General features: G+C 52.3%; 2 protein-coding genes across 2 annotated transcripts; one reads left to right on the forward strand and one right to left on the reverse strand.

Annotated features, from left to right (window-relative positions):
- The first annotated feature begins 5,785 nt into the window (after positions 1-5,785).
- On the forward strand, positions 5,786-12,730 carry LOC122375955 (translation initiation factor IF-2-like). The gene is made up of 2 exons (XM_043355572.1): positions 5,786-6,336; positions 8,516-12,730. Exon 2 carries the CDS (start codon positions 9,648-9,650, stop codon positions 11,505-11,507), a length of 1,860 nt encoding a protein of 619 aa, XP_043211507.1. The 5' UTR covers positions 5,786-6,336; positions 8,516-9,647; the 3' UTR covers positions 11,508-12,730.
- A 158-nt stretch (positions 12,731-12,888) lies between these two features.
- On the reverse strand, positions 12,889-49,389 carry LOC122375956. The gene is made up of 12 exons (XM_043355573.1): positions 49,300-49,389; positions 33,667-35,742; positions 26,641-26,742; positions 23,960-24,119; positions 23,181-23,344; positions 22,376-22,500; positions 21,500-21,652; positions 21,015-21,153; positions 20,560-20,731; positions 17,588-17,731; positions 16,770-16,899; positions 12,889-14,617 (listed from the first exon to the last, which is right to left on the reverse strand). Exons 2-12 carry the CDS (start codon positions 35,563-35,565, stop codon positions 14,179-14,181), a joined length of 3,627 nt encoding a protein of 1,208 aa, XP_043211508.1. The 5' UTR covers positions 35,566-35,742; positions 49,300-49,389; the 3' UTR covers positions 12,889-14,178.
- Between the last annotated feature and the right edge of the window lie 14,943 nt (positions 49,390-64,332).

Here is a 64,332-nt window from a genome sequence, read left to right on the forward strand (position 1 = left end):
AATATTAGCTTCTATAGGGAGCAAATGGACCTCCCAAATCCAAAAATACAATCAGATTTCAAAAATTTAAATTTTGATTTTTCGAATTTCTGCCGCCGACTGTGACCTTGCCGACTTCCGGCGCTCCCAACGCGCCATTTTTAGAGCTAGGGAAACGAAATACATACCAAACGATAGAGAATTGATCAAGAAACACGATAGTGAAGGTTTCAAGTCGATATCTCCCACCGTTTTGCCGCAATCGCCGCGGAAAGTTGAAAAAAGTTTGATTTTTTCGGAAAATTTGACCTTTGACCGGTCATAAGTAGGTCAAATGTTGACCTAGGACCAAAAAATATACCACCAATCGCGAGATCTCGTTGAGAGCAATCCGTTGGTTTTTTCCGCTAAGCTCTACGACCTTCCGTTTCGAAACGCCAGGGGGGGTCGTAACAACCCCCCCCCCCTGGTCGTTCGTGTTATGAGAAATGGCCTGGTCGTGCGAGGTTAACACAACTTTGGCTTAGTATTTGAATATTTGGCACATAAGTGTGACAAAAATATCTAAAATAGCAACACACACACTGGTATCATTCACGTTGTTCTATTTTTGTATTTTTTCTAACATGGTACGTCTAAGCCAATCATTACTTCCGTTCAACAACGGCAAAAAAAAGCAAAAACGTCTTACTTAGTTCAACATAAGATTGCTGGCTTGAAAATGATGGTACAGTGTTATAATTTGGCATACCAATGCGCAAAGAAGTGACGCAAACTTGATGAAAATTTTTGCTCGTTATTTGCGCTCGAATTCGAGATATAGGCCTCCAAAGTTCGGAACGTTTTTTTTGGGCCACCCGGTAATTATAACTATATGAATGCATTGAAAACTAAGTAAGCTGGGCTATTGGCCTCGTTTCATAAAGCGAGTCCGTAACTGACGCCGGTTTTTTGGGCTTGTATTGCAAGCGCATGTAAAACGATAAATTTATTTCCGCATCTCCCTTCTGTTCTTGCTTGCAAGATAAGTAAATTCAACGATTCAAACTAGGCATCGTCATCGCTGCGGTTTGGATAACAAAAACCATCGTCTACTTCCTGAGATATTGAGGATTTTCAACAGATTTGTTGAAGTGTCAAATTTTTTCCGAGCACCCTGTAGGTCAAGGCGTGGAGGTTATTGGAAGTTCCAATTTACCTTTTTTACGAAAACGCATTTTGAAAAGAAATGCCCGTATTTCTGCGAAATACTTAACGTTTTTTAAAGCATAATGTGAAAAATCAACGTGTCATGTAATTAAAAGGCGTTTTCAATAGTTGCAGCTAATTGAATAGCTAGCCGTCTTTCCTGCGGTCTACTGCTCATTACCTGCCATGCCCCCAGTGACCCAATTTACCTGGGGCTCAAATTATATCCCCTCTCCTAGCCCCACTGACAGCGGGGTGGTAAAAACCGAGACCGGTGTTAAACTGCACGGCGCTCCATAAAGGTGTCCGGTTTTTAGGCGGGCCACATTTCGTCGGCCGGTGGCCGGTCCACCGAGCCTGGTGGCTGTTTCACAACGCCCCCCCCCCCCCCACCCCGCCCGACCGACCGGTGACGCAACAGTCGAGATCAGATCGGCTGGGTCGGGCAGGGGAGGGGGGGTGTCAGAACGGCGGCCGTGAGACCATGGGAGAGACGTGTGACCATGGGGGAGAGAAGGGTCACCCCGTGGAGCCGCGGGAGGGGCCGGCCGGCCGGGGGCAGAGCTGAGAGGTGCCCGGACCACGGACCACGGACCACAGACGGCACGGACCGTGGACCGGTGCAGGGCGGTCCGCCAGCCGAGGTGCGGCGCGTCGTGACCCGCCTGTGCAGAGCACATGATCAGGCCCCAGTGGCAGGGTGCGGCCGTGCAACACTAACTCAGCGCGGTAAATAGGCCACTGCCGACAGCCTCCCAGCGGGTGCTAAAACGGACACAGTTGCGCAATATCTGCAGACACAGGACGGGCAGAATGGATAAAATCGAAAGTGGTTTGGTGACCTTTATCATAACCAGTCTGTGCAGTTTTCTATATTTTGGGAGCATTCAAGTCGAGAACCATGCTTGGAAGATAAATGTAATGTACCCAAAGGTGGCATTTTAATCAATTTAAGACGATAATTGGCTTAACCCTCGCCCCGTTGGGGGGGGCCATTTTGGCCCCCCCCCCCCTGTGGTTTTTCTTGAATAACAAGAAAACGGCGGCGCGCAGCGCCGCCAAATTTTCAGTACCTTCCCGGGCATCAATTTGACACCTTCACACCAAATTTCAAGTCTTAGGTCACCTTAGGTCAGGAGTTATTGAGGTCAAACTGAGGTCATGTTCGAGCAAAAATGAGCAAAAAACATGCAATCTTGAAACGCTCACCAAATCTACAGTTATCAAGCAATTTCAAAGTTCTTTTTATGGTCTAGTAGACAAAAAGCGGCGCTACAAAACTGCTATCTCGGATTTTCAAAATTTTTGGTTTTTGACCAAAAAAAATTCAAAAAATTGATTTTTTTAGAAAAACTTTGGAAAAATCCAAAAATTTTCCGAATTTCGAAAAAACCGGAATATATGTGATAGTCCCAGTGCTCTTCTATATACATACCAAATTTCAGATCGATATCTCGTTTTTTGGCCAAGTTATAGCGAAAAAACTGTTCAAAAATGATGACGTCAAATTTTTGAACTCAATTTTTAGCAATTCTAGACCACGTACGGCAAAACAAAGACCACCATTGAACTCCCCGTGACGAGCTGCATCGATTCGATACCCATTTTATGCAAAAATATTAACTTTGAAATATGACCTAATTTGACCTGACCTTGACCTGACCTTGACCTGACCTTGACCAAAACGTGATCTAAGCTGGCCCCAAAGGCTGCCTGACCCATATAATCGCATTTGTCATGTAAAATGGACCATAAAACATGTATCACACGATACTTTCATATTGTGACCCCCCCGTGACCTGACCTCTGTGACCTGACCTGGTATCAGTGACCTCAAATAGCAAAATATGTGTTTGAAGAACATTTCCCCATCGATGACTTTCAATGAAATGCATTTTACTCGATTTTACAACGCATTTCTTGAAGTGCCTGTAAACGGTGAAAATTGGACCTTTGACCTGACCTGTGACGTCATCGGTTTGACCTAGGTCAATAAAATTGGGTCACAAGGTAGTTCCCCGTTGGGGCTATCCAACGCCGTTTACCGCTTGTCGCTATGTTGCGTGGTTCTCGAGATCTTAGGGGGGGCCAAAATGGCCCCCCCCCAACCGGGCGCGTTGCTCGGCAGAGCCCAACGGGGCGCGGGTTAACCCTCGCATGTGTGCGGCGTTTGCCAGCTTCTAATGTGTAGGGGGGGGGGGTCGGTTGGACCCCCCCTTGCCGTTTGGCCCCTGATCGAGCTAGAGCTTCGCGGAAAAAACGAGCGTGTTGCCCGTGACGAGAGGAAGCCGATGATACCCAATTTTAAGGTCCTAGGTCATTGGTTGACCTTCCAGGTCAGGTCAATGACCCAAAGTCGGGAAAATCGGGACCTGTTAGAAAGTCGTAAAGTGTGGCTGCTAAGGGGTTTTTCGGGGTGCTGATCACGAATATCGTGTTAGTTTTGATCACAGATGATGTCTTGAAGCATTTAGACCAGGTCGGGTCAGGTCAGGTCAGGTCAACCAGTAGGCGTCGTGACGGGTATTCGTAGTACGTGTCAACCGCCTCTGACAGCTTCGTAACATGTTACGAAGTCACCAAAACTACTTCGTAAATGTTCAAATGGTTGCTAAATTCGAATTCAGCTCCAAAAACTAGCCTAGAAACATGTAAAACTCGAAAAAGTGACCCGAGGTCACCCGAGGTCACCAAAGGTCAATGACCTGACCTGACCTTCAGGTGACCTTGACACACACGGGAGTAACATCAAATCACATGTTTGAACGTTTGAAACCACGAAAAGCTTGCAAACACGCGGCTAGTGCGAGCCGACCACTGAACTCTAATATATACTGGAAGGAGCATTGGTGACTTGTTTTTGTCTATCGATTTCCGCCATGTTGTGTATACCAGAAATATAAATTGCATGTACGGTAGCAGAGGTGCAGTTTAGTGAGAGGTACACTACTCAAAAGTGCTGCTGCTTCATGCTTGCAGTTTGATTGCAGTGATCAACTTTTCAAGACTTTGGTATACACAACATGGCGGAAATCGTTAGACATTCTGGCCCATATACGGCCAAGGCGAGTGCCTCCCCCTGGAGCCGACATACGCGAAATCGCGATTCCGGCCAAACATGGTCTCGGAAAAGAGGTCACAGGTCAAAGGTCATTTGGGTCAGGGTCATGAAATTTTCAGGGTAGGTGTAAAATTGATCAATGCGAGGGTACTGAAAGTTTCGTCGCGATCGGCCGCTTTTTACGCGAGTTATTCGCGAAAAACCATGGGGGGGTCCATCCGACCCCCCCCCCCCCTACACATGCGAGGGTTAAAATGTGTAGATGCATTGAATCAAAACTGCAAAGGAAGCATGCACTGAATTTATAGTTGATCCGTCTAGTTAGTTACTTTCAAAAGTTGAGGTACTTCTTCCAAAGTAGTTCGTAAATGAGCGTATAGTAATGCTTACAGCTACCATATATAGTCATTGGCGGAAGATATCGTGCAATTCACATTGACAAACAACACAAATGGCGAACGCTACCGAGTCAGGCACCTCAGAAAACACATTCCTGTTACCTTTCTGTCACCGAGAGCCGCAAGAGACGACCTTTGCTAGAAGGCACGCCCGTGACCTTACCTGCAATGCACATTTATCTGTGAAGACCCGACCGGGAACGGGAATCCCCGCTCACCCAATTAGATACTCATCTGGGAGGGATATACCGACGTTGCAGTGACACGACGGACCATTTACCGATGACCTAGCCTGGAAGTGACCTGATACCGGTGACCTGAGCTGGTCGTGACCCGATGCCTTTGACCTGACACGGCAGACTGGTGAACCAACTTTGTTTTGTTTTTGTTTTGTTGGGTTAGGCCCTTTCGGTCTGACAAGACCATTGCAGAGCCGGGAGGATGATAGGAATTAGGGAGAGACATTGGTCTGGGCAGACACCCTAGAGAGTCGCCGGGGCTGAGCTTGTCCGAATGGACAGGCCGACCAGCCCCCCCCCCCCCCCAAGGTACTCACTGCACCCGGCTACGGGGTGCGCTCCTTCGGAAGCAGCGGTGCCGCTCCAAGGGAGCAGCCCGCATGAGATAAAGGTGCCTGTCCAGCCCGGAGGGGATTGCGGCGTGGAGGAAAAGGATTTCAGTATCCTGAGGATAGAAGCACCGAACGGTGGTGAACCAACTCGGAAGCGGCGACTTATGTAGCTCGCAATAGAGAAAACTGCTGACCTGACCCGAAGGACGCGCCTCTCGGGATATGTGACCTGATGTGTCTACACGGGACACACTGGTGACCAGAACTGGGGTAGGGGCGGTAACAGGTGACCGGGGGTGGGGGTGGGGGTGGAGTGCCCTGACCTGACCCTGGTTACCGGTGACCTGGCTGCAGGCTGACTAGTGACCCGGGGCTCGGCCGCACGGTGCACGCGCGCCGCCCGTGCTCTGGTTACGCGGCCGGCGGGGGCGGGGCGGGGGTGGGGGCGGCGCGGTCACTTTCACGGCGGTGGCCGCCGGTCGACCTTGTCGGTCGGAGGTGGCGGCGGCCGGCCAGGTGCCGCGCTGCCCCGGGCTGCGGCCGGCGCGAGACTCGCCCGCCAGCCGGGTCAGACGGCGGCGGCGACGCACAGCGCCGGCGCGGTCCACCGGGGTACAGCGGGCGCAGCCGGGTGCCGCCCATCAGCCCCCGTCCTCCAGATCTCAGGTGCGGTGGTCGACCGGGCAGTGCACTGTGCTTGGAGCGATCAGTGATCTCAGGCAGTGGGTGAGACCGGTCGGAAGCTGTGATCTCGAGCTTGGTGTTGTTCTGGAGGCCCGGCGGAGCCCGAGCTGAGCACCGTGCTGGGACAGGGAGGTGAACCGTCTCGGAGAAGTGCGACAGGTGCAGCCAATAACTGCCCTGCTGGGCCGCGCGAGTAGACTACTCCAGAAGCTGCCACCTTCAGTGCCACCTCTACCTGCGACGGTCTGTCCAAGGGGCCGCCGCAGGTCACCTTCCCGGGAACGCGCCTACGGGACCGTCTGCCGGGGGGTCAGCAGCGACCCGACCGGGACCGCACGCCTAGGGGACCGTCTGCCGGGGGTCACCAGCGACCTGACCGGGTGATGGAGCTGACCAGCCTCCGGCGGCACACCACCTCCGGCCTCGTCAGCTCCCGATCGACTCTGTCCACTCAGGTAACAGCAATGAAAGGACCAGAGCAGGTCAACACTCAACAGTACTGTACTGAGCACTTGTCTGTTCATCCCCGTCCGAAAGCGCGAGGGAGAGAGGAACGATGTCGAGCTCCACTGTCTTTGTTTTTTTATGTCTCCTATTCGCCACCAAACTTTCAGCAGCCCATCCCACATCAATCATCCACATTATCCGCACAGTATTCATACATCATCCACACGCAATGGTCATGCTGCGTCGGCCCGAATGTCTCGAAAGTGACATGGTCTGAAATTTTAGACGCCAAAAGCTGATCTCAAGATTAAAGATGGAATTTAAAGATGGGAGCGGAGGCAGGGCTGTAACGTCATAGGCATTTTTGAACGCCTCCACCCCTTAGGCAGTGTATACTGAAGGGATATCCATTGGTCTAGCTCTGTCCGCTCGACGACACACGTTCAACCCAGACTATAGTCCAAGTTCAACCCAATCGTGTGTCTCGTGACGATCACGGACAGCTAACGTATCACCGAGACTCTGAGGGATGGAAGCAAGGGGAGAGTCCGGCATTTTTTTTTCAGAAATTTTGTCCGAATGGATGAATGGGTGGCTATGGGCCCGGGTGCTCCTCTAAGCAGTCCTTGTTGCAAATGACACCACGGACGGCCACCACGCCACCTTGCCCGCGCCCGGTTCACCGGTGATAATTTGGATCGAAAGTTTAAAAGACCCGTGACCGGCAAAGCATTTTATCGTTGACGTGACCTGTAACGTCATCGGTGACCCCGAGGTTAATGAAATTGGATTTCTCTCGACAAATTTGACTGGGCTTTCGAACGCCGTTTGTTTTGTGGATCCGTTCAGTAGGTTCAGAGATACGAGGGGGGCAAAAAATAGTCCATGACCCTTCCCGGTCAGGTCATGACCTTGACCTGTGGTAAAATTTTCAAAATGACCTTTCAAGGTCAGGGAATAGTTCATTCGACGCGTCTCGACGAGAGGAACACGATGCTGGTAAATGTAATGTCGTGGCTTGCTTGAGTCAAAAGTTATCCCGCGCACCGACGAGGGTCTGCGCCAACTCGCGCGAACCGACGAGGGGGGCGGATGACCGCGGTGGTGGCTCCCACTGCCTCTTACCCGGTCTCAGCCGGCCGCTGACACTGGTCTCTCACCCACAGTCGGCCGCTGACACTGGTATCTGTCCCACAGCCGGCCGCTGACACTGGTCTCTGTCCCACAGCCGGCCGCTGACACTGGTCTCTCACCCACAGTCGGCCGCTGACACTGGTCTCTGTCCCTTTGTCGGCCGCTGACACTGGTATGTTCCACAGTCGGTCGCTGACACTGGTATCTGTCCCGCAGTCGGTCGCTGACACTGGTCTCTGTCCCACAGTCGGCCGCTGACACTGGTATCTGTCGCGCAGCTGGTCGCTGACGCTGGTCTCTCACCCACAGTCGGCCGCTGACACTGGTATCTGTCCCACAGCCGGCCGCTGACACTGGTCTCTGTCCCACAGCCGGTCGCTGACACTGGTCTCTCACCCACAGTCGGCCGCTGACACTGGTATCTGTCCCACAGCCGGCCGCTGACACTGGTCTCTGTCCCACAGCCGGCCGCTGACACTGGTCTCTCACCCACAGTCGGCCGCTGACACTGGTCTCTGTCCCACAGTCGGCCGCTGACACTGGTCTCTCACCCACAGTCGGCCGCTGACACTGGTATCTGTCCCACAGCCGGCCGCTGACACTGGTCTCTGTCCCACAGCCGGTCGCTGACACTGGTCTCTCACCCACAGCCGGCCGCTGACACTGGTCTCTGTCCCACAGCCGGCCGCTGACACTGGTATCTGTCCCACAGCCGGCCGCTGACACTGGTCTCTGTCCCACAGCCGGCCGCTGACACTGGTTTCTGTTCCACAGCCGGTCGCTGACACTGGTCTCTCACCCACAGCCGGCCGCTGACACTGGTCTCTGTCCCACAGCCGGCCGCTGACACTGGTCTCTGTCCCACAGCCGGCCGCTGACACTGGTCTCTGTCCCACAGTCGGCCGCGGACACTGGTCTCTGTCCCACAGTCGGCCGCTGACACTGGTCTCTGTCCCACAGCCGGCCGCTGACACTGGTTTCTGTCCCACAGTCGGTCGCTGACACTGGTATCTGTCGCGCAGCTGGTCGCTGACGCTGGTCTCTGTCCCACAGTCGGTCGCCGGCCGGCCCCCCAGTCAAAGCGGCTCGCTGTGCTCTCCCGTCAGTTGGGACGGCTCGCGTCTCTCTCCGGCTCCGGGGAGCATCAGTCGCCGGTCAGACGGGCTCCCGTCGCCGCTCACCAGCCCCGGGAGCTGCGCGTCGGCTCCCGGCTCCGGTCACAGCGCGGCTCCCGGCTCCGCTCCCGGCTCCGCTCCCGGCCTGCTTCGGCAACATTCGGTGAGTCTTAGTTCGGTGGTTATCTCGAGCTAGTTTCCTGTTTATTTGTTACCCTTTTTGTACTCTGATTGATGTGCTATAGACTCATAGCTCCTACACTGGATACATCCAACACATTCGACGGCACCTGCTACCTCAGCATGGTTCCACCGCAGCACTAAACCGTTCAATCCCGGCTCCTTCCAGGTCTTGCGTTGTCCTCAGAACGAGTCGTTCTGACAGTGACTGTGGCACACTGTACCACCGGCTCACCCTCGTGGCTGCATGGTCATGGTGCCGTGATCCCGCACCCGTGCCCGTCCTGTGTGCGTCCGACACGGGTCCACCGCTGTTGACGCTCCCTGACCTGTTACAGGCACCGGCCGAGCCCCGGCCCAGGCCGCCGGTGGGCCGGCTCGCCCGTCTCGGTTCCGGGCCCACGCCTAGCGGCCCTTTTAAGCGGCCCGTCAGACAGAGGTTCGGTTCTTTGGGTAGAGGTCCGCACGCTGCGCCACCGAGGGACTATGACCCCTGGTCGGCTCAGGTGGCGCCACCTGCAGAGGGCGCCGGCAGGTACCAGGGGGCGCCACCGAGGCCGCAGGGGCCGGGACAGGCGCCGCGGCGGTCCCGCTCACCTTCCGTCGGTGACTCAGGTGGCAGCCGAGCTGAGCGCACCTCTGAGCAGAGGGTGCTCTGCGACTCTGTCAGCAGAGGGCGGGCGGAGGCCGGGTCCGGCCGGCGGCTCAACCTGTCCTACTCGGCTCGGGTGGCCGAGCGGCGCCGCCCGCGCTGCTCCGGTCACACCCTCAGTCAGAGCACCGACCTGGCCCAGGAGGAGGTGACACTGAATATCGCAGCGCAGGCCAACTCGCGGTGCCGGGTACAGAGAACGGAGACGTCCTTCTCGGACAAAGGTGACCTGTATGTGATGAGGAAAAGGGTCGACGTGGCAGAAAACTGCTCAATCACTACAGTCAGGGACGAAATTCTGACCAGCAAAAGTCAGAATTTTACTTGCTTTGGAGGGACTGACATAACCAAAGCAGAACGGCTTTCTAAAACAAAAACCAGACCCGATCATTACTATTTGGACAGAAGAGATAAAAACAAAAACCATATCCGTGAAAAGCGGGTAACACACAGTGAAGAGGTCAACCCAGAAGGTCTGAATATGTTTCCGTCAGACGCGAGAAGCTCTGATGAAAAGTCGCTACTCAAAAGAGGATACGATTCGTTCTCAGAAGATCGTGCAATGAAAAGATCGCGCCAGTCCGTGGTGTCGTGGAACTCTCCAGATCAATCTGTTCACTCTCCGGGCATTTTGGAGAGCTTCTCAGAAGCAAACCATTATAAAACATCCAATGTTTGGAGCGCGCAGCAGCACTGGCGACCTTCTCAAAGGAGCTCACGGCTCACCAGCCAGAGCTCTGACTACCGACAGAGAGAGGAGAGGATCCGGGACCGGCCGATGTCTGCCGTGCCGCCCCCGCGCTGGCTGCAGCACCCGCCGCCCGGCTGCCGGGGACACCCCTGGAGGTATGGGTCCGCGGCGTCCGGTGACGGCGGCCGGCGGCGGCCTCCGCTGCTGCCGACACCGCCCCGCGGCCGGCGCCGCCCGGGGCCGGCCGGCTCCCCAGCCGTCACCACCACCACCCGGCTGGGTGAGACGCCGCCCACCCCCGAATCGGCCGGCGCGGCCGGCCCGCTCGGCCTGCTCTGGGCCGCCGAGATGCCGCTGCTCCCGCAGCTGCTGGAGCCGCTCTCACCAATGTCTCCGCTCTCCGTGTCTCCGCCGCTGTCTCCCGAGCTTCCGCTGTCTCCCTTGTCTCCCCTGAGCTCGCCCAGGTCACCGCCCTCCGCTCGGCGGCAGAAAATACCAGAGGGAGACTTTTACCTAGGACCGCCCGAACCGATCACCACGTGCAACCCCCGATCGAGTCGCCACCGCTCACGTCTCACCACTGATAGGCTGAGCGACTCCGACACCGACTCCGACTCCGACTCCGACTCCGACTCCGACTCCGCCGACGGCCAGACCACGCGGTGGGCTGGGGCTCGGAGACGGGATACGCACAGGGACCGGCTCAACTCGGCCAGCACGGCGAGCGGGGACAGCTCGGCTGCTCCGAGAGCCGAGCGGCAGCGGCGCGGCGCTGCCCGACCGGCCCGAGCCGCGGTCGGCTCGTGCCCGAGCGGCGCTGCCTGGCCGGCCGGGCGGCGGCCCAGCGACGCTGCCGCCCCCGCCGATCGATTCGACCGGCGGCGCTCGAGTGGCGATCGATGTGCCGAGTGCTCCGCCGGCGGACACTCCCAGCGGCCGCCGGCCCGTCCTCCGGCGGCCGACAGCCGGCACTCGGCACCCGACCGTCACCCAAACACCAGTGACCCCAGGTCACCCCAGACCCAGCCGCGGCCGGGCCGTCCCGGTCGGCCGGGCCGCGGCCGGGGGACCGACGAGCCGCCAGCCGACCTGGCGACCACCTGTGGCCGCCCGGAGCCCACCGACGCTGCCGACGCCGACGGCCGGCCCAGCTCGCCCGACGGGAGAGCAGGCTCGCCCGGCGAGCCGGCGCCGCGCGACCTCACCATCTTCACCTCGGAGTACCTGTCGGAGCTGCTGCAGCTCCAGCGCCGGATCATGACGTCACGCGACAGCGAGGAGATGGCGCGCGTGCTGGAGCTGCTCTGGGGAACGGGGCAGGTGCAGGACTCGGCCCTCTACTACGACTTCGACCTGTGCGCACTGGACCAGGGAGTGGTTCGCCAGCTACAGAAATGCCTCAGCTAGTTAATTAGGACGTGGTTCGCCAGCTACAGAAAAGTCGCACCTAGTTAACCACGGTGGGACGCTATCTACAGAAATGCCTCAGCTAGTTAACCAGTGGTGCACACCGAATCAGTTGATGACATCTCAAACGTACTTTTTAAATTCTGGTAGATGTGAGTCATATTGGCTGGAGCAGCCGTCAACAGAGGCGATCCAGCACCGATGACGCGCTTATTTCGCACATCTTAGTCGACCGACTGTCATTTCAGGTGGGGGCACATCTTCCCTTATTGCTGATATCGCAGTACAATCACCGAATCAGTCGTCGTGTCATTCGGGGCGACAACCTCATGAGTTTTATTGGATATGGGCTGATATTTTCTCGGTTGCATATATTTTGAACGCGCTCTTTCGGGGAAAAACAAAAGCTCAAACTGTCACTGGCCCCTCTCATGGGCCAGTGAAAGATATTGAAAGATATTAAGCCAGGCATTTATCACACCTTTGATTATATTAGTGCTACAGCTAAAATACGAATGTGTGAAGCATACAGTATAACAGTACATTCATAAAAAAACAGAAGACAAAAAAAATGAAGCACAAAAACAGCACAGATGCTGGTACAAAAATATAATTCGTGGGTAATAGTATGTAGATTGCGAAGGCTTTTAGCAAGGGTTTAGAGCTGTAAACCATAAAACAATAATAACGGCGAACCTTCACGCGGCTCATATTGGTCATGTTTCAAGGGAAATCAGCCTCACCGTCCCCGTGCCGGCCAGCCGGAGAGCTAATGGATACTTGCCACAAAGTATCGCACTCCCGGTGCATTGTTGAGAGCCGGGGTTCAGGTCGCTCCAGTGCCTACTGGCATGGCTGCTTCCGAGTTGCTCGGGTTGCGACAGCCTGTTGAGTTCAGTGAGAAGGACGCAGTGTGACGTGTCTAGCTAATCTCCCGATACAGAACGAATGCCCGATCGAATGCCCCTATCTACTTAGGCCGAGAGCTGCTAGACCTGCCTAGTGCGGTGTCTGAGTTCTGGCAATTCGTTCGAGATTTACAGATATTACTAATTATGTCGGGAAGAATATTGTGCAGAGGTTGGAGTACTCTAGGAGTTTTGGAACGGAAATGATCCTCAGGGAACACCTGCATTGTGTGCTGGTGAGGCCATTTTTCACCATTGTGATCAATTAGCCAGTGAGCTGTGAATTAATGTTCAAATACAAACCTTACAAGCCTTTGATGTGTTTGACATGTATCGCCAATAGGTATAGGTGTATGACAAACGTGGTCGATCGATGCGGTAGATATGGAAGTTTCACACAACAGGTCCTGTAAATATTTAGCCTCCAGACGGCGCACTGACCAAGGTGAGCCCCAGCTGAAATATAATACGACTTCATATGCACATTATTTATTGTCTGAGAAAATATTCCTTTCCTGGAACCAAAGACACCAACGCTCGCTCGCAGAACAACACACGCATGCTCAATAGTAGGTACACATATCCGGTCCTATTCATGCATACATCACAGTTCACACTTTCACGCTCTCTAAATACTTTGGTGTGTTCTTTGGTTCAATGTTATTAGCATAGGTATATCTAAATTTCTATTATTTGTTTTTCTCTACCACATTCTACTAATGGTACTTCCGTATCAAAAGCCGTAAAATATTTTCTGACGACTGATCACACCTTCGCAATGTCGGGCTGTGACCTTGCATGACACGGCACCGGCGCAGCATCGTGTGTACGCAGTATGGGCTGTGAGGGTCGGACCCGTCTCACCGGAGACTCGGCCAAAGGACACAGTGGGAGGCACAGCGTCGGTCACAGAACACATACAGACATATCCTGCTCCGGTCCCAGCCGGCAGGGGAGTCGGGTCGACACTGACTCAGACACGGACTCCAACAGCGCCCATCCGTCCGTACTAGCCGAAAATGAGCCGACATGTGCGACCCAAAGGAGGCAGAGCGGAACAGAGTAGGCTGGGAAGGGTCGGGATGAGATGGGTATGAACGGGACCAGGATGGCGGACAGAATGAGGAGCAACGGAACGGTTAGGGACGATGCGGGATAGGGCATGGGACAGGAATGGCCGCCGTGGAATGGATGGCAGTATGGATAAGGGACAGGACGGGACGGAAGGAGATGGAAGGGACGCGCTAGCTGAGTCTCACCACAGACCGTCCGATACTCGGCCATCCCTGTCCCACTACCAGCGCTGCCTCGGTACCACACCTTCACCGATACACCGTCCTGCCGCCCGCTCACCGGCTGAACAGCGACCAGAGCCTCACGTTCGGTACAAGGCTTCTGCTGACGGTGAGAGGACGCGAGTCGCCACACTAGAATGAGAACCCTGGCCTTTCGCAGGGTGTACTCAGGGATTTACTCCACAATCGGGATTGTGAGACAGCGGGAAATCTAAACACTAAAAACGCGGTCCGCACAGGGAAACGGTAACCTTCAGAAAGAGGCGCTATCACTGGGAAACCGTCATACAAACAAACATTGCGGGTGAACGACGGGTCAGAAAGCGCACCATGTCCGTATCGCAGGCGTCAAACAGTTGAACCTTTCTCGGCGAGGTCACCACCTAAATCAGACACACTGAGGTGAGGCGTCACCCTGAGACAGAGTCACAACACACCGGCCCGGTCCGCTGCAGCGCGCCGGCCGCCCTACAGGATCGGGGGCAGGAAGGTGCCGCCCTCCTCGCTCGTCGCCTCCGTCGAGGGCCGCGTCGGCGCCGCCGTCGGCTGCTCGCTGGCCCCTGTCGGCGCCGACGGCTCCTGGGCCGGGGTGCTGCCGACCGGCGGGGCGCTAGGGACCGAGGCCGCCTCACTGCCGTCGCCCTGCTCCTGCGCCACGCTGCTCTCCTGGCGACTGACGGCCGGGACCGGGGCGGGCGGGCCGGCCGCCACCTCCGCCACCGGCGCGGCGGCCACGTCTCGCACCGGCCGCCGGCCGCGGTAGATCTTGTAGATGCTGTAGGCAGGCTCCTCGGCGGCGGCAGGCGCAGGGACGGCCGGCGGCGGCGGCGGCAGGGAGCTGACCCGACCGCCCAGGAACGGGTGACGGGCAGCCTCCTCCGGGGTCAGTCGCTGGGACGGGTCCCACCTGTGTATGCGAACGGGGAGACATCAGAGCATGGGGAGTGGAGAGAGTGGTAGGTATATAAATACCAGTCTTATGTATACTAGTAGTGATGTCAATTACGGAAAATCGGAATACCGATACCAAACCAAATACCAACCAAAACCGTGGAGAAATACCGAAACCAAACCAACTTGGGAACATGAGGAAAATGCCAACTTTTTACCGATTTCTTAGCCTCTTAAACATTAGCGAGGGTTTATGATACCAACAAAATACCAAACACATTAGGATTGAAATACCAAATACCGAGTTGGTATCGGTTTGGTACAGGGCCTCGGCTAAGGAATTTTGACTGGTGGGCCACTTGGGCAGCGACATGGACTGACCTTCGTAGCCATAGCCCCCCCCCCCCCATTTTCGATTTCTCCCCAGATTTCGGCCACTTAATTCTGCAAAAAAAAAAACGTCAGGATGATATTAAAATGTAAAAAACGGGCCTCGACCCCTCCCCCGACTCTTCAGAGAGAGAAGAGAGTAGAGAGTAGGGACCCACAACTCTCTCAGTGACGATACTCCGGCGGTGCACATAAAATCGCACAAGTATGCACAAAATATTGACGCAGATAAAACTTTGGACGATAACTTACGGCCGGTCGGATGTTAAAATCAGCGAGCCCTGAGTGGATCGCTCGCCGACTAGTCGGAGATTCGGAAGCGGTCGGACGGGATCGGGCGTTGTCGGGTGGATCGGAAGGAATTGTGAACAGCACGAGTGCAACTTTAGTAAAGTGGGTTGTAGCAGGAACCCCAAAAGGGGGTTGTAGCAGCAGCCCCAACATCTCTGAAAATGAATATTGGTGTCGCATGGAAAAGAATTGACTCAAAAGCCCAAGCGCACTGTGCAACCCTAATATTTTTCTAAAAAACTAAGTTACGAGTATGTACGCTTTTGGTGAACAGTGTCCCAAACTTCAGATTTCTCTTTGGTGTCTGAATGGAAAATTCTAGCCACCCAAAATGTGAGAGTGGAAAATTATCCATTCTTATTCTTGAGTGTCATCTTCAGCCCAAATGAGAAATTTTTGGAACGCTGACTGTGGACGGTTCGAAATTCGTCCGACTGGTCAGATGTGTGACTGCAAGCATCATACCGGTCGTGAAGACGCATAATATCGCTTGCAGACTTCAATCGGCTGGAAGTCGCCGACACTACCTCTAGTTTGACTCTGGCTTATATCGTGTATATCGACGAGCCGTCTGAGATCGCTCGCAGGCTTATACCCGACCGTCTGAACTGGTCTGTTCTTTATTCGTAGTTTTTCTTGTAACCGACTGGTCTGCGGCAGATGCTTATGTGACTGCAACCACTCGATCGATCGGAAAGCTTGCAAGAACTTTCGCAGACCTCGATCGGCTGGAAGCCGCCGACACTATCTGTAATTGACAGAGGCAAACGTCTTTCACGATTATTGCATAAAATCTAAAGCCTCGGTCACACTTCACCGGATTGGACCAACGGACGAGAAACGAACGAGAACTGTCAGCGTCCGGTGATGTCCGTTTGTTTCCGTTGGACGTCCGTTTGTCATCCGTTAATATCCGTTCCATATCCGGTGGTGTCCGGTTGAGCACACCGGACACCACTGGACATGGAAGTACTGTGACGTCACATGGAAATCGAAGTAAAAATCATACAGCAAAGACGTAGGTGGTGGATTTTTTTCTTTTTAAGTTGTGGTTACTATAGTCCACCCAAGAGGATATTGCAAACAATAGGTTGAAGTTTTGTCACAAGAATATGTTTCACCGATGGGTACTTTACAGCCTGAAAATGTACGATAAGATCTGCTACTTCAATTTGAAAAGTGAAAAAAGGGAAAACTTCGATTTTTCGGAAAATCACTGGTGGGCCAAATCTTTGAGGCTGGTGGGCCATTTCGGGTCACTGGTGGGCCATTTGGCCCACCAGTTAACATGTTAGCCGAGGCCCTGGTTTGGTATCGGTATACCAAAAAGTTGGTATCCGATTGACATCTCTATATGCTAGTGTACACAGCAGTTGGTCAAAACGGTAACTTTTGTGCACCGGACAAGGATGGATGCTAGTAATTCAGCATAAAAAGAAACGGTAACGTCCACTACAGTATGACACACTGGGGTCACTGCCACTCACGTGAGACACTTTCCTATGAAGTCGACGAACATGGCGTCGCTGGTCTTGAGGGCGGAGGGCAGCGGGCGATTGCCGGGTCGCCGCCGTCGGCCCTTGGTGTTGGTGATTGTGCGCGGGTTGCCTCGCGAGTCTGCAGCGGACATTCAGGCGGTGGGCTAGTGGTTAGAGGGTACGCTCGGTGCAGAAGGAGCGATATGATTATAGCACCGTCAAAAATAGCGAGAAAGAACGTCTCTGCTGAGCAATCATTACCTTCGTTATAGGAATACGGCATTGGAGTGAAATAAGTAACCAAGTCTCGATAATGGAGTTTGAAAAAAGGCATCGGCATCATACGTAAAGGCCTGCAAACAATTTGAGTCAGTTGGTGCTAAAAGTTCCAGGATTTCTTGGCCTCAAATGCTTTGCTACTAAAAGTAGCACCGATACATGTCAAACAAATTTTTATTTAGAGCGATGCGACAGGCGGCTAATGTTATAAAACCTATAGAAACAGGGGTGCACTACACATGATAATATGTTAGTAAAAAAAAATTACAGGTAAGAGCAATAGGTATAACTTTTGGACTAAGTGATAGTTCAATCATGGCGCTTAGAGACAATACATTGGTTTCATTATTTATGCTTTCAGAACAGAAACACTTGAGCTCGTGATGAGCGATAGTTTCTCGGGACTTTCCCCGTAGTAATCATACCCCAGCCAATTCTAAGTTATTGAAATGGGCTTCAGCAAACGGCGTCGAAGCGGGTTCGTCACGGGATAGCCGTACGTTACGGGAACAGTGCAGACCCACGTGTGCAGGAGGGCGGGGACTTACCAAAGAAGAGGCGCCGGCGCGTGGCGTGCACGATGAGCTCCTCGGGCGGCAGGTCGAGCACCTCCATGATGCAGGCCAGCTGCTCCACCTCGTTCTCACCGGGGAACAGCGGAAAGCCCGTGTGAAGCTCCGCCAGAATGCAGCCTGCGGAAAGAAAGACAGGCCGCGGTGAGCTAGAGATTCATCATGCTGGTGGAGCCGCCCTGCGAGAGCCCTGTTCAATTGTTGTAAGACACAAACGTTTCAAAGAACAAATAAACCGAACAAGGTCGACGATAAAAGTTGCGATTAACCGAGCCACGGATAATTATTTTGTTGCGCGTGCATGAGTGATAAGTAGAAAGTTTTCCAGGCATTGACACGAGTTTTAGCATTTTTGAGCGAGTTGCCAAAATGGCATGTTTATAACCTGATCCAACAAATTCATAACATCTACGGCGCATTGTAGCATCCTAGAAGGCTTCTGACCACGTCTGTGTGGTCCGAAACTCGGTCACATCAATGTCTCCGCCCTATATTCCACCGAGCCGGGGAATAATAGCTGAATCCCTCCAGCCCTGGCCCCACCTGCGGTATCTCGTCTCCCAGCCTGTGTCTCGGACGATTCTTTAGCCGGTTTCCTGGACGCCACGGTGCAGGTTCTTTAGCGCGAGACAGAGAGAGCCGCGCGCCTATCGGTCGGGCCCGGCTGGCAGTGCCATTAACCCTCGCACGACCAGGCCATTTCTCATAACACGAACGACCAGGGGGGGGGTTGTTACGACCCCCCCCCCCTTGGCGTTTCGAAACGGAAGGTCGTAGAGCTTAGCGGAAAAAACCAACGGATTGCTCTCAACGAGATCTCGCGATTGGTGGTATATTTTTTGGTCCTAGGTCAACATTTGACCTACTTTTGACCGGTCAAAGGTCAAATTTTCGGAAAAATAGACTTTTTTCAACTTTCAGCGACGATTGCGGCAAAACGGTGGGAAATATCGACTTGAAACCTTCACTATCGTGTTCCTTGATCAATTCTCTATCGTTTGGTATGTATTTCGTTTCCCTAGCTCTAAAAATGGCGCGTTGGGAGCGCCGGAAGTCGGCAAGGTCACAGTCGGCGGCAGAAATTCGAAAAATCAAAATTTAAATTTTTGAAATCTGATTGTATTTTTGGATTTGGGAGGTCCATTTGCTCCCTATAGAAGCTAATATTGCTGCATATTCCCATTGAGGTGACAAGAATTAGCAAAATAGTGGTTCGGGCGCTTTTCAAAAATAGTACCGGACGCTGTTCCTCTTGTGACGTCATAGCTCCGTGACCTGACCTGACCCGGTCAAATTTCTTATACCATATGATAGCCAATACTTGCCCCAACATGCATGGGAAGTTTCATCACGATCCATCAACCGATGTCCGTACCACCGGCAGGAAACCTCGGGCGTTGGCACTCAGTTTGTGAAAATCCGGCCGGAGGCTGTACCTCTTATGACGTCATAACTCCGTGACCTGACATGACCCGATCAATTTTTTTTCGGCAAAAGATGCGCAAAGGTTGCCCCAGAGGGTATGGAAAATTTCAGCCCGCTACGACAAGCCGTTTAGCGTGCACTTCGAAAAAACCTCAGGGGGGGGGTTGATACAACCCCCCCCCCCCCCCCCTAGGCGTTCTAGGGTTAATACTACACGAAGCGTCCCGCTCCATCCCTGATCGATGACTCGCTCGAAATAGACGGGTCGGCAGAGAGCGGCACACAGAGGCACTGCGTGCAGTGCAGGGCTCTGCGGCAGTACCGCCGTCCAGTGAAACCCGCGCCCGCGCCGCCCCCGCACCGCCGCCCACACAGGGCGGCCGCTGAGGCAGCCGCCGCCGACAGGAGACGAGGTCCATTTCTAATGCCTGAGAAGCCTGGCAGTGCTGCCGCCCTTTCCATAGCGACAGCCGGCCGTTGCTATAGTTATATAGTTTCCATGTCACAGCGAATCTATGCGGAAATGCATGATAGGGTCATCTGAGTCCAGCGGAGAGCACCATATCGGAAACCACTTCCCCAGGGTAATGAGGGGCTTTGACAGCGAGATTATCAGTTAATGATATCAAAGTCTGTTCAGGAGGAACTGGCAGAATGTCAATTGTCGGCATCTCCGAGGAAGATTATCGAAACTTTACCAGTTGCAACGAAATTATGTCCGAGTCCATGTTGCAACTCATGGAGCAGGTATGCAATACAGCACTAATCGTTTCAAAAAGTATCGTGCCGTACTAAAACCAACGGCAGTGTTCTCTCACACTGGCTCCGGGGGCCAGTGTTCTCTCACACTGGCTGCGGATGCCGTGTCGCCTGCTCGGCAGCCCGATGCGGCCGGATGCGTTCCGTCACTGCGGGCTGCGCCCACACTGAGCGCGCATCGACCCGACATTGGCCGTAATCACCGCCGGAGCAGCCGCTCGGAGGATCAGCTTTCTGGACGTCACGCGGGTATTGCACGGCGTGACGCCAGCTCGGCCGATGGCAGTGACGCGAGCTCGGCCGGTGGCAGTGACTGTCGTCCGCCCGGACCAAGGCCCTCTAACCGCCCGGACCTACCCGGAGCTAGCTGATCGGCAGCCGGGTCCATCGGGTGTGTCCATGAGGTGATCGAACATCTGATGGTCCCGTTGATGAAACAACCGATAGAAAGACGATTATGGGGAATTCACCAGCCTACGCGATCGCTCTTCATCTGTTTAATCGTTCAATTCATAGCAGCTGGAAAAGATAAATTAATCAGATGGCGCGCTTCAGCACTGTCCTTTTTAATGGCAGCTTTTACTACCCTGCCCGCAAAACCTTTCCGTGCCTCCGTGTCCGTCGTCCGCTACGGCTCTCTCCCATCTCTCACCTATCTCTCTCCCTAACTGTCTCCATCTGCTCTCCCCGTCCCCGCCCCTTTCCCGTAATCACCGACTCTCTATCAGCCCGTATGGCCAGTCCACCGACCCGCGGGGTCTTACCGAGGCTCCACATGTCGATAGGCGTGCCGTACTGCAGACCCAGTATGACCTCGGGCGAGCGGTAGAAGCGCGACTGGATGTACGTGTACACGCGCTGGTGGGTGTAGCACGAGCTGCCAAAGTCGATTATCTTGATGCTGGAGGAGCTCCGCGACTTGAGAAGCACGTTCTCCTGTGGAGGTTGATGTGCGTATCGAAATATGGTACCGAACATTGCTTTTGACATGCCAAGTACCGTCTTTACCATGCCACAGTGGAGCAGACAGGACAACGTAGGTGCGCAATGAAAACGCCAAAAAGAAATGTCGCATAGTAGCGTTAACTGTTGTTATGCTTATAAAAGGTACCAGTTTTAGACGGCTTTTAGTATGTCATATCAGGTGTGCAGCATACAAGCATTTAGTTAGACGACACCCCGACTGCTCGACTCCCGGCTGTCTGCATGGTTCTCTCACCGGCTTCAGGTCGCAGTGGATGATGCCCTCCCTGAACAGCAGTCGCAGACACTGGACCATGGATGCGGCGAACTTCTTGATGAGCGACATGGACACGCCCTGGTAGTTGTTCTTCTTGATCAGCTCGAATAGGTTCAGCCTGAGGCAGGACGGTCGGGACGTGAGCACGGGGTGAACGGTAAGACGGAGCCAGGGCAAGTAGACGGTAAAGCTATATGCAGTTGGTGCATCTAGGATTCCCAACAATTCAACGAACAAATAGTACAGGAGGCAGGGATGAGCAGCTTATTGATAAATACATAGACAACATGAATAATGTAACATGATTCATGTTATCTATGATAAATAATATATAATTTCATTATCAAACTCAGGTCTCGGAGCCATTAAATCAGCTTGCACAGCAAACATTAACCTGATTTACTCGAGTTATGATATGTCGAGTTATTCAACCACACGGGCAGCCAGCCGGTCAAGTCGCGCACCCCATCAGCTGGAAGGTGACGCAGAGGTGGTTGCGGAAGTAGAAGTAGTCGAGCATGTGTATGATGTTGTAGCCACCCTCCTTGTCCCTGCGCCGCAAGTGGTCCAGAATTTTCACCTCCATCAGCGCCTGCTGATGGAACCGCTTCTTGTTCCTGAAAAAAAAAAAACAGAAGTAAGCCATCTAGCTCGATGAACCATGACAATACTTGTCACTTTATGGAAAAACACGGAACAAATAGTGCATGGACGCGTTTCGATTATTAAATCTTCATCAGCATGACATAATCACAGAGAAAACCAGATATAGCACACAAAATGTGCTATATCGTTTTGTGTGCTATATCTTGTTTTCTCTGTGATTATGTCATGCTGATGAAGATTTAATAATCGAAACGCGTCCATGCACTATTTGTTCCGTGTTTTTCTACTTGTCTATATCAATATACATTTGTCACTTTATGTCACTCAAACATATAGCAAATACGAGTACATTGGTGTCATGTAGATATTTTTAACGTTCAACTCATCATTAAATAAATGCCTATGCCTCATGCATATCTATTTATTTATCTGCAGGATTTATCTGACAGGAGAATAGGGGATTCTTCACCGGCTATCAACATCTGACGAAAGTATGTCCTCAGCACTCATGACCCGTCAGAGACAGTGGCAGACCCCAGACAAACTATTGAGTGTCCACAAAGACAACAAGCTTTTTTTTCTGCGGCACTTAGTAAAAGAAGCATAGGTAAGTCCGTTTTTTCTCAGGTATTTAGGCGAAACATATGCAACGCATAATCAGCTCCCTCTAATTTGCTTTGCAACTCTTTCCAGAAGGCAGGCTAGATTAGGCGAAAGTCTCCCCAAGCACTGACCTGATGATTTTGATGGCGACTTGCGTGTTGGTCTTGTGGTCGAGCGCGCGGATCACCTGTCCAAAGCTCCCCCGGCCGATCACCTCTAGGATCTCGTACCGGTACGCGATGTGGTCGTGCGGTACCTGAGGAAGCAGCGAGATGGACTGTCATGAGGCATTTTAGGTATCCCGCTGATCTAGAAATTGCTGGCCTACACGAAAATCACACGACCGTCCCGTGCTTCTATCCTCAGGAAACTGAAATCCTTCTCCTCCACGCCGCAACCCCCCTCCGGGCTGGACAGGCAACTTTATCTCATGCGGGCTGCTCCCTTGGAGCGGCACCGTTGCTCCCGAGGGAGCGCACCCCGTAGCCGGGTGCAGTGAGTGCCTTGGGGTTGGGTGGCCTGTCCTCTGGACGGGCTCAGCCCCGGCGACTCACTAGGGTGCCTGCCCAGACCAATGTCTCCCCCTATATCCTATTATCCTCCCGGCTCTGAAATGGTCTAATTGGACCGAAAGGGCCTAGCCCAACAAAACAAACAAACAAAAGAAAATCACATCAGAAGCCTCCAGCTGCATTCCCTTCTCCGGCTCTTCACTGTTATTTCGAAATTCTGTTTAATTAGAGCAAACTGATCAGTGCTTATGCCATTGCCACTCATTCTGGCTCACCCAAACATGCTTAGGCCGGTATGTGTTTACCAAACTGTGCCGTACCTTTACATAGCCACATTGTTTTACCGTAGTGTTCTGAATGTTGTAACTTCACGTATCTGCCGTACCGTACCGTACCTTGACGTAGCTGTCGCACTATGCCGTACCTTGACGTAGCTGCCGTGCTCGTCGTCGAAGCCGCCGTTCTGCTGCAGCGCCTCGTCGCCGGCCACCTTGCTGGCGTCCAGCCCGAGGAACCAGATCTCGTCGTACTGCTCGATCTCGGTCAGCTCGTACTCGGACATGTAAGAGGCGTAGTACCGCACCGCATCTGAAGGGGAGAGGCAGGGGGTCAGTATCGCACCGTATCTGGGGGGTCTGATTTTACCCCACTCGCCCCCTCCCACACAGGCAGAATCTCTGTCTTACTCGCTCACCGGATGATTTCAGTAACAGGGATCTGACGTGGGTGTCTGTGTGGCTGCCATGGGGTCCCTGGGTTACTAACCGGATGGTACAGGCTCACTCACCGGAGGGTCTGAGGGGCAGCTGCCTCCCGAGGGTGTCCGTTCGAGAGGGGTCCCAGACTCACTCACCGGAGGGTCTGAGGGGCAGCGGCCGGCCGACGGTGTCCGTTCGGCTGCTGAGGGGTCCCAGACTCACTCACTGCAGGGTCTGAGGGGCAGCGGCCGGCCGTGGGTGTCCGTTCGGCTGCTGAGGGGTCCCAGACTCACTCACCGCAGGGTCTGAGGGGCAGCGGCCGGCCGTGGGTGTCCGTTCGGCTGCTGAGGGGTCCCTGGGCCACTCACCGGAGGGTCTGAGGGGCAGCTGCCTCCCGAGGGTGTCCGTTCGAGAGGGGTCCTAGGGCTACTCACCGGAGGGTCTGAGGGGCAGCGGCCGGCCGTGGGTGTCCGTTCGGCTGCTGAGGGGTCCCAGACTCACTCACCGGAGGGTCTGAGGGGCAGCGGCCGGCCGTGGGTGTCCGTTCGGCTGCCGTGTCCCTGTTCAGAGGGACTCAGACCGCTGATGACGGGCAGACCGCGGCCTGACGAGCCTTGGCTGGAGCCGTTCGGCTGCGGTCGCTTCCCGGACAGCACCGGCAGCCGCTGAGGGCAGAGGCGCGCGGTCAGCGGTCACACACTAAAAGGGCGTCCTGAACTGGGAATAATGACTATCCTGCATTGCTCATGATGAAAATAACGACCCAAGGCATGGCTGTGAATTGTGATGTAAAAATAATCCAAAGAATCGATAAATTTACAAGATCCATGAATGGTAAAAGAAACTGGCGATCACTACAACTTCAAAAAAGTGTATGTCATGTTTCCAATATAGCGAATTTGCGGCGCAAAATATAGAAACAATGAAAACTTCGCTTGAATTCAAAATAGCAATAGGCGTTCCTAATTCATCTTCTTCACTTATCAAATCCTGTTCAATTAGGTATATTTGAAACTTAACATAAATGGCCTTGATTTAGCCAAGCGGAATCAAGCACAGTCCTGGTTATAACTTATGTGAAAACACATTTGCATAATACAAGGTGAAGCCAACCACGTAATTACATTCTGTTTCAGACAGATGTCGAGTAAATCGCATGCGATTCCATTCTGCAGCCACTTGGCAACGTCTTATCTTCGTTAAAAAGACGTAGATACAAAACACTCGGCAGCGGACTGTGAGCTAAAAAAAAATCATATGATTATTCACGCATTATATGATAGTATAAACGAAATAAGAAAATGAAGCGTCAACAGTACAGCACGCTTGTCGTGAAACATGGCTCTAATAGTAATTGTACGTTTTCAATCAAACGGTCTTATCCAGTTTCGCCAATTGATTCGTTGCTGTTGGCCTTTTTGCAGTTGAAGTCACCGTGTCATGCGGTGCAGTCTACCAGCGCAGGTATGTACTGCGCCGCCCAATACCAGGGAGTTCTACGCCATCACATGAACGAATCCCTGCCCTACAGGCCACAGCTGGCGTGTTCGGCTGGACAGAGCCCTTGGAAACAGATTTTGTAGCTAAAGCGCGTCCTGTATGGAGGCCCCAGCTTCCGAAAAGATAAGAAGGAAAGGATAAGAAGGCAGCGATGGAAAGCTTAACCCGCGCCCCACTGGGGTCTGTGTATAACACGCCCTACTGGGGGGGGGGGGCTATTCATAGCCCCCCCCCCTCCTAACTCCGAAACTACTGGGCCGATCGTCAAAATTCAAACGGCGTCTGATAGCCCCGGAAAAACTGTCGAGCGAAACCTAATTTCATTGACCTCGAGGTCACCGATGACGTCACAGGTCAGGTCAAAGTAAAAATTATTAGCACTTTGGCTTGTTCACATTTTGGGCTCTGGCCGCCGTCTTACAAGTCAGATCAGGCTCATTTTTGGTTTCCACACTCGTGAGCAGATGCTCTAGATACCTTGAGGGTACCAAACTTGTACTTTGATTTTCAGGTCAGGGTCAGGTCATCACAGGTCACGAAAATATTATATCATGCGTCGGTCACGTGACACATGTTTTATGGTCCATTTAGGCCATAGATTTCGAATTTGATGTCGTCTGTGTCATTCGAGGTCATTTTGAGTCGAATGTAGCTTAGGTCAGGTCACTTTCAGGTCAAAAAGGTCAAATTTTGAAGTTGAAATTTTTCAACAAAAAAGGTGTCTATTGGATGCAGTTTGAGCTCAGGAACACGATGGTGCCATTTATATTGGTGTACGATGTCAAATACGTACTGAAAAATTGATTTGAAAAATTAATAATTGTGAATTTTTTGCAATAATGCGTATAACTTGGCCATTTTTGAAGATATTTAGCTAAAACTTGCTAGAGTTAGTCATAATCATGCGTTTTGTCACATATATTCCGGTTTTTCCGAAAAGTCAAAAACTTTTTGAAAAAAATATAAAAATATAAATTTTGAATATTATTATATAAAATTTTCAAAATGTTCAAAATTTTGAAAATCCGAGATAGCAGTTTGATAGCGCGGTCAATTCTGGTCCTTTCATGCAAAGAAATTGGATCTAGCTTAAAAACTGAGCTCTTGGGAGCGATTACCGTGGTTCAATGTTTTGCGTCGAAATCGGACGAACATGACGTCACTCTGACGTCATTTCCGGCCGACCTATGGCAGCTACGAAGTTCAAATTTTGACACAGGGTGTCAAATTGATGCAGCCGAAGGTACTGAAAGTTTGGCGTCGATCCGTCAAGCGGTTTGGAAGTTATTGAAGAAAAACGGGAGGGGGGGCTATAAATAGCCCCCCCCCAGTGGGGCGCGGGTTAAATAGCGCAGCAATTCCGGTTCGATTTATATAAGTAGTTGTCAAAATAAGCTTGATGTCATAGAAGGCAGACATAGGCGGCAGAACGGGGAAGGCACCGGGGCAACGTGCCCCTCTTTGATTTTGGCATTTTAACGTTAGCCCTATGGGCGTTGCATGGAAAGAATGGGACCAAAAGTCGGCAGTGCCCCCCCCCCCTTAATTGAAGGTGTTCCGCCGCTACTGAAGGCAGAAAGAACCCCTACGTTTCGTGACACCCTTGCCATATTCTCCGAAAACCAACGCCAGAAGGCAGTGCGTTACAAGCCCAGCTGCAAGCCCTCGTTCCAAGCCTGCACTCACCTCGTTGACAATGATGCCATTTTTCTTGGACAGTCCTCTCGCCTGGTTGATTGGATTCCTTCCGGGGATCGTCGTGACTTCGCCATTGATGTTTCCTTGGTTCTGAAAGCAAGAGAAAAGAGCTCTTAAGGCATGCTCTTTAGCAGCTTATCCACGAACGACTTCCTTAGTTTGGTCTGCAGGCGTCCACTGCACTACCATGCATGACGGTGTGTCAACAAGTTGCAGATATGAGATACGCTACATATGTACAGGGTGTTTCTGAAAATGCTGACACATTTATTCCTCCTATATCTCTTATGTTTATTGACGCACACACATTGTCATAGGCTACAACTAATCAGTCATCATTGGAAATTAACATCCATCGCCAATGATCACTATTTGATCCCCTTCCCGGAACCTAGAGCAGGTTGTCGAAGTGACCACCACTTCTGGCCAAACAGAGTTCAGCCCGACGGCGCACTGCTTCCAGAACTCGGCGGCGCTCCTGGGGCGTCACCGCCCTCACGCACGCGCGGACCGCAGCCTTCAGCTCGGGGATGTCTCGGGGCTCACTCTTGTAGGCTCTTTCCTTGACATGACCCCAGAGGTAGAAGTCCGCCGGCGTGAGGTCCGGAGACCTCGGTGGCCACCTGGTGGGGGTGCCTCGGGAGATACCCCCCCCCCCCCCCCGAAGCGCTCCTGTAGCCACCGTATAGGGTCACAGTGGCTGCATGAGCGGGGGGCACCATCCTGCTATTCGTTGCTGGTGTCCACACACTTCCGCTGGAGCGCAGTCCAGAACTTCTTGAGCACCTGCAGATAGCGCTCCGCCGTCACCGTGAGGACGTCGCCCGTGTCATCTGCGATCCAGATTGGGCTGATAATGCCCGTGCTGCTCACAGCGCACCATGCAGTGCATCGGGGCGGGTGCAGCTGACCTGCGACCTCGTCCTGGGCCTTCTCGCTCCAGATCCGGTTGTCCAAATCAGATCAAGATCCAGATCAAGATGAGCGCCATTGTGTCAAAACAACTAAATTGGTTTCGAAGTAAAAATGCACTATCTTAGCCTTTTCCTTCATGTCAGTAATACGGCGTGATGAATGAAAGCACCGATGCTGTCAAACAAATTTCCAAAAACTATTCCTTCGTCTCGTGTATTGAACACGTGCATTTAAATGCAGTAAATTCCTCCAAATATCAAAACAAATGTGTCACCATTTTCAGAAACACCCTGTACATTATATATTTTCTGCACACTGCGAGTCCCGTTTTGACGTATCTGTAGTAAAAACATAGTTCATAATTTGGCACGCTGGGGGTGGGGGGGGATGGCCACATATTTTAAATGAAACATTATATCTGTATTTTGCCAATAAATGATGGATCTTTCACATGAATAGAATCCTTAGAATGATAATAACCGTACATACATAAGTTTAATAACTTGTCACCTGTTCCGAAAATTTCATTAAAAATGCATGTCTATTTAAATTTACTTATTAAATGAATTAAATGCAAATGCAAATTAATCGCATGAGGTAAATTAATTTTAAAAAAAGACACATGAATTGCTCATAAGCCTTAGGATCGATTAGTAGTTTCTTTTTAGGAATTACTTGAATATCATTTTCAACCAATCTTGTTCACTTCAGCGTCATTTTCTTGCGAAATTTATTCACGATATTTGGGACTAAAAACAGACACAGCCGGTTATGTTTCGTTAACAAAACTGGCATCTGATTTAGAAGCCGAATAGACTCGTATTTTACCTGTTACACTGCCAGAATAGACCCATACCTGACCTGACGAGGTCAGTGACCGGGCGGGCCCACCCCGGAGCGGCTCACTCACCCTATAGCGCAGGTCTCGGCTGCGCCAGGGGTAGGTCAGGTAGGTCGGCAGCCCCACACACGTGTTCATCGGGCGATCACGAGCGGCGCCACTGGTCTGACGCGCTCGGCGGCGGCGGCGGCGGCGGCGACCCGCCCGCCATCTCGGCCCCACTGCCGCCGCCGCCGCCGCCGCCGCTGCCGCCGTCAGCCGCGGCGCCTGCGTACACCGACCGTGGCCAGGGCAACACAGCTCACCTGACCGGCGCATCGATGCGCCCCCGGGGGGGGGGGGGGTCGCCGGGCGGGGGGCACGCCGATCTGATTTGCTAGCCGGTGGGTGCGATTAGCCAGCGGCGCGGCGGCCGTGGATGCAGTAATGAGTATGGCGGAGCACAGCGACGGCGACCACCCCACCCCACCCCTGACGGGGAACGGCGGGTCGCCCAGTGACCGAGACGGGTCATTGTGTGTCGTTGGATGGAGATGAAACTTGTAGCTTTAGGGTAATTACCTATGCCATCCCTAGGATAGGAAGCATGGCGTTGCATTTTTTATCTCCTGATCCAGGGAATTGCCCGTGCCCAGATCAATAAACGTCGAGCATTGTCCAGGCCAGGCCATTGGCCCATCTTCTGCCCCACTACTGGACCGGTGTTATCGGCTGCAGAGTGCTGGCCCTGGTCAGAGCGCTTGGTCACGTCGGACTGCTCTTCAGGGCGTCGAGAGCGGCGCCGCGCTCCTCAGGAGACAGTTCTGCACGACGGTGGACGCGTCGCCGGGCGCCTCTAATTGCGCCACTGATCGAGCTGCACTCAGTCGGTCGGTCCGGCCCCACGCCGGAGTGGACGGCCGTGTCCAGCGATGCCTCACAGACGCCGTTCAATGGCGTTAGAGATAGTCCAGTGTCGCCTACAGACTGCCCAAAGCCACTGCTGAGCTTAGAGGAATCCCAGGGGTGTGGGCAGAACTAAGAATCGCTGGCTGCAAATGAAGCTTGTAGGAGGTCCAGTGTATGTCGCGGATGAATTCCGCTGTAGTCCAGGGGTAATGAATGGAGCCCAGTGGAATCTCGTAACCATGGTGTGAATCAAAGGAAGCCCACTGTCTTAGCGGCGGAGCAGTGAATATATAGGACATGGAGCAGGGCTGAAAAGCCCATGGAGTCGTGACGGACATGGTCAGATAAAGCCCACCTACCCAGTCTGCCGCCCTGCAGGCTGACAGATACCCTGAGTTCAGTAGCATAGAGCCGTGCGGTCTCCACCAACGACACAAGGCAGTCAGCTCAGCCGACTGAGAGTAAAGGCATATCAGAACAGGTCAATCCCACTCTAGCAGCTGATCAAACAGGAGGGTACTCAGCATCAGCACTTATAACCCGTCTGAGACTCTGAAGCCCTCCGGCCGTCGTTTTAACCCTATTCCTGGCGGGGGGGGCCTCAGGAGCCCCCCCTGAGGTTTTTTGGTTATTTCTCCCAAACGCGTTGAGCTAGGAAGCTCAAATTTTCTGAATTTTCCTAAAAGGCTTCTACGCAACATGTCTGAAAATTTCGAGTTGATCTGACCTCAGGTCAGGTCACCAGACGCGGTTTGGTGACCCTACCTCAGAAAAGTTTGCAATCACGCCAGAGCTAGAGTTTTTGACCGATCAATTTCTTCTCTTCAGGCTTTAGTTAGGGTACCAGTATGTGCAATTTGTATATCTCGGAATTTTGATATCGGTGACCTAAGGTCAGGTCAGTTTCGCGACCTCCCCATTATAAGTCAATGGGGGAAAAATCAACTCCCTGTTTTTACCACTAAAACGGGTCGGAATGGCCCCATATACCATACATGACTTCATATACGATCAACCTTCACTACCTTGAGGTCTGTTTTGCTGTTGGGCAGCTGTGAGGTCATGTGACGTCATCAAAGGTCACCAAAGGTTTTTGGGCAATAACTCCGTACAGGGACAAGATACAGACGCGTGGATGGTCTCATTGTGTTCAGCTCGTCAAGACGCATCGAATGATATACATGATGACCTCGAGGTCACGTGACCTGAGGTCAACCTTTGACCTTGACCTTTCGAGGTCAACATATATATCATTCGATGCGTATTGACGAGAGGATCACGATGATGCCCTTAGTTTGTTCCTATCTTGACTAATTCGAAAGTTATTCGAGAAAAACTCTCCATATCTAGCGCCGCCATTTTGACTTTTTCGACCCCTGTGACGTCATCTTTGACCTGACCTGAAAATGACCTTGGTAAAAATTGTAGACCTTGTCCATGCGTATCCGATGCCGTTTACCGCTTGTCGCTATCTTGCTTCGTTCTCGAGATCTCAGGGGGAGGGGCCGAATCGGCCCCCCCCCCCCGCCAGTTTCTTGTCCCGGCGGAGCCCGCCAGGAATAAGGTTAAATGGAGGCCTAACATTCAGCCAGATCAACAAAGAATTGATAGCCAGTGTCTAGTGAGGGTAACTATTAACTGCTAACGATATCAGCCTGGAACCGGTATTTTCCTCTCCTGTCCGATAATAAGGCAAATAACGTACAGCCAGGCAGGTAATATACACCTGCATGTTACTGGCTGATAGCCGGCAAAAGGTGATCTCCGGTCATCATAGGACCATTTCCTCTGCGTAACATAACTTTCAGCGCATATGATGTCCATTAAGAGCAGATTGATCTAAGAATTGCATGAATCACAGATATCGATTTATGCATGACACCATCTATTTTCCGAAGATATACATACATATAGCTCGCCTTATCACATTTGTAAAAGGAAGTTGACATTCAATTGCAAAATATCCTTTTACAAGAAAGGAAGTCGCTAGAGTCAAGTAATTCATGATAGAGGGTAGCTATTTTAGGTCAATTCTTGCACCCAAAATTAGATTCCATGAATTTCTGTAAAAAGAGGCATTTGAAGGGAAAAAGGATAAAACAATCTTCTGGACATAAATAATTCCATCTCATCGAGATTGAGGTAGGTATATGATGATGGAACCATTAAAACGGGTCTGAACCATCGCAATCGGGTCTAAATAAGTGATAAGGATAACATAAAGAAAAAAGCAAATGCCTTTTAAACGATGATCAAGAGTCAAGACCAGGAGGTAAGTAAAAAAAAAGGCTACAAAACTTGAATGAGAAATGATCAGTGAAGGAAAAAGTAAAAAAAAAAATATCGGTCAATAAGAAAAACAAGCAGAAAGGAACGGCAACGCCAGAAGTAGCAATAAATCTTTATAAATGCAGCGACACATGGCAAAATAAGTAAAATAAAATAAAATAAAATAAAATAAAATAAAATAAAATGAAATAAAATAAAATAAAATAAAATAAAATAAAATAAAATAAAATAAAATGAAATGAAATAAAATAAAATAAAATAAAATAAAATAAAATAAAATAAAATAAAATAATATAAAATAAAATAATATAAGATAAAATAAAATACATTAAAGGGACTATCCCACCTTCAAAAAAGTACCATTTAGGATTCGGAAATGTTACTCATGATATTGTGACGAATTCTGCAAGTTTTTACGCGTTTTCATTGTATACCTACTTTTTGAGATATTGCGACTTTTATATTTTATCGTGACGTCATTTAGATCGGATCTGTGACGTAATGAAGGATTTACTTCATGTCAATGTGGGGGAAATTTGGCAGCAAATATAGGTATTTGCTCTCAAATATGACGCGGCTCATACATACAAGTGTCTCTGATTAGCTTATTCGTAAATCAAGTGAAACTTCACTTAACCCGCGCCCTGCTGGGGGGGGGTGTTTGAACACCCCCCTTGTGGTTTTTCGCGCATATCTCAAAAACGGCGGCGCGGAGCGCCGCCGTTTTTGGTACACCTTATCATACATCAATTCTACATATGTTGTGAAAATTTCAGACCAAGGTCATTCAAGGTCAGGTCACCAGGTCACTTGAAGTGACCTCACCTCATAAAAACTTTCAATGTCTGTCATAGCTACACCGAGTGACCGATCGCTTTGAAACTTTCAGCGATTGCTAAGGGCAATAGCATGTACAAAATGTATATCTCAGAATTTCGATATCGATGACCTAAGGTCAGGTCAATTTTGCGACCTCCCCATTATAAGTCAATGGGAGAAAATTGAAATGAGCCTCTTTTGGATGAAAGACATTATAAACACTCCCAAACACCGAATTACAAGTATTTTAGACACACTGAACTTGAAAATGGTGTCCGTGACCCTTGTTTATGCCCTGAGGTCATCTCAGGTCACGAATGGTATCTAACAGTTTTTCGCAAATAACTTTTGATAGAGGCATTCTAGAGCGATGAAAACGCCTTAGATGTGTTCAGCTCGACGATACGGATCGACTGATATGCAACATGACCCTTTCCGGTCAGGTCATGACCTTGACCTGAGGTCAAATTTTCAAGTTGACCCTTCAAGGTCAAGTTATAGTTCATTCGATGCGTCTTGACGAGAGGAACACGATGGCGGTAAAAGTAAGCTCGTACAAGGCTTGGGTCAAAAGTTATTGCAGAAAAACTGTTTCCGAAAAAATCGGCTATTTTTGCAGTTTTTGCCCCCTGCAGGCAAAACCGTTGACGTTAGGTCAAATCTGAGAGAATTACTCAGAAAGGGCGCTAATAGGGCTATCGAATGCGCTTTTCCGCGGCGCTGTAGCTCTATTGGTTCCCGAGTTATGCGTTGGCTTCTTGGAAATTTTCGACATTCGACCTGGAAATCGGCGAAATTTTGCCTTCAATGACCTCTGGTGACCTGACCTTTGCCCTGACCAAAAAATTGACCGAAGTGATTTCGTCATTATTTTTGACGCTCTTTCGAACGCCGCCTACCGCGTATCGCTACGTGGCCCAGGAGCCGAGTTAGAAGGGGGGGTGTTCAAACACCCCCCCCCCCCCCAGCAGGGCGTGGAAATCCAGGACCCCCAGCAGGGCGCGGGTTAATGCGTGACAGGCGTTCAAAATGCAAATGACGTCATCAAATGACCGTTAATAGTTAAGAGATTTGGCCTTGCGCAAGGCCCATTTTCAAATGAAGGGAACGAATTTCTTCAACACCACGAGGCCGCGGGGGTTGCAACCAAGATAGATAGTGGTTTCTGAACCTCGCCGCAAACATGGCTATCTCAACTCAAACCTAATGTAAAGGTGGGATAGTCCCTTTAAACTGAATAAAATAAAATAAAAAATGCTAACCTGGAGGAGCAGGGAGTTGTAGTGGGGGTCAGCGTACGCGCTGTACCGGGGGTCGGCGTAGGAGTTGTACCGAGGGTCGGCGTAGGAGCGTCGTCTCCAGGCCCGCTCGGCAGCAGCGGAAGCGCTCTGGTTCAGGTGGCAGGGGCAGTGCGGCTCCGGTCGCCGCAGAGTGGCCGCGCGCCGCGGCGCCGCCGCTGTCGGCAGTGGGTTCCGCTCGTGCCAGCTGCCGGCGCCCACTCCCTCCAGCGGCACGAAGGCCGGCTGCAGGTAGCTGGGGAAGCGGCGCCGCTGCTCGAACCGCGCCCGGTAGGCGGCTCGGATCAGCTCGGCGTCGTGCGGGCGGTGGCCGAGCCCCGGCGCCGGCCGCTCCTCCCAGAGGCCGCCCTCGGGCGTCACGAACGGCGGGTAGTCGAGCTGCGGCGGCAGCGCGTCGCCAGGGGACCCCGGCGGGTGGGCGCGGTCCTCGGAGGGCGGGCCGACCGGGGCGCGCACCTGGAAACTCTGGCTGCGCACCGCGGGCCCGGCGCGGCGGCCCGGGTGTCCGCTGTGCGCCGAGTAGCCGCCGTAGGAGGCGCCGCGGCCGCGCTGCAGGCGCAGGTCTGCGAGCCGGTCCCGGCGGCGGCCGCTCTCCTCCAGGGTCGAGTACAGCGGGCTGACGCTGTGCGGCGGCGTCCAGCTCGGTCGCTCGGGACTCTCCGGACTCGGGCTGGAGAAGGTGGCCACGTGAGGCCGTGCCGACGGCCGATCGGCTCCGAGCGACCTGCGCCGCTCACGACTGGCGCGTCCCGAGCTGCTGCGCCGCTCTTGCTCCCCCTCTGAGGAGCCCTTGCTTGAATTCTCTTCAGCCAGGGGCGGCAGGAGGTCGTCAGGGTGGTAGTTGCCCCCCGGAGGTGGTGGCTGTGGCTCCTCTGGGACAGGCCTGCGTTGGACGGACCGCGGAGGAACCTCCCCACCGGCCACCTGGGTCAGGTCGAGCACCGGCAGCGGCAGCGGGCTGGGACTGGGCGTCGGGTCGTGCCGCTCCTCCAGTAAGGTGCCCAGGCTGCGGCTCTTGAGGCCGTGAGAGAGGGACTCTGCGCGGCGCAGCGGGCCCGGCCGAGGGGCCGCTGCCGTGCGCGACACCAGCACCACGGGGCTGCAGTAGGGCCCGTTCGGCGGGTAGTGGTACACCATCTTCCCCGGCTCGGGCCCGGTCGAAGGCTGCGCGGACAGCAGGTCGTCGCGGCTCCGGGAGCGACGCAGGGTAGAGTTACGCGCAAACTGCCGGTGTGGGGCGGGCGCGGCGGCCGAGCTCAGCTCGCTCAGATGGCCGGCGATCGAGACAGAGCGATACAGACCGCGCGCCGGGCGCTGCTGGTGCTGGCGCTGCGGCTGGGACTGATGGTGGTGCTGGTGCTGACGCAGGTGCTGGTGCAGGTGCTGGTGCTGCGGCGGGGACAGCACCGGCGGCGGCAGCGGCTGGTACCTGGCTCTGTCGGAGGTCACACCCCTAACGCCACCGTCCCCTCTCATCGTGCCGAACCGGTCTAGCGCGGCGCGGCCCGGCGCGCGGGGCTCCGGCTCGCGCGGCAGGCTGTGCGACTGGCCCAGCTGCAGCTGACCCGGGTAGAACTCGGCGAAGCTGGCCCGCCGGTTGGGCGGCACCCTGGCGCGCGGCAGCTCCTCGGCAGCAGCCGCGGCCGGCCGGCCGCGCTCGTGGCTGCTGAGCAGACTCTCGCTGCTGAGCCAGCCGTGCAGCCGCTGCTGAGCGCGGCGCACGCTGCTGCGGCGCGTCACGGAGCTCAGCCAGCTGGCGCCCTTGCTGAGCCAGGGCCGGCCGGGGCGCCGATCGCTGCCGGCCGACAGCGCCGAGGCCGGGCTGACGGCTCCGTCCTGCGACCAGTCCACCACGATCCGCATCGCCGAACTGGGCCGCGCCCGCGGCGGCGGCCGGCGGGCCTCCCACCGGCTGACTCCCACGGCGCTACCGGCCGCCTCCCACCGCTGGTCCCACCGCCGTCCCACCGCCGTCCCACCGCCGTCCCAGCGCCGCTCCCACCGCCAGCGGCTCCGCCACCGCCGTCCAGCTGAGTCGACCTTGAAACGGAACGTAACACAGACACAATCAAACAGCGGGCAGACAGGACGATACAGAGACGTGCGTGTGCGCTGCGCTGTGAGCTGGCTGATACTGCGGTGGCGTTCGGTGTCAGACTGGCCGGTGGAGTGGCGCCAGTGGATGGACGTTCCCCCGGCCGGCATGGCGGTTAGCGTGGGAACGGAGTTTCGGAGCAAGGTCGTCAATGATTCGCCCCATTCGCCAATCAGTGTCGCTCATTTGGCGAATTGTGGTCGCCAGAAGTAAACCACGCTACAGCTGCGGCCTTGTGGAAAATGAACAGCCTGAGTTTCAAATACGGGTCCCACAGACGAGCCAAGGAGAACGTATTCTCATAAGAGTCGAATATTAGGCAACTGCTAAGTGGTCAACAATGCAATAGCAAATGCTCAAGCAAGTAACAGTTGCTTATTGTGAGTTACTGCATGCAGAGACGTAGTGGCTTATGCTCAGTGTATGCTCAGATAATAGTCGGTCTTATATTTGTATCATACCGATAAAAAGACAACTGATCCGGCCAAAAACATTGGTTCAATCTTTGAGTGGGTGAAGTTGAGGCTATAAATAACATTATAACCAGCTCTTATAATAACTTATATAGCTTATCTTATATCTTATATATATATATATATATATATATATATATATATATATATATATATATATATATATATATATATATATATATATATATAATATATTATATCTTATATATCTTATATATAGCTAGCTTATCTTATATTATCTTATAATAGCTTATAATAACATAAATAACATTATATACCTACTGGGTCGTTGGTCACCTTGTCACCCTAATTTGCTACCTGCAGGCTGTTGTCGGTGAGATCGAGAGCCGTTTCTGCTCGGCTGGTTTCAGTTGGGAGGTCGGGGCCAGGCTGGGGGTGCCGGTAGCCGGGACACGCTCTGGTTCACGGCTGGGTCACCGGGCGGCCTGCCACGGTCACCTGGCCAGACACTAGACAGACAACGCTCCACGGGCGGCCCGCCACGGTTACCTGGCCAGACACTAGACGGACATCGTTCCATGGCTGTCAGTGGAGTGAGCGCGATGGAGAGGGACTTTGGCTGAAGACCGCAGTTAGATCATTGTAAAATTATTGAGTGGCATGTATTATAGAAGTGCTCTCATGGTCGACATTGAGAAACGTCGATATTTTGACTCCAACCTTGACCCTTGCTCAATGCTCATCCCAGCCAATCACCGGACGCAGACGCACACTCCTTGTCGCAGATCATATTTAGGGATGCTTCCGGCCCATTGGAGCGGAGCGGGATCTGTGCGCGGTCCCTGCACAGTTCTGTTACGATTTCCGCTGCCATCGTCAGGTGAGCGCTCCCAGCGCCCGCCGCGCCGGCCAGAAGCCAGTATTGATTGGATCACGGTGTGTTGCCGGTGGGAGCGGCAGCGGCGGCGGGAGGCGGGGGACGGTGGGGGCGTGGGGTGGGGTGGGGCTGGGCGGAATGGTTGTATCGCAGGTTTACTAGCTCATTAACGCATTACTGATTTGTAACTAAATCAGTCAGGTAACAACAAGACCATTTCAGACGGCAAACTCTTGACGGGAAACTCGCAAACTTCTCAGACTACCAGTTTACCTGATAGATAAAAAAAATACCATCGGTTGCATAAAGTAAAGACCACTATCGCTCGTAGTGTCAAACAGACGTAGGTTGAGGGTCAAACACAAGGGAACGTAAACGCTTTAGAGTTCACTCTGGTGGAAAAGCGGCGAAGCTTTCGTTGGTGGTCTGATGATGACAGGTGGCGCCGTGGTCGACTAGCGCCGGCAGCGCCACGACCGCGCGACTCTGGTAATTGCGGTGGAAGTAGCGCACCTCGGCGCCACTGATACAAAACTGGCGCTTCTGTAACATAACTACGAGGGCGCGGCCATTATCGCTGTAGTTAGAGCACCGAGCTGACGCCGAGATTTGAATTACCTCTGGACAGACAGGATGCTTTCGAACTTTAGAACCTGAAGGAGCATATGTGCTTGTTTGTATATGTATCAGGGTATATGCTTGTGCTGTATGTACTCTTATACTGCTTGTCTCAACCATTTTATGAGTGAGCCCTCGACACTAGGCGCTAAGCAGTCTCTCTTTCCCATATACGGGCCTTACTAGCGCATCCAGAGCGACGGTCTGAGCAGGCCAACGGTGACCGAATAATACATAAGGAACTACATTATTCGTTATACCAGAATGGAAGAGAATTAGATCAAGAAAGCGTGTTATGACAATCAGTAGCAATCAGTGACCGGTCTGCCCGTCAGTGCCACGGAACCCTATGATCCAGCGCTGGCACTGATTGTCCTTGCCCCGGGGTCTGTCCCAATCAGCGCTCTGATTCGGACGACCAGAAACGGTAAGGATATATCCATCACTGCAACGACCCCAAATAAGAGCCAATCTGGACACGTGGGAATTAGCGCTGATTATGAGGCCCCAGTATGGGAATATGAGCCGCGTGAAGCGTAACGCGCCACGTTCAGACGCAGCATTAGCCGGTGGTCACCGTGCCAGCAGTTTAACCCAAATAGTTTATAGAGGCAATTCGTGCGAACAGCCGGTATTTAGGTCAGAGTCGCGAGAAACGGAACACCCGCTGTTCTGATATGCAAACAAGACTTTATCGATTTTGCCTGCGGTCGTCAGACAGCATGCAGCTAAAAGATAGGTACGCTACCTACCTTTCCTTTAAAAAATGATAAAGTAAAAAATACATCGCGTGGCCAAGTGAGATGTTGATTGCATAATAATCTCAGCTGCCAGCATAAGCAAAAGAGCAGTGATCATGCCAAGAGTAAACTAATACAGAGAATCAATTGTGCCTAGCCACCTACTAGGATTAGTTGTCTCCAGGATAAATAAACCATATTTGACGCACGCGGTAGGCGAAACAAATCGATGTTCTGTAACCGGCTGTCCGGACCGCAGACATTCTCAATCGTCCACAGACGATAAAACCGATCCCATTGGCGGACACCGCTTTCTAAGTCAGCCCCACTTCCTGGCCTGAACCAGACGCGTTTCGAAGTGATGGAATGACCACATGATGACATCTGGCTTTTCATAATAACCGTTTACCGGATATTGTACAGGCTTAAAACTGAAAAAACCGTTACATAAATGCCACGAATTTTTATGGGTTGAATTATATCCTTGGCTCCGACTTTGTCAATCAAGTTATGCAATTATTGGCTTAGATTTATGAAAATAAAATGTCAAATCAAAATTGAATAATGACATACGCTTGCAAATGTGTCGTGCTGATAAAACGCGCCAACCCAAAATGGGTATGTGTTCATCACCTATTACCACATAGCATTTGCGACCGATATCAGCATGAGCGACTTCAGAGAGATTGCAGGCGTGGGGAGGCGGACAGACGGAGGGCAGGTCCGTGGTTTGGAGAGTGGGTCCTGTACATACAGTGGAGCGGCAGATGGCCTCGACGGACGGCTGCCAGGTAACCGCACCGCCGCAGACGAGCGCGCCAGCAGCCCCCGGACCCTCACTGGACCAGTGAAGGTGGACCTACTGGCAGCTGGGGCACTGACCAGCGTCGCGTGCACCAGAATCCGACTCATTGGAACGTAATTAATATTTTCTACACGAAACAAAATGTTTTCCAAGTACGTTTGAGTAGTGCAAATGCTCTATTTACACCACAAGCTCCAGCCCATGGGCTCAAAAAAAAAAAAAATACTGAACAATTAGAGACACTCAACCATCAGCACAATAAATCATAGCACGGCGACACACTTTCGATTGGAAATTGTACTGCGCTATACCGGAAAGCGTGTCTAGTTACCTGCGGCTAGCGGAGCGCTGAGGGCGTCCTCCGAATCCTGTCACTTCCACACAAAGGATGTCATCCGGCGCCGTCCGCTCGTCACCACAAACACCAGATATCGCTCGGGGGCACTGGACGCCGCACAGCGTCCCTGGCACTTCTGTCGGTCGTACCGCCCACCGCCCACCGCCGGGCGGTGTCGCCATCCGCCCCGCCCCGCCCCGCCCCGCGGCGGACAGTCAGCTGTCGCACCGCCCGCGGTGACGGAGCCGTCACCCATGGCGACTCCGGAGCCCGCGGCTGTGGGGCGGCACAGTGCCGCTCGAGCGGCCTGGACTGCGGCCACAGAAACTCACACAGCCCTGCGAGCAATGACGAATGGAGCGAGCCGGATTCAGAATGGTTGGAATGAAACCTGGGTGACGTGAAACAGCCGCCGCAGAGTCAGACAAATCCAAACAAAGTCACAGGGGTAAGGTAGTCGGAACCTGAGTCAGGACTGAGGGCACTCAGGGGTGGCCAGAGTTAGGTGTGACAAAAGTCCTACACGAGTCGAGTTAGCGGAGCAGCGGGTGCGGGAAGAGTCCCACGCGGCGCCGGGCCGGACACCGCTCACTGGAGTTCCGTTAACGGAAACGGCGCGCCACGGCGCCGCACCGCGCCATTCGCGGCCATTTGTTCTGCAGGGGAGACGGCCGATGGGAACGGGGCCGGCCTCCCGCCGGCTGCCGCCGACCGCGGCCGGTCAGCCGGCCCCGGGCGCGCGGGACCACCCGCCCAATGTGGACCAGTCAGTGGACCGAGGGGTGGACCGAAAGCCGATGTGGACCAGCCCGAGGATTACCATGTGGACCATTTGGACCGCCGTGTGGACGCCCCACGCCACCCACTCCACCAGACGTCCACGTCGTGAACGCCCAATGAACCGACGTCCAATTGTGGATTTTCCAGTGGATGGCTGTTGGGTAGCTGAATGGAATCCAAAGCTCCGCTTTCTTGCGCTCGATCTTTGTTTGATCTCAAGGTTTCCAAGAATGAAACCTCTATCTGCGTGCAAGGGAAACCGAAGCAGGGGCCGTATTCACGTCGATTATTTTCGTAAGAATTTCCTTAAGTTTGACCTACTTCCTAAGTAAATTTTTTAATTCACGTGAACTCCGTCGATAAAAACTTAAGAAGTGTCAACGTGAATACCAAATTATACTTACGAAAGAAAATCGACTTACGAAGTCGACGTGAATACGGCCCCAGAGCTATAATGCATGCAACTTTGGTCAAAAAAAAATGTACGGTTGCACCAGACAGACAGTTGCATAAGTGCCTTTCATGATTCACTTTCATTTCATTTATATCACCCTTTATCACCAATGTCACCACTTTGCAGATACATTGATCATCACGCCTGGAGTAGCGCGCTCAGCCCTGGCGTCATCCGTCGTCACTGGCGTCATCCGTCGTCACTGGCGTCATCCGTCGTCACTGGCGTCATCCGTCGTCACTGGCGTCATCAGTTGTCACTGGCGTCATCCGTCGTCACTGGCGTCATCCGTCGTCACTGGCGTCATCCGTCGTCACTGGCGTCATCCGTCGTCACTGGCGTCATCCGTCGTCACTGGCGTCATCCGTCGTCACTGGCGTCATCAGTTGTCAGCGGCCACCCGGTGTGTGCGCGGGCAGACGCCGGCGGCGGGGTCGACCGAGCGCGACGGGCGCCGCTCTCCGCGCGGCGCGGCGCCGTGGGACGCGGCGGGATATTTAGTTAGCCGGCCACGCAACTGGACACGGTCATTACACGCTGGCGGGCGGCGGCAGCCGAGCGACGCGCCGAGTTGCACCAACAGAGCCGCTGCCCCCCCCCCCCCCCTCCGCCGTGAGGCAACGGGGGCCCGCGGTGGCGCCGAGTCCCTACCTGAGCTGACGGAGCCGTGCACGCCCGAAAACAGGATGACGGATGGTGGGATTAGTGGAAACACTGGGAGAGGCGGCACCGAGGAGCACAGATCAATGCTCGAGATTGTGAAATAGGAAGAGTAGGCACTTCCTCGTTCTTAGGAGGCACACTTTGCGAATGTTACTATCTTCTGGGACCGGCAAGCCTGGATAACAGATATAAAAGCGTTTGGAATGACCATATAACGGCAGTAAAGCCAGTGTAGCGGCTTGATATCGTCCTCATCATGGCCAAGCTGACCTTCGCTTTAGAATGTGAATCCCAGCCTTCATCGAGGAACAAAGCAAGTCGCGCATGAAGCGCTCAGTGTGTGTAAATGCTCCAGGCCAGGACCAGGATAGAGAAAGAGGTCGGTCAAAATCACATTTTGGTGCAGCCGTTTGGTCTTTCGACCTTCCTTGCAGACAGCGTAGCACCGTATCAATGCATCGAGGGCTTGTGGATAGCTTCCTGTGCTTCTGCTGCAGTCTTTGTGTCGTGCGGTACAGCCTACCAGTGCAGGTAACTGAAGGCTAGATATGGTGCTACTCATAGTTGGAGTCACCACACTCCGCAGCGCCGTAACATGCTTTGATGACTGACCGATAAAGCCGCTTTTATCTATTCTCTTGATATCTAATAGATCAGAATTACAACTTACAAAGGTGACACAACACTTTTGCAAATGGACAACCTGTATGTGCAAGCGCATGGTGGCATTATGCCGTTTCAAGAGAACACTTTCAATTCCTAATCAAGCTGATAATTGGTGCTTTAGGTCACAATATTTATAGATAAGGAACACTGCTCACTTCTGTGCCCACCTCGGACATTTGACTGGTGTTTCCGAATGATCCCCAACAAATGAAAGTGCAGCAAGCAAGGAAAAAACACCACAAATCTTTGCACACATCACTGCGCTCGCTGGCGAAATGGCGCTTTCAGTTGCTCAGTACGGTTCGTGGCTTTGCAGCTCTCGCCTCTGCCTCTGCTAGAGTCCTGTTATCCCGGCAGTCCGTCAGCCACACTGCTCTGACGACAAACGGCACCGTCCGCTCCACTGGTTTTACTGCCGCCGACTCCGACGCCGGCGCCGTCCACAGGCGGCGGCTCTCCCGTCGAATGGCTTCATCGCCGCACGACGAGCCCGCGCCGAGCCATGGGGACACAGAGAGCAGCATGCACGAGCGCCACTGCACCGGTGCACGCCTCCCGCCGACCGCGCGGGGTGTACCTACCCGAGACGCGACCCATCGACCGCGCGGGCGTGTCTAAACGGTGCTCGGGCGATACGGAAAACTGCACATTCGAGCAATATCCTGCCACGCTGGCTGATGCCCACGAGATTCCAGGCGCCGCGGATCTGCCGTGAAAGCGTGAACGAGCCGGCGATTGTCGGCACATTGGGCTGACGACGGATGTGTTCCATTCACTGGGTGCGGGGTGAATTTTGGACAAAGCAAAATTCATTTTTAACACTCTCAGAGCCAGAATAAGGCGATAGCTTCCATTTCTTTTGGGGGATAAACTTATATTCCATCACCTTTCGATGATTTGCCACTTTCTCGCCTCAACCATTTTTCTTGATATTTTTACGAAACTAATCTTCTCAGGGGACGTGAAACACGCCGTCTTTGCGGGCATCACCCGCTAATTACATCATCCAACCTAATCACCTGAGCGGCTGAGCTACCCTCTCTCGGCCTTCGTCCCATCAGAGACGTGTGAGCCCGCTCGACAGCGCCGCGGCTCCGACCACAAACACCAATTACGTCTGGTGGTACGACACCCGTCCTTCGCTGGCCGACGGTGTCCGCTCATCAGAGCACACTACTGACCTTCACGCCCAACAAACACCTCCAAACAGACCCACATCAGTGCCGAGCATCAGCTCAGCATGACAATTCAGATAGGGAACATAATTGTCATCCGAAGATCAGTAAAATAGAGTAATATGGCGAACATTTTAAACTAATTTCATACTGATTCTTTGTGAAATGAAATACACCAGTTGGTGTTATCAGTTGGCAAATCAACAGTATACAATATACATTGCCTGGTGTGCAAACATCTATCATTGTTGAATTCCCTTTCGAAGCAAAGCAACAATTTTCATCTCCTTAGCCTCCCGTACTATCAACTGGTAGGGCTGTAAGCTGAAAGAAACCATTATCCGTTCTGTCGGCTGAGTCTGTTTTGCAGACGCACAGGTATGCGGGTCGACGCACACGAATCAGACGTGACGCGTACGCGCTGCCAGCGTCCTGTGCAAAAAGGTAGCCCTTCTCCGGCGTCAAGGACACAGACACGTAAACTATGTGCAGGTGCTCGCACATACGTGGATCTGAGATCGAGAAGAATGTGGAAATAGGACGCCTCCTGACAAACAACTCTGGAATGAGGAAAATAGTGGGCACCAAAAGAAGTGCCGTCAGTCAGCGCCAGTCGCAGTTGTCAGGGATATTGAGATTCAGTACGCTTGTCGTCGCCGAGGCTCCGTATCGCCAATTGCTGCGATCAATACAGAGACCAAGTCTAGAAGTAAGAAACAGAAGTTCCTCAGTTCAGAGAGAAAAGGCCATTACTGCATGGCACCAGTTTTCCTCTTGATTATAATAAAAACGTCAAAAGAACAATAAAAAGATCCATTATTTTCTTGAATGAATATTCCTCGGACAATAATTCAGAAGCTAATTCGCGCTTAGTTGGACAACAACTGATATCGAAGACAAATAGAGTGCTAAAACCAGAAGTCCAGCTGTGGACGGTCCAGTGCACACATTCCTTTCACCCTAGTGCAGGTGCCGGAGCCCTGAGGAGGAAGTTTAGTCGGTCGACAGCACCGACAGAGGCGCTGCACACCCCGGGGCAGAGAGCTGGAGAGCGACAGCTGACGGATTTCTCTGGGCAGATTGACCGCGCACCCCCGCCGCTCCGTGGGAACATCGGAGAGCCAGTGACTGGCCAACAGAGAGTGGGCCCCGAGCGTGTTTTCCTCGGTCTCCATGGCCAGGTGTGTCGAAATATCCCGCAGAATGGCCGGTGATAGCGACATGGCCAACGACACCGATCTCACCGAATGGGCCGAGATCAATTCAATCTTCACAGCGATGCAGAACAATAACACGGTGTAAGAAAATCAGCAATATAATAATGAAAACTGAAAACCACGGCTAGTTGAGCTTGACATATGTTCTTAGTTTGCTATGCAAATCTTTGAGCGGGTAAGTATGAAATCCGAAGTACAAAACAAAGGGCCCGACCTGTGCAGCACTTTGTTTCGAAACCGCCAGTCTAGTGCTGATATTACTCATTCCAGTGAGTAGCAGTGGTTTTTGCGGTGCTGCCGAGGGAGTTCCTCATCACGCAGGCTGAGCATTCCAGGGCAGACATTGGCGCACACGGGTGCCGGCGTATTTCGCCCTGCTTACGGATGAAACCGGTTACAAAACGCCAGCGAATTAGATAGCACTCTTAAAATTCACAGCCAATGATCGAAACGCTCTGATCAACAGTTTGTAAGGGAAACTGAAAACATCGTCAATAAAAACAGACGCTGGTGTGTATGCAAAACTGGTAAAAATATAGTTAACCCGCGCACCGACGGGGGGGCGGATATCCGCCCCCCCCCTGAGGTTTTTCGCGGATAGCGGGAAAACCGCGGCGCGTAGCGCCGCGAAATTTGGTATGACTATTCTCTCATCAATTTTACACATGGTGTGCAAGTTTGAACCTCCTAACTTTTAAGGTCAGGTCACCAGATCACTTTGAATGACCCAACCTCAAGTCACTTTTTTGCAACTTTGTCACCGTGCCAGAGCTACAGTAGATGTCGGAGGCCTTTGAAAGTTGCAGGATGTTATTAGGTCATTAGTAGCTACAATTTGTATATCTCGGAATTTTGATGTCGGTGACCTAAGGTCAGGTCAATTTCGCGACCTCCCCATTATAAGTCAATGGGGGAAAAATCAACTCCCTGTTTTTACCACTAAAACGGGTCGGAATGGCCCCATATACCATACATGACTTCACATACGATCAACCTTCACTACCTTGAGGTCTGTTTTGCTGTTGGGCAGCTGTAAGGTCATGTGACGTCATCAAAGGTCACCAAAGGTTTTTTGCCAATAACTCCTTACAGGAACAAGATACAGCCGCGCGGATGGTCTCATTGTGTTCAGCTCGTCAAGACGCATCGAATGATATACATGATGACCTCGAGGTCACGTGACCTGAGGTCAACCTTTGACCTTGACCTTTCGAGGTCAACATACATATCATTCGATGCGGATTGACGAGAGGATCACGATGATGCCCTTAGTTTGTTCCTATCTTGACTACTTCGAAAGTTATTCGAGAAAAACCCTCTCCATATCTAGCGCCGCCATTTTGACTTTTTCGACCCCTGTGACGTCATCTTTGACCTGACCTGAAAATGACCTTAGTAAAAATTGTAGACCTTGTCCGTGCGTATCCGATGCCGTTTACCGCTTGTCGCTATCTTGCTTCGTTCTCGAGATCTCAGGGGGGCGGTCATCCGCCCCCCCCCCCCCCGTCGGTACTAAGTTGGCGCAGACCCCCGTCGGTGCGCGGGTTAATTGTCAAGACCTCTGGTTATGAGATCATCAAACGGTTGTTGTCGCTGCTTACTTTCAGCAGCTGCGGCATGTTCACGTCAAATTCAGGGCAGCCCGGTACTTTACCAGTTCCAGTTGTTTTGCTAAGAATTGATCCAAGTTGTCGCATAGTTGAAGTGTATTGAATATAGTGAATTAGTTTGTGGAATGTATTGATCTCTGTTTAGTGAAGTTGAGGTGCATGTGCGAAATTACAGATGTTTTGTTCGTGAGACAATGTTAGATCTGGCAACCAGCCAGCGCAACACAAAACAACAATCAACAGGTAAACAGGATCAAAAGTAAACAACATTAATAATTAGCACATATCATACTCAAGCACATGCCGCAACAGCCGCATGCTTGTCAGGGCATATTTTAAGGATTTTTTACTGCGTCCCAAAGGTGGCATAGGGCACATGCTTCGATCGGAAAGGGCACATACCTTATCTAACTGCATCTCTGCATCTGCTTACTACCTATATCGACCAGTTACTGCAGTCGTTTTGGAGCGGCTCACGGCCGAAAACACACCGGGCGTGCGCTAGCCGCCGGTGCTAAGCGCTAACCACTGAGTGCGCGTGGCCGACTGCGCTGGCCCCCGACACCGGCGCGGCGCTGCTGACCCATAGAGGGGGGAGGGGGGCTGATAATTAGTTGAGCCGGAATTGGGATAGAAGCCGGTATGGGATTGGGATAGAAGCTCAGCGAGACTAAGGGATTGTGTGGTGCCTTCGGTACGCCCCTCAAAATCACCCGTGTAGGGCCCTCAGGGCCGCCGGTTATGAAGCCTTTGGAGGCACTGGTGTGGGCCCTCACAGGTACCGGTGTGATGCTCTCGACTCAGAGGCATTGGTGCGGGCCCCCAGAGGTGCCGCTGTGGGCCCTCAGAGACGCCGGTGAGGGTCCACTCACAGTTGCCGTTGTGGGCCCTCAGAAACACTGCAGTGTGGGGTTGTCACAGTCCGGTGTGGGACCCTTAGAGCTGCTGGCTCGAACCCTTTACAGGCCGACAGGGGCTCTCAGAGACCGACAAGGGGCTCTCAAGAGGTCTGCGGTGCCTTCGGGAGCCCTGTGGAGTCCTTAGAGACCAGCAAGGTACACTCAGACGCCAGTGGGGCCCTCAGAGTCGTCGGTGTGGGGCCCTCAAAAGTCACCGGTGAGTGGCCGTCCGATGCGGCTCCGGCGTTGAGCCCCCAGAGCCGCCGATGTATGGTCTTAAGAAGCACTGGTTTCGGGGCCTCATTCAGGGATGCCGGTTGCACTCAGGGGTGGCAGTGTTGGGCCCTCAGCTAGGCACCGGTGTGGGGCATTCACAGCCGCCGGTGAGGTCCCTCGCAGGCGCCGTTGTGGGGGCCTTCAACCACTGGTTTAGGGGGTCATCGTAGGCGTGTGTGGAACCCTTAGAGCTGCTGGTCCCTGATAGGCCGGTAAGGGCCCTCAGAGGCCGGCAAGTAGCCCTCAGAGGTCGCCAATAGGCCCTGAGAAGCCGGCAAGGGGCACTCAAAGGCCGACAAGGGACACTAAAAAGCCGGTGTGGGGCTCTTATGGACAGAAGTGTGGCTCTTCGGAGCACATAAGGTGTTCTTCCGAGCCCTGTGGGGCCCTTCTGAGTCGAAAGATGCCAGCGTGGACCCTCAGCCGCCAATTGGCGTCGCAAGGCCCCTCTGGCCCGAGAGGCCCCCTGATCCGATGGGGGCACGTGCCCCCTACTTCCCCTCCCCCCGGGTGCAGATAGAGAATGCAATCGGCGGTGCGGAACACAACAATTGCAATCGTTCCTCCTCCCGTCGCGAGGTCGCCCATCCGACCCATATCCCATGATTGTCAACCCTGGGGCTCGGGTCGGCAATGTACCGGCAAGGAAATCAGCTTTAGGTGAGTAAAAAAGTTATTAAGAGTCATTAGTTGTCGTTACGTTCGTCGTTCAGTAATAGCAACTATACGGTGCCAAATGTACCCGACGTACAGCTTGGAGCTGGGCGCCGCCCGGTCTCCACCAGTGACGTCACGCTAATGCTTAGCGACCGGTCCATTGGAAATCGCGGGATGATTCTACCTCTCTTATACGGCCTTGGTTTCAATGGCCGGGAATCCCCGGAAGGGCGGGCGCCGATTCCGCCCGGGTCAGCCTAACATCCAGGCTCGCACGTCCGCCTCGGCTCCGACAGGTCCAGCACGGCGTCTACGCGAATGTGAATCATGAATGGGTGGTGGGCGGCGGATGGTGTCACAGGGGAGGGGGAGCGGAGGGGATTAAAGGTGACACTTATGTTGCTTGTGATAACTCGCCTCGCCTCCCTGGGTTCCGCCCAGGTCCAGGGATGGATAATCTTCTCCAGCTTTAGCTAAAGTCTTCCATTTGATTTTTTTAATCAATATCAGTATTATTGGATCTGAGGGCAGGGCAAGGGACAGGACTAGATATGCACAATTTTCCCGAAATCCGGACCCAGCACCGAACCGGCAGCAGCACCGAAGGGGTCCTTAAGACGGGAAGACAACAAGGTATCGGGTTTGAAATTGAGGGCACTGGGCAGGGCAGAGAGGGTCACAGGGCCTGAATGCAGAGCAGGGCGCAAGGCCTGAAGGAAGGGCAGGGCAAGGTACAAGACCTTAGGACAGGGCACTGGGCAGGTCACATATCCTAGGGGTATAGTAGGGCACGGGACATAACAAGGTGTACGACCCTAGGATAGGGCAGGGCACAAGGACTGGAGAGCGCATGCATGTGCTTAGGTGCATAATAAATCAGGGCACAAAGCAATCAGAAAGGCAACATCTGTTGCATAGTAAAAGACCGAGGCATGCTTATTATTATTGCTTGCACTTTTCCGCTGAAACCGTGACATTTCAGTGTGGGACGCAGTGGTCCAAATTTCGCGAGTGCTACGTCCCAAAGGCAGGGGGCTGCGTCCCAAAATGGGACGCAGTCAGTATGTTAAAATATGTCCTGATGCTTGTCATTTAACCAGCTATTCATTGATCAGCTACCAATTGTTCAGTAACATGAAATGGAAACCCTTGCTCACCTCTCCATCCCTGCCTACCTGCTGTGTACTTTGTCCCGTGTCCTGCCTTTCTGAGGTGCAGTTTGCCACGTGCCCTGCCTACCCCCTTGTCCTATGCCCTGCCTACCTGCTGTGCCGTTTGTCCCTGCCCTGCCTACCTGTCGTTCAGTCTGTCCCGTCCCTCACGCTGTTGCGGCTGCTCCGGCACGGTCTGTGCGTCTCGCCGGGTTCCACTACCGGCCCAGTCCGGACACACACTCGGGAGCCGCAGCGGACACGCCGGCCGCCCGGTGCGGACACAGCCACAGGCGCCGCCCACCGTTCCCAGGGTGGGAACCGCCAGCGGACGGACAGCAGCGCCGCCAGCGGCCAAAACGGGAAACAGCAGTTCCGCTGACCGACGGCAGACTCGATTGCGACCCATTGGATGGAAAGGGCTGGACGAAAAAAAAAATACAATATAAACAGCAAAGCTGTGTTCAGTGTTCCCCAAATGATAAATAGAGAGGGAGAGAGAGAGAGAGAGAGAGAGAGAGAGAGAGAGAGAGAGAGAGAGAGAGAGAGAGAGAGAGAGAGAGAGAGAGAGAGAGAGAGAGAGAGAGAGAGAGAGAGAGAGAGAGAGAGAGAGAGAGAGAGGAGAGAGAGAGAGAGAGAGAGAGAGAGAGAGAGGCAAGCTGACAAGCTGGAAGCACAGCTGCCGAGAGGCAGGAGATAGCGACCACCTTTGGCTTTTGTTTCTTTTTTTCGAGAAATTGATGAAATATTAGATGGAAAATAACATCCATGATATCTTCTTATTGGCTGAATGCATTGGCGTTTTCGTTGTTTCCTTTAGGGATGTGATTTTGTTGAAGAACGCCCATCATCCACAGCTCCCAAAGATAAACTTAAAAAAGAGCTTAGCGAGTGTAGGGACCGTCAATGTCGGCCACTGTCACTGTCTGTTCATTGATGATTAGGTACTGAGTGGCTAAATTTGGTATGCCTATTTTCATAGTTAAAAGTATAAATGTCACAGGTGTAGCTTTAACCCGCGCACCGACGGGGGGGCGGATATCCGCCCCCTCCTGAGGTTTTTCGCGGATAGCGGGAAAACCGCGGCGCGTAGCGCCGCGAAATTTGGTATGACTATTCTCTCATCAATTTTACACATGGTGTGCAAGTTTGAACCTCCTACCTTTTAAGGTCAGGTCACCAGGTCACTTTGAATGACCCAACCTCAAGTCACTTTTTTGCAACTTTGTCACCGTGCCAGAGCTACAGTGGATGTCGGAGGCCTTTGAAAGTCGCAGGATATTATTAGGTCATTAGTAGCTACAATTTGTTTATCTCGGAATTTTGATGTCGGTGACCTAAGGTCAGGTCAATTTCGCGACCTCCCCATTATAAGTCAATGGGGGAAAAATCAACTCCCTGTTTTTACCACTAAAACGGGTCGGAATGGCCCCATATACCATACATGACTTCACATACGATCAACCTTCACTACCTTGAGGTCTGTTTTGCTGTTGGGCAGCTGTAAGGTCATGTGACGTCATCAAAGGTCACCAAAGGTTTTTTGCCAATAACTCCTTACAGGAACAAGATACAGCCGCGCGGATGGTCTCATTGTGTTCAGCTCGTCAAGACGCATCGAATGATATACATGATGACCTCGAGGTCACGTGACCTGAGGTCAACCTTTGACCTTGACCTTTCGAGGTCAACATATATATCATTCGATGCGGATTGACGAGAGGATCACGATGATGCCCTTAGTTTGTTCCTATCTTGACTACTTCGAAAGTTATTCGAGAAAAACCCTCTCCATATCTAGCGCCGCCATTTTGACTTTTTCGACCCCTGTGACGTCATCTTTGACCTGACCTGAAAATGACCTTAGTAAAATTGTAGACCTTGTCCGTGCGTATCCGATGCCGTTTACCGCTTGTCGCTATCTTGCTTCGTTCTCGAGATCTCAGGGGGGGGCGGTCATCCGCCCCCCCCCCCCCCGTCGGTACTAAGTTGGCGCAGACCCCCGTCGGTGCGCGGGTTAAAATCAAAAGACATGTTATAGCTAAGCCCTCAAAAGGTGATTTACGAGCATTTCGGTTATTATGTCGCTAGCTAACTGGGTTTTCCTATTTCATAATTAGGATTCACTGAACACTTACAGTCTCATACAAATAGATAAGGCATTATTGAACACTACCAAATAAGGCAGCGGAGACCATGCAAACGGAGACGCCCAACTCTTGCCTTGTGTCGGGTGACGGCCGCCTGCACCTTGTCCGCCAGAGCCAGCGCATTCAGAAACATCTTCACCGACCGCTGTTTCCAGGCCGTTTCAGCCTCAGCCTCGGCTCTCACTGAAGCACTGTGTCGATGTTTGGTGCAGAATATAGAGAGACAGCGCCGTCCCGTGTAGACTTGCATTAACACACGACCCCTTTCGAGGGTTACCTCTACCTGTCAGCGTCCCACCGACCGGCGCAATCCGGAGTGGAAGCCGCAGCTCCCTTACCAACACTCCCTGGGTTCAGCACAGCACAAACCGCTCTCCGTCTCCACAGCCCACCGAGAGGCCCAGTCGCGCAGGGCACGACCCACCGCTCCGCCGAGAACCATCCAGATTCAGTCTGGCCACGGAGCAGCAATTGGATCAGCGTGCGGCGTCTGGCGTCCGACGTTTGGCGGCTTCATCGGCGGCCGGCGCCGACACGTGACCCGGCCCAGAGGACGAGCACGCGCGCCGCCACCTCACGCGGCTAAAAAACGAGACCCCCAGGCGCCTGCAGCCGCAGTTACAAGGCTTGAATGGCAGCCGGCTGACTCAGAATAGGGTTTGATGATGTGTGGGGCTTCGAAACAGACAGGAAACATTTTTGTCGATAAATATTAAATATGAAGATAAAGGCAAAAAAACTTTCATGGTTCTCAGCTTAATTTTAATTTAGACGTAAAAGGAATGGAAGTTATTTATTGGAAATTAGTTATGCACTAGCTCCAGTGCTACTGATCGATAAAACATTTTTCAATGAAAGTGAGATAATCAGTGCTCCAGAAAAAAAATATAGCCATAGCAATCGACCAAGGATAAGAACTCAAGCGTTCAGCCCGGGTCAGAAAGCAGCAGCGAGCAAGGAAGGAACCAAAAAGGAACCGGGAAATAAGTTGATGATCAGCCCACTTCGGTAAAAAAGACACACACACACACACACACACACACACACACACACACACACACACACATACTTGCATTGGTGAAACCACTGGATAATATTTCCTTCAGTCCTTTTTTACTGCTTATTCCGACCACATATATGGCGCCATCTGGCAAGGGACGCAGCAGCCACCAGATAGCGCTGAGACTCGTGAGCGGCCGCCTTCCTCCCTGGGACTACCTCACAGGCACTTCTTATTTATTCATTTATTTGTTTATTTATTTATATATCTATTTATTTATATATTTATTCATTTATTTATTTATTTATTTATTTATTTATTGACAGTATCGTCACTTTGAACTGCTTTCAATGCATGACGTAGCAGTTCAACCATAAAATACCTAGTATCATTCATTCATAGCTCCCACGCTTGTTTTAACTACTTTACTCAGAAGTCGCACTATTTCAACTTTGGCGAGGCCGTCAATTTACCCAATGACGCCCAAGCTTTCAAATAAGCAATGAAACATAATTATGTTTTGATTTTTGTTTCAAGTTCTTCATTTGCTCCCAAATCAGCTAGCTGATCTAAAAGTTTTAGATATTTGCCTTTGATCATTTACGGAACGAACAAAACATTTGCGTGATGCCGGGGAAAGAAAACATAACTCCACAACTGATATAGTAACATTTGTAATAGGCTCTCACGCAAAATGAGCATGATTTTGTAAGTTTATGTGAGAAAACAAAGAGTTACGACTAAATAATTGCTGGGCATGAAGGTTTAACTACACAGTACACAACAGACCATGAACTGGCAGTGGTGCGATCCTTTTGTTCGCTGTCATGCAAACGTTGCCTGTCCTCCTTTGCGTAATGAGAATATGCCTGACTATCACTTTACGTTAATAAATGGTTCGATAACAACAAATAAAAAAGCAAGCTAGTCCTATTGACAAAAAAGTTTCATATCGTCTTGTTAAGACCAAAGAAATTATGTTTACCAATTTCAACCTTCGGGATTGATTGCATACCTACCTTATATAAAGTCAATAAGCGTCAGTATTTCGAATATTTCCAAACGGATTTTATTGCAACTCAACAATAAAATGGATGTTGAACAAATACTGTAAGTGCCACATGTCTAACTAGAAAAGCGGTTGTGAGATAACTATTACAGCAATATGGGGGGATACTGTCCACTGCAGTGGAGCACGTGCTAATGGGTGCACATTGCCTCGCATTACCCTAACTCCGCCTTAATCTCAAATCATCGACGAGTGTTTGAGGTTCATAAATATCACTGTGGCCGTCCTTGTTAACCGAATCTCGTCTACAATTACCTCAACACTACCTGCGACCTGACCCTTGTTTGTGGTAAGTGCGACCTTCAACCCCCCCCCCCCCCTACACGTACACACTGTGACATCCCGCCCCGCCGCTGTTCTGCGGCAAAAACCGTCTGTGACGTCAGCGGCGCGATCCAGTCATTACGGCCATCCCACGGCGCCGCGGTGGTACCCGCGACCAGTTTTTGGAGGGGCGGCCTCGGGACCCACCGGTCGGCTGGACGGGACTGGCCAGTGTAGAAGCTGAGAGAATTGTGCTAGAATAATACGTTTAGATGGTTCAGCCAAGCACAAAGTGAAAATGGTTAATTGTTAGTTAATGGCAAAAACCTGTTATTATCAAAGATAGTCGTAATGCTACGGTGGTGCAGGCAATGGTTTATATGACTCTTTTCATCTTTTTCCATACCTTCAGTTATTATAATTGATATTTCCATGTCTATAACAACGTTAAGGTTTTACTTATTGATGACTAAAATTAAGCATTCATGCTTTTGGTCAAGTCCCTACATTGTATTGCCTGTTCTATCCACCCTTATATAATCTGATCTCCGAGCATTGCGTATTCATATAGCTCGCGAGATCGATCGCCGTTCCAAAGCGCGGCTCACACTGCCTGTCACGCGTCTGTCTGTGGTTTGACAAGTCCGTGATATGTCCGCCACACAAACCGACTCTCCGGGATGGCTCCGTGCGACTCACGTGACCCAGTTGGGCCAGTCACCTGCGCTCTGAACCGAGCTTTATATCGGATACAAGGTCAACGACGACTCAGGCACCTAAATATACGTGTCAGCATGGGTCACGCGGGCATGCAGTTCTGCTCACGGACAGAAGATATGTTGGTTTTTAGACGCTCGAATATCATGCACTCCACATATCAAGTTTGATCTGCCACCATGTCAAGGTCTGAGGCTAGCAGCACATCTGGCATGGCTTTCAATATTATTTGAAATATTTTGCTGTATTTTCTTGCAAAAGTTGTATTTCACCGTCGCCGGATCTGTCAGTTTAGGGAGGGGGTGGGGTGGTTGGAACCCCTCTCGTCGTATCGCCCCTAATTGAGCAAGAGCTTCGCTATAAAAGCGAGAGTGTCGCCATTGTCAAAATAAAACAAGCGTTATCCTTCTTCCCGCCCGGGCGGGATACAAAGGCTACCTATAAATGCTCGGACCCCTTCATTGCGATCAGTGATTTTCAAATAAACTTGCAAGCATTCATTAACACCACTGAACTCTATAATGTGGAATGCGCATCGGCCGCCAGATGGTGTCCAACGGTGCCGCCATGTTGCGCAGACCAGAGAAGCGGCCGCCGCCTGTGTTGGGAATAGGGAATTCGGGACCTCGATTTACGTTTGCGGTCGCTGCATGCGTTACGTTCAAGCTATGCGGACACGGAACCCGGCATCTTACGCAGAATTGAGTGGAGAACAAGATGGAATCCTAAAAAATCCTCAGATACAAGGAACTAATACGTTAAACCCTTATAAGTCAATGGGTAATATGAAAATTGCTATATTTGCGCCGAGAATGATCTGAAACTATCTCAAGCATATAGAATCATGATTTCATGCACTGCTTGCGAGGTTCTATGCTTCATATTTGCATTGTTGCCCTTGCGTGACGTCATTTGTGACGTCACAAGTGTCACAATTTTTCTTCAATAACTCCCGATCAAATTGAGCTAGCGAGTCGGGAAAGCCACCAATGGACTCAGGAAGACCTGCCGAATCGAATGATATGCGACATGACCTCTTTCGACCAGCTTCGTGACCTGGGGGTGCTGACCTGACCTCGACCTGAGGTCAACACCTTAAGTTGACCTGACCCGAACAAAAAGTATATCACTCGATGCGCCTGAGCTAGCTGAACACGATAGTGCCAAAATCGCGGCTCTACGGCCATTTTTGGCGAAGTTATTAACCAAAAACCGAACCCGTGCCTTAGATCACTTGACCTGACCTCAGAGGTCACCGGTTGACCTGAGACCTGTAAAGCGGGTTCCTACCAGTCATTCTGCATTATACTTTGCCGCATACGACCACTTAACCGCTTAATTCTAGTTTAATTAGCGGCGCATTAGCGAGGTGGGTTCAATCAACCCCCTCGGCCGGGGAAATGTAGGTCCGGCGAGTGAAGTTGAGGAATTCTGAAGATACGATCGTGTTCCCCATTCAATTCTGCGTAAGATGCCGGGTTCCGTATCTACGTAACTTGAATGTAACGGATGCGGCGGCCGCAAACGTAAATCGAGGTCCCGAATTCCCTATTCCTCAACACAAGCGGCAGCCGGTTCCTGGTCTGCGCAATATGGCCGCCACCGTTAGACACTACGGCCAATAGGGTTGAAGCGGCAGTGCTCCCCTGTGATGAACACAAATGAATAATGTTCATAAGCGCCGACCAACCTGTACAGATCATGACTGGGGCGTGCTCGTGCGCAACCGTGCATAGTAGCCGCACGCTGTCTGTACCGTGCAGGCGCGGACTTAAATACCACTGAGACCCTCCGACGGGCGTACGTCACAGATCGTCACCGCAAGAAGTGGGTGGAGGGGGAGGATCCATTGCTTGGGGGGGACAGCTTGGGTAATTGGGATTACGCAATATCGTGTCTGTTAGGTCCAACAACTATCGGCTGGGCCCCTGATGCATGCTGAATTTGCTATTCATATCATGCTGGAAAGAAATCTAAGGATTCAAATTGACAGAGTACTACCACATTAGGCACCTATCGTTACAACAAAGTAAGCAAAAGCCAATATTTTCCCTTGCCAATCATCCACCTCCAGACTGCAGTTAATGATACGCAATAAAACCGAACCTTTCTCCTCTTTTTGCAAGTAGTTCAATGTATTGGTGACTTACACATAAAGAAGCCAGAACTGGGTTACTTTTTTCTCGTTCACCCTTTTCGTACAAATCGCGCACTGCCGCCGTCTAGCCAAACCAGTTCCTCATGGGTTCTTTGTCCTAGCTATAGCCATAAAGATAAATTCCCGCTCGTTGGCGGACGGTTTAGTGGATGTTGGCGGTCGATTTGGCTCGTTTTACGGCCACCGGTGACGACAGCCTCGCGGTCCGAGGACGCTGCGGCTGGCGCGCGGCCGCGGGGCCAGAGGTCGCCGGTTGGCGGTCGTTAGAGCCGTGGCAGTGTTCGCGGTACTCGGCCAGCCGGCGAGACAGACAGGGATGTCCAGCGCAGCAGCCGGCGGCCTTGGGCTCCGCGAGTCTGTGCGGGAGCCTCTCCGGCCCGCGGAGGATGGCCCCCCGTCCGACTCCGGCCCTCCGCGCGCTGTCGGCCGCCGTGGCGTGATGGGGACCAGACTTTACCGGCAGTCGGAGTCGGTTCCGTTAGCGCCGAGCTCCGCAGCCGGGCATGGGCTCAGATATACCGAAATGTGCAGCTTAGAACATGCTACGATATTTACAGTCTATACAGTCTAGCAGGACAACTAAAGTTGGAATCGTACTTCAAACCGCACCTCATATAATGCAGGATATAAACAATGAAACCATTATAACCAAACCTGCTGCTAAAATATTGACAAAAATGGTTTTAAAAAGTCTGGCTCTCATATCACTAATTCAAAATTCATACATCAGCAAAAAATCGGTAATACCTCTCATGTACACGAACCGTAAAATATCATGCAGCTTACGTAGGAAAATTGACATCGCTTTGGCCAGACAGCTTTGTATTTCATAAAACACTGGTGTCTGCTTCAAATCCAACTCGTCAATTTCTAGTCAGCATAAAAGCACGACACTTCGAGCCTTCTCTTTGCCGAAGGAAGTAGCAAAACCAATGAATCCAGCGCACCGCACCTATCACCGGACGATACTGCGGTGTCCATACATCTGCCGCCTGCCTGCCTTTGAGCGATGGACGTTTTGATGGTTTGTACCCTCACCAACGCTGCTGAAGAGTGAAAGCGTCTCCTGCATGGATGGACAGCTTGGCTAGCCGACGGTTGATCAGTACGAATTATTCATTGTGGTAGTCAAAAAGTACGATTCAGGCGTCAGATCTCTGTCGCACGTAAATGTTTGAACAGAATGTTGTGGAATATATGCATCGGGCGTGATCCCTGGCACAGTCCCAACTGCTATGACACGGTTATTCCCAAGGGCATTTGGATTATAGCTGTGGAGTATTTCCTTGAGATGACTCAATGAGCTATTCAAAGTCAGCAGATCCGCCCCATCTCCGGCTTGACAGAATTTATCCGGACAAAACCAGTTACTCACAGATACACGCCATTCTGCACCTTCGCGTGATCTTCGCGGCAAACATACCTGCAAAGGAGAAAACAGTTAGATCGACACAACCAAAGTGTTTTTTTTTTTGTCAGTGCAGGTCACGTGAGATAATTTAAGGTGTTTTTATTAGATCACTTGAAAGTTATAATTTGATTCTGGTCTTAAATGTAATCTATGCAATTAATGGCTTCGATGGTTACTAAGATCAATAAGTTTCCTAAAATATAATTAATATTTCCCAACCATGCATCTACGGTTACTCAGTGCCTTATTATAATAGGTATTAAAGATGTACCAGAAGTAATGCTCAAGGAATTTTATGCCTTCTACTTTTCCAGAAAACCTTCTTATTGCTTTACAACATGTTTTTCTATCTCAGTGACCGAAGTTAACAAGACATGCGATGTTATTTACATGACCGGCAAAACATATCTCATACATAATACAACATATTACTATCTCAATCGTATATGGCTTATGGCCAGTGCACCGTGTTACCCCGCTGCGCGCGAACCGTCAGGACACTTCAAGGTGAACACAAAGCCGCGGCCAAGGCCATGTCGCCGCGAATCATGATGCTGCGTTAGCTCTGCCCGGCACATCCAGGAATTGGCTGTGCGCCGCTCCCACTGCAGAGAGCCCACAGCCACACACGGGCACTCCTCCTCTCCACAAAGACACACCGGCGAGCGCAAACGGACACACACAGACACACAGACACACACACACGGGGCGGTATGCGCATACATCTGATGACATCACCAGGAAGTCGACTTTGTCGCCACTTGTCTCCCTCCTCCACGGGAATGCATCAGAAGAATAATGAATAGCGAAATGGACCGAGACGGCGCTTCCTTCCGTGAGCTGACAAAAGAAGAACACTTCACTCGAATCAACTGTCGGCTGATTTGTAAAATAGCAGATATCGGCTACCTGCTCTGAATGTTTGTTGGCAAGCGACAATGTAACTTACAAAAGCTACATAAACAGTAAACACCTCACTTTCTTTGTCCCCACAGTTTAGTCCCGTGATGTCCGCTGCTGTCTTAGGTTTAATCGCAATGCCGTGTTCGCTAAAATCGAAAGTCCGCGCACTCCACGTGCACGGTCATAAAATGCAAACACGCCTTAGCATTTACTGTGACGACGACATTCGCGGTGCGAGCCGGTGGATCAGCCATGACTGTGTGGGGCTCTGCTCGGCGAAACTTTGAGTAATCCTCATTAATTCAGCACGGCACTGGTGTCGCCGTGCTGAGCCGGACCGGGGCAGAGACTGCAGACTCCCCCCCCCCCCGTGCCTCTGAGTCTGCACCGGCGTCTGACGCGCATGGAGGGGGAGGGGGCGAGGAACTGCCGTAATAGGCGGGAAATCCGCCTCCGCCGCCGGACAGGGCGGGTCGCCGCTCATGACTACCGGTGAGCCCACGCGGGAGTGTCACCGCTCAGAGGACATACTGGTCGGTCAGCTGTGGTCACAGGCAGATGGATGGGTCTGAGAGCGACAGTGAAAGAGGCCATGCATGACCATTGACCATATTCAAATAAATGCGAAATAGGTGAGCTTGAAAATAGACTTTTCCATTCACAGTTCTTGGGATTCATTCTTTTAAAATAAATCTTGTTATCAGGTGGCATGTAAATAACGATCAAAGTAACGGTTTGAACTTTTCATAAAGTTACACTTATGACCATAATCTGCATTCTGCAAAGCCTTTTTTAAGCTTTTTAATGTCGGACACCGTTCTTACATCAATAAGGAAGAAAAAAATTGCCGTAGTCATTCGTCATTAGCCTATCCTAAGCAAATTCACTTTCTTTCGATTGAGCGTTTCCATTGTCAGCTCAACGAAGTCGTCCAATGTCTTTAGTCGGCAAGTCCTGCAATAGTTTCATCTGCACAATTTCCACATATTTCCTTCCACTGCAGAAAGTCCCACCTGTGGTCTCCCGGACCATTCATATCCCTCATCAATCGCCCGCCACCAGGGCCAGGTGTGCTGCGACCAGACACCTGTGATCAGTCGCCTATGACCAACTGCCTGTGGCCAGCCGCCGGCGCCCTCCCTGCGTCTGATTCCGCCGCTCGTGGTGAGCAGTGGTGCCGGCGGCTCCGGTCGGATATTGCAGGTGTATCGGCTGCCGCCGGAGATGTCACGGCCATCCTCCGCCCGGGATCAGCCCGGCAGCCGGTCCTTTCACCGCCGATACCGACACGGCTGTTCAGCGGCACCCCGCGGCCCACCGAATCCAAACAGAACTGTGCGCGCCGACACCGCACGTGCCGCCGCACCAGGCCACGCACAATGGCGCGCCCGTGAGACCGGCGCGGTGGCCACGCGCGGCCACCTTTTTCAGAGGAACCGCGCGGGTTTGCGGTTGAGAAACGGCCCCCAGCGCCGGCCCCCGGCCCCGGCGGCCCCGGCAGGATGAGCTAGGGAGGGGAGGGTGCAGCGCCGGCACAGACAGCCCGCGGCGCCAGAAAAACCTCCCGGCTCGCGCTCCGGCGGCCGGTGAAGGGGCTGCAACGGTGCGCGGCCGGCGGAGCGGCCGGCCTGCCGCGCGGTGGGCGCCGGCCGGCCGCCGTCAGTCCATCGCTGGAGGTCGGCGGCAGCAGCAGCGCCCGTCTCGCTCTCTCTCTCTGTCTCCGCTCGGCAGCGCGCTCTCGACACCATGAGGACCGGCGTAGTGATGGCGCTGCTGGGCTGCTGGGCCGCCGCCGCGGCCACGCCAGAGCTGCGCGCGCTCGGTGAGTACAGAGGGGGCAGACACCGCGGGACTTCGCTGTCTATGGGTCTCACCAGACTGTTGTGTGTTGGCCATCTTAATTAAGAAGCAGCGGGAGACCGATGCACGTATCTATTCGGGGGGTCATTGCTGTCGATTGATTGGGTACTCCTAAAGAGGCAGCTGCTGTTAACTGATGCCCTGTACAAAGGACAGAGAGGCCTGCAAACTTCAGGAGACCCCAGAGAGGCCCAGGACGAAACGAAATGTTATTTTGAAATTGTGTTCATGTAGGCGTATTCATAATATGAGCACAGCCTACCAGACGGAGGGTGTCATAGGGCAGCCAATGCATTGTAGCATTTACAAATGGATCATTTGGTGTTTACAAATGATATTAAATCCGCTATTTCGTGATGCTCGTAACAGCTTTCTTCGGTTTATCAATTGAATACCCATCCTAAGTCACCTGTGAACCTTCTGACTTGGAAAGTGCCGATTGCCTGCCATCCCATTAATCAAACACATTAGCTAATCTGTAGTAACTGGATGAGTAGGTGAGCAGCTACTACGCCCTAGCGTTTAACCTATCTTCATGTAAACATAATATCTTTCATAAATATAATAGCATAATATCAAGTTAATTTTTGTGACCTCAAATATTCACAGCTGTCATCGATGCTTTCATCTACAGTCTCTGACAGCTACAGTCTCTGATCGATGCTAAAGACGGTTAAGCATACCTTTCCTAAATCTTTTTAAGAAATTGCATGCTGTAACTGAGCATGATAATTAGCTTTCTACTGCTCGGATGAATGCTGTACAATGTAAAACGTTTTCAACAATGACCGGTATGCACAGTTGCGCTATTACGTCTCGGGTTTGTACCATTCAAATCATGTCCTCCTTGAGAGTAGAACCGACCAGTTCTGTCAGCTTTCCATTCATGCCACGCATTGCGATATAGCCTGTACGTATTATGCAGAAATGTACCCGGTTGAATGGGCAACCAATCGTTGGAAGACACACAAATGGTCAAAGCTCAGAAAGGCCATTATATAACGTCATAAATCATTTCAAGCGCAGTTTCATGACAGCCTTCCTATTTTACATGCTGTCGACTATCTGGGATGGCTGGAATTCGGAATAAATAGTTTGGCTACTGCTTTTAGGAAATATTCTATTTGAATTTGAAAGTCCGGTCTTGCGTTTGTTTTTGTTTATAAAAAGTTGAAAATAACATTCCTAACACATAAAACTCACATCCTTCTTATACTCTTTTTTCCAACACATGGACATGCACATTCTTTTATCTCGATATCCTAGCCATCCTTTGCCAAAAAAGTTGTACACGATTCACTGCACTCCATTGAAAACTCAGACAGCTGACCACACTAGTAGACAGTCATTGTATCTCTCCTGACACGCCACACCTATCTCGAGCCGGTGGAGACACGGCACAACTCCTCTGAACAGGTTTGGGGGCGTGACTCGCCCATCTCCGCCAATTCCGCTGACCGGGAGTGGCCAATCCGCTGACTGGGAGTGGCTCCTAGGCGCTGCCTTGACAGGCGCCCACCGAACAGGGCGGCTCCTTGATGTCGTACGTCACTCCGACCAAGCGCCTCTCCGCCACCCTTCGATGCAGCGCAAATATGGCAGTGTCCGGCAGCACGACTTTGTGCATTGTCTCCTCTGGGAGCTGCTCGCTCAGCGGTGCTACTCAGCGACCGTGTTGTGTTGTTCTGTCGCTCTGCTGGTCGTCCTGCTCACGATGCTGTGACGGGTGGCGGTGCTATTCCAGTTCGGTGGCTGAAAGTGCGCCAATCCGGTGATCCGGTGCCGTCTTACCACATCGCGCGCCGCACAGTGGTGTAACCGCAGTCACAGCTGGAAATAATTGGCCTCAGCCGGAGGCCGGAGCGACCTGGAGCGACCCGAACTGACGAGCAGATTAGCGGTGACGCGTTAGGGAGAGGAGGCGACCCGAAACGACCAGAGGATGAGACGAGAAAGAGGGGCTCTTGTGCAGCTTCATGAGTGAAACTCTCCGGTGCAGAGTGAGCTGAGACACATCAGGTCACGGAAGGAATGAGACGGGAAGGGACGCGTGAGCTAGCAATGGCTGGTGTCTCCCCGTGATGACAGTGAGCCGAGCGCCTGACCCCCAGGTATACATCTTATTTGGCTGACGTTTGGCTGAGTCGGGGCTGGGCCACGGCCTGCTGGGCGACTGCTGGGCGAGGCGTGGCCGCCTTGCGACATCCACGTGTCTGAAGAAGACGTATGTATGGACGTCATGCGTGGCCCGGTGCGGCGGGGATTGATGAAGGGAGACAGAGGCGTGGGAGAAGAATTGGGGAATCCTGCTAGCTTCTGGTCCATGGTCCATTGAAAAGTAAAGAGACAATGTAAATGTAAATGACAATGAACATGTAGATATTCAAACCCTTGGACACATGGAAAAACATAATACAAAATGCAGGTAAAGTGGCATAAAAGCAGCATCCGTCTTCAAAGCATTTCTAGTAAAATCCATTCATTATACATGAAGGTTCTCTTCTAAGCTCTTGCCACAGAAGCGAGTAACGATGTAAGCTGATGTTTCCCATAAACCTACATATTCATGAAGGGAGGATTGCAATCTCCCGGAGAATAGCATAGCAATGGGCGAAGCGTGAGCAGAGGGAGAAACCCGTTCCCCTTCTGATCACGGAGCACCGACTCTGGCCGGGCGTGTCAGCTCCCAGCAAAGGCAGTGGCTATAGTCGCTGCCGGGTTTGGCACAGACCTCAGTGGCCCGGAAAGTCCGGCAGCCACACCACCTCGTGCCGGCGGACCCGGCGGCGAACAGGGAAAGGGTTCCGCCGACCCATCCCTGCAACCCTCGTCCAGCACAGTGCCCTCAGCGTAATTTCGTCACAGATATGGCTCTACGAGAGTTGAGGCCGGCAATGGTAGTCATCTGTAGACGAAAGTAGGATAAGCATCGTGGTGCTAACACGCAATTAGCCGTACGAACGTCCGCAGACATTCACTGGTGCCCGCAGGCGCGGTGCCTTCCTAACAACGCCGGCCTTGAACCCATGAGGGCAGCGACTCGAGTCTGTTCCTCCTATCACTTCCCAATCACTGCCCACGCACCTCTGCCCGCCTCTGTGCCTCGCCCTCTCGGAGCGACCTCGCCCTCGGTCCGTGCTCCCCCACCGCCCGTGTCAGGTTCCTCAAACACTGGCCCTCCACCCGGCCGTTCCTCACGTCCGACCCATCCGGTCACATCTCCTACGTCCGCCAGGCACGTGCGTGGCCCTTCCTTGACGCCTCGCTCCAGCTGCAGCCGTCATTTCCATACTCTGCCGTCAAAACTCTGACGCCGCTGCCGCTCCGCGTTACGCAAAGTCCCGCGTAACAAGAAAAGGTGACGCTTGAACGGCCTCCGGTACCGGCGCAGGAGAGGCCGCGTCCCTCGGCGAGCGCACTTTCGTTTTCAGTCTGCGGCTCGGCGCGGCAGTTCGGCGCGGCTGACAGGTCCCGGAGTGACCGCGAGGACCGAATAGCTGGCGGTGGCAGGCGGGTGGTGGAGGCGGGAGGTGGCAGGCGGGCGTGGGCGGTGGCAGGCGGGCGGCGGGCGGTGGAGGAACGGCTGTGGACTGTTAGCGGGGGGGGGCAGAGGAGCGAGGTAGGCCATTCAGCTGGAACGGAGA

This window comes from Amphibalanus amphitrite, unplaced genomic scaffold (assembly GCF_019059575.1).
Source record: "Amphibalanus amphitrite isolate SeventyFive unplaced genomic scaffold, NRLGWU_Aamphi_draft 001967F_arrow, whole genome shotgun sequence".
Taxonomy (NCBI): Eukaryota; Metazoa; Arthropoda; class Thecostraca; order Balanomorpha; family Balanidae; genus Amphibalanus; species Amphibalanus amphitrite.

What these genes read in the sequence shown, in the direction of transcription:
- LOC122375956 (XM_043355573.1), bottom strand. Translation starts at nt 35,565, where the DNA reads ATGCGGATCGTGGTGGACTGGTCGCAGGACGGAGCCGTCAGCCCGGCC. An exon ending in ACAACTCCCTGCTCCTCCAG is followed by an intron (nt 26,743 to 33,666) that starts GTTAGCATTTTT and finishes TCTTGCTTTCAG; the next exon opens with AACCAAGGAAACATCAATGG. An exon ending in TATCGACATGTGGAGCCTCG is followed by an intron (nt 17,732 to 20,559) that starts GTAAGACCCCGC and finishes TTCTTTCCGCAG; the next exon opens with GCTGCATTCTGGCGGAGCTT.
- LOC122375955 (XM_043355572.1), top strand. Translation starts at nt 9,648, where the DNA reads ATGAGGAAAAGGGTCGACGTGGCAGAAAACTGCTCAATCACTACAGTC.